Source organism: Carya illinoinensis, chromosome 5 (assembly GCF_018687715.1).
Source record: "Carya illinoinensis cultivar Pawnee chromosome 5, C.illinoinensisPawnee_v1, whole genome shotgun sequence".
Classification (NCBI taxonomy): Eukaryota; Viridiplantae; Streptophyta; class Magnoliopsida; order Fagales; family Juglandaceae; genus Carya; species Carya illinoinensis.
The window spans coordinates 23,697,810-23,769,898 of NC_056756.1; the positions used below are offsets into that span (position 1 = coordinate 23,697,810).

Here is a 72,089-nt window from a genome sequence, read left to right on the forward strand (position 1 = left end):
TTTTAGTAATTGAAAATCAAATACATAAATTAAAAATAACTTAAAAATACCATATAATGTGCAAGTTCATCCCTAATTCTACGTAAGAATTTAGTTACCTATAAATATAATGGACAACAAAAATGTTTAGAGAAAACTGAAGTAAACGACGGTCATGGAAGTGATTTTCTCATCTCTTCAAATCTACCTTTTGTGCCTCTCCTCTTCTTTTATTTTGTGCTAATGATATGCTTATATAGGATAGGAAAGAAACCCTTATGTCTTCATATATTTCTGCATAAAAAAATTACTTAAATTTTAGGATTCATCTTAGCAGCCACGTACGTGTTTCAGAAGTTCAAATTTGGAAATCTTTATTAGAGACAAATTGATAGTGCTTTAAGATATATTTCTAATACATTAAGAATCAAATCAAACCAATATGTGAGTAAAAAGTTATGGTTAAAATACTAAAGTATATCCAGCCTGTCTCCTAGCAAATTTCGAATTTGGACTTCTTGCAATTTCTTTTTGTGATTTTTTTTTTCTTGATCCAAATTGCTCTCAAATCCTATGAAGCTTCTCCTTTGAATTTGACTGGACTTTGACTTGATCTTTTATAAAATCTGAAATTAGCCATAAAAAAAACTACTTAGAAATATCCCAACGTAAATAAAAACTCAATTCAAGAATACACATTAATTCCTATGATTTCTATTCACATTTTAGCATTTTGATCCAATATTAGGGTATTTAGAGTGCACTTTCACGCACTCATCACACCCCCCAACTTACTCATTGCTAGTCCTTAGCAATTTTCATGTCAAAACAACAAGAGAGACCAAAGAAAATCACACACAAAGGCCACCAAGTCACACTTTCTAGACTCACATATCAAAGCAATCTAAGAAATCCAATAACTCTACCACAAGCAATCCACATATAGCCATCCACAGAGTGTGTGTGTATTCCAAACTATATCCATCTAATCAGAAAGCTTGACACATGCAACATAAAGAACATCTCAAGCGAAAGGTTCAACTCCATAACTCACGGGTATAAAAGTGTTTCATGTGAGGATTCTCTCTATGGAGTTGACAAGGGGTGTATACACACTCTCATGGGGAATTAGGCAATTATGTACAAGCAACAAGCAAACATTGATCTTATGATAAGAACGCTAACAAATGAGACTTCCATCATTCTTTCTAACAGCTTACTTAGGATCAGAATGGTCAACACAAAAGGTTGTAACGTGGTTTGGGTCCGAGGCTATATGAAAAAAAAAAAGGATGAAAGGGATTCAAAAACGTCCAAGTACATACAAAGGAAATTTTATTAAATATCTCAATAGACCACACTTTTCACTTGATGTACTCTCCAACTTTTCAGATCATTAAATAATAATGTTTTTCCTTCTTCTTCCTCTTCTCTCTCTTTTTTTTTTCAACAATTTGATGGACAAACACATGCCACTTTGGTATTCTTGCTATTTCTACCAACCTTTTCTTTTTTTTTTTCCTTTCGGAGCTCACTCAATTGAACACTTTGCAACTTGAACTCTTCTCTTTTTTTTTCTTCTTCTTTTTTTTTAATTGAAAATAATAAAATAAAAGAAAGAAAATACAAATTCCACACCTAGTATATACTTGGAAGTAAAAAGGGTAGAAAAATCAGTGTATAGATTATACTCCAATGTGGAGAGGCATGGATGATATGGGCATATGAAAAGAAAAAGGTACATGCATTTATTAGCTCAAAGTTGGCTATTAGGGGTCTATGATGGAAATGGTTAGCTTGAAAGGCTTAAACGTTAATCCTAAATTGACCTTCATCATATCTCAAGTATATCCACCATCTTACCACAAACCATGTAATGATATTCTCAAAAGAAATGCCAAATTCAACATATCAATGAACACTTATCACAATTTACTGCATTTGTAGGCTCTCAATCTTCTCCAAACTCACATGAATACTTAACCAAAAGAGTTCTCTAACTACAGGTGTCAAACCATCATCTTACCACAAAACTTGGATGAGTGCATTAAGGATTCTGTGCATGCTTCAGTAGAAAATGATTATGGTGGGTTTGGTGAATTCACGAAGATGGCTATGAATGAGAATGAGTATACATGTGAAAATGGTGCACATGTGATGCAAAAAATTGACACATAAAAATATATCACAGAGTTCCAACAAGCATTGTAAATACTGAATTTTCACCACCACCCCCAAACTTAAATAAAACATTATCTTCAATGTTTAAGAATCAAAATTGAATGGAAAGTAACTAAAAATGGTAGAATACACCTGATGAGTGACAATGGTAGCTCGCTAAGCACCAAAGATGGTAACCTGAAATGACGAAATGAAACTATCCTGCAATCAAAAACCAAGAAAACAACAGCAAACAAAAAGGAAAAGAAAAAAAAATAAGAGAAAACAAAAACAAAACAAAACAAATAAAGAAAAACATACCTAGGTGGTGTGGTCAAGGTTGATAGACCAGATCCACAAGTGGAATGTCTTCCACTTCTGGAACTTGCCTATCAATTAATACTTTAAGACGTTGACCATTTACTTTAAAAATCCGACCATCTTTAGGATCTTCTATTTCTACCGCTCCATTTGCATAAGTATTATTCACTGCAAAAGGGTCAGTCTACTTAGACCGAAGTTTTCCTGTGTACTTATGGAGTCTAGAATCATATAAGAACACTGGATCATTAGGTTTAAACATTTTTCTTAAAATATTTTTATCATAAAACGCTTTCATTTTAGCCTTATAGACTCTAGAGTTCTCAAAAGCATCATTTCTCAACTCCTCAAACTCGATTAATTGAAATTTTCTAAGCTTACTTGCTTCTCTCATGTCAAAATTGAAACGCTTGATGACCCAATAAGCTCAATGCTCAAGCTCCACAGGTAAGTGGCAAGGTTTTCCAAAAACAAGCCTACGCTAGGGGTCTCTACGAGGGCTAGTTCCTTCCTCCAAATTAATCTTATGAGAACAGACCAGGTGACTAACACCTTTTATATCAGCAATGCTCCAACCTAAAGCTGACTTATACTCACTTAGGGTCCGAATGAATTTCTCACCTTGAGACTCAGACAATTCAAATGAGATAATAACAGGAAAAGTATCACCTGGACCAAGGAAAACATGCTTTAAACCCTTCGGTAGAGGTTTCAATTCAACTTTGGGGACTTCCACACTTGAAGGAATTTGTTTTCCCCCTTTCTCAGGAAACTTCTCAAACTTTGGTTGCCAGGCCCGAGTGCCATAATCCTGAGTTCTATTAGTGAGTCAATCATGTATGTTTGGTGGCTCTCGTCATCATCTTTTGGCTATTTTGCAATATGGAAGATATTCACCTCGAGATTCATGTTTCCAAAAGAAAGCTTCATAAGCCCATTTTTGCAATTAATAAGAGCATTAGCAATGGCAAGGAAAGGCCTACCTAAAATCACAGAAATTTTAGAAGTAGTATCAACAACAGAGCTAGTGTTAAGGATTAGGAAATCAACAAGATAATAAAATTTTTCAATTTGAATTAGAACATCCTCTACCACACCCTGGGGTACTTTGACTGAATGGTCAGCCAATTACAATACCACAGTGGTTGGTTTGATTTCTCCCAACCCCAACTGCAAATAAATAGAATATAGTATTAGATTCACACTAGCTCCTAAATCTAGCAAAGTTTTTCCAAACTCATGATTTTCGATGCTGCATGCAATGGTTAGGCAACTAGGATCCTTGTACTTGGGAGGAATATGCTGCTCAATTAGAGCACTAACTTGCTCTATCAGGAATGCTGTCTTCTTCACATGGTGCTTCCTCTTAACTATACACAAATCTTTAATAAATTTTGCATAAGTAGGAACTTTTTTAATAACATGCAAAAGAGGGAGGTTAATTTTTACCTGTTGAAAGTTCTCCAAGATTTCATTTTTAGGATCCAAAGTTCGCATATTCAGTTTTAAAACTTGAGGAAATGGTACCTTAACTGGGCTCTTTATTACCTCAGTTTCTTTGGACGGCTTGGCACTACTATTGCTTTGATCCTCTTCCACATCCTCTGATTTGTTTGTTGTTGGGATATGTATTGACTTACCACTTCGTGTCACAATGGCATTCACATCCTTCAATTTCTCTTGTGCCATGTGTTGACCATGGGGTGTAGACTGAGCTTGAGAAAGGAATTTTCCTCGCTCATTCACACTCAAGGAGCTCATCAATTTGGACATATGACTCTTTATCTCTTTGTTTTCTTCAATGACATGCATAATCAAAGATTCAAACTTTTAGTTAGTCTTACCTTGTGCCTCAATAAAAATATGCAAAGTGTCTTCTAAAGGACTATTAGAAGATGAAGGTACATGATATGGTGCAGCATATGATCTAGGTGGTTGTGCCAGCTGCTGATTTTCAAACTTCCAACTAAAATTGGGATGATTGCGCCACCCCAGATTATAGGTATTAGAGAAAGGTGTAAAGGTTTCTTGTACATACCTAAGGCATTACATTGTTCCTCATACGTCCTTTCATCTCAGTAAATGTGGGACACTCTTGAGTAAGGTGATCTACCCCGCCACACACAAAACATGGTCCAAAAGACTCTGCATGATTAGCCACGTGTGTTGGCTTCAAGTCCTTAGTATTTAAAACCTCTAACTCCCTAATGAGCATCTCAACCTTAGCCTTTAGACTATCATCTTCCATGAGATGGTAAATTCCACCACCATTTAGGTTTCCTGTAGGTCGTGACCTATTGTGCTCGCAGTAGCACTAGGTCCAGTCCAAATGTTAGATTTTTTAGCAAGCTCATTGAGGTATTCTATAGCCTCATCAAGATCTTTCTATAAGAAATTACCATTACACATCATCTCCACAAATTGGCGCTCTCTAGGTGTAAGTCCCTCATAAAAATAACTCACTAAGCACCAATTTCTCATACCTATGGTGAGGACACATACTCAATAGCTCCTTAAATCTCTCCCGAGACTGATACAAAATCTCACTGTCCTTTTGTGGAAAGGTGGAAGTTTGCCTTTTTAAAGCATGTTGGGAAAAGTATTTATTAAAGAAGACTTGAGTCATCTCATTCCATGACCCAATAGATTGTGGTATTAGTGAGTATAGCCAACTCTTAGCTCTATACTTCAAAGAGAAGAAAGAACTTAAGTCTGACAATGTCATCAGTTGCATTTTGACTATGAAAAGTTGCAACTATTTCCTCAAACTCCCTAATGTGCACATATGGATTTTCATTTTCCAGGCCATGAAAAGTAGGGAGTAATTGTATCATCCTTGTTTTAAAATACAGTTGGCGAGTATTAGCTGGAAACATTATGCATGATAGTGTGGTTGTGTGTGTAGGGTGGAGGTAATCTTGAAGGGTCCTAGTGGGTTGATCTACGTGTTCACTCATTTCTTCAAAATTAGAAAAATTATCAAACAAATTATTAGAAAAATGAGACTCTGACTATAACTCTAACACAGCTCTACAAGCAAACCGACCCAATGCGTCTCTATACTTGTGCATGCAAGGTAGAGAAAAATACAACACTAAAAAAACAAAACTACAAAAAGATAACGAAAATAAAATAAAGATGCAGCAAGCTAAAAGAAGGAATGCAGTTGCTGCCTTTACAAACTGCTAAAAAGAAAACTATCTAACAATTCTTCTATCATCTCCCCAACAACGGCGCCAAAATTTAATTACGCCCAAAGAATAACACGGTAGTTATAGCACAACTTTGGGGTGTCAATTCCACAGGAAGACAAATTAAAAGAATAGCAGAATGAACAAAGAAACTAAAAAAAATATTACATAGTAATGGAGAACAAAGATTAATTTTAACTGCAAATTAAAGTTAAGCAAAGTGATTAACGGAAAAAGTACTCAAATTTGACGAACAGTAGAGTGTCGGGAATCCCTTGCACAAATTTGGTATTTTAATTATTTTTAATTCATTGGATAACTTAATTGGAAACTCAATTCCTGAAATTCTCAATCGGAAGGTATAGATTTATAAACCAAAATTAACCCAAATGTAACCTTTCAAAAAATTATTCACTACTTTTTAAATACGTAAATTATTATCCCTATTGAGAAAATCCAGCGACAACAATATACTCTGGGAGCAATATTGCAGCAAAAAACTAAATCAATATAGATAAATAATTGATCTAAGTATAATCAAAGAGCTAATCCAATAGAAAAAGCATAACTGAATTTATAAATAGAACAAATTTTATGATTATTCAGAGAAGAAAACATCAATAATGAATTGAGAATGATAAAACAAAAGAGTTTTAACAATTGAAAATCAAATAAATAAATTAAAAATAACATCTAATGTGCAAGTTCTTCCCTACCCCTATTTAAGAATTTAGTTACCCATAAATATAATAGACAACTAAAATTTCCAAAGAAAACTGAATTAAACGGCGACCATAGAAGTGATTTTCTCATATCTTCAAATATGGTTCTTGTGCCTCTCCTCCTCTTCTATTTCGTGCTAATGATATGTTTATATAAGTTAGGAAAGAAATCCTAATGTTTTCATAATTTTCGCATAAAAAAATTGTCTAAATTTTAGGACTCATCTTGGCAGCCACGTACGTGCTTTAGGATTTTGAATTTGAAAATTTTTATTAGATAAAAATTTATAACCCTTTAATATAGCTTTCTAATGCATTAAGAATTACATCAATATGATATGTGAGTAAAAAGTTACGGTCAAAATATTAAAATATGTCTAGATTGTCTCCTAGAACATTTCGGATTTGGATTTCTTGTAGTTTCATTTTGTGATTTTTTTTCTCTTTTTTTTTTTCTTGAACCAAATTGCTCTCAAATCCCTTGAAGCTCCTCCTTTGAATTTGACTAGACTTTGACTTGCTCTTTTATAAAATCTAAAATTTAACATAAAAAAACTGTTTAGGAATATCCTAACATAAATAGAAACTCAATTCAAGAATACACATTAATTCCTATGATTTCTATTCATATTTTAGCATTTTAATCCAATAATAGAATTTTAGAGTGCACTTTCGCGCACTCATCAACGCTCTTCTTGGTTGCAATGTGAGTGCATAACTCGACCTTTGGTGGCTAACTGTTGAGGGGGTCGTGGGGTCTTTTGATCTCCACGCCCTTTTAGTTGCACCACGAGTATGTAACTTGACGTTTGGTGGCTGACTTGCTGAGTACAACATGAGTGTGTAACTTGACCTTTGGTGGCTAATTGCTGAGAGGGTTATGGGGTCTTCTGACCTCCATGCCCTTTTTGATTGCACTGTATCCTAAGAAATTCTCACCAAAAACAAAATGGGTAAGTATTACTCCACTGAAATGTGGTGAAGGCTAGGGACACAGGGGTGATGCCCGCGTGCAACCATACTTTGGCATTGATGAAGGCCTCTATAGGCAGATATAGAACCACATATGGTTTCTTTGGAGACCTTGGTTTGGTTGCATGGTGGATATGTTGGTTTTGTTGCTCGCCAAGGGGCGTTGGTCTTATTGCTTGCTGAAGGGCGCGTGCCTTATTGCCTGCCAAGGGGTTAGGTCTTGTTGCTTACCGAGGGGTGTTGCAGTGGAGTTATGGTTTCGATCTGTTGGATGCAGCATATCTTTAGAGAGTCCATGGGTACACGGCTCTGATATGTAGACAATTGCCAACATTGTGCGTCCCAAGCACATTTGCGAGTGTAGTGTATTTCATGTATATGTTTTACTCCTCTCATATTTTTCCATTATTTCACATAAATATAAAAGGAAAAAAGTAGAAAAACTTATCTAAACTTTTTTAGATGATCTAGTGAGTTGGAGAATATTTTTCTCCCTATTCCGGTATACCGATCTATGGTGAGGAGGTTTTAAGCTGGTAGATTTTCCGTGGGCTAGCATTGGCGAGGAGTTGTATCTTTGGTGGTTGAGGGTCTTCACGCCGGCCACAGAAAAATCTAGCGAACTGGGGGTGGTCGAGTTGGTTTCCTTAGGTGCTCACCATTGAGCTCATAGTATTTGCATAGTGCACAACCTTCATGGTGTGCTGCCATGGCGAGGGTCATAGTGACTATGATAGAGAACATTAGCATAGCCATGGATGGCTCCACAAGCTCACGGTTGGGTTGCACCAATAAACATATTGTGGTGTTGGCTTCGAGTGGCTTCGTGTGGTGTGTACTGGTAAGAATGGCAAGGTCTGGTATCACCACGCCAGTGAGCAAAATGGTGGTCGACATTGGGTTGGTAGGTGCATGGATGCTTGGCTTGGTGGTCTTTCGACAGCGTGTATCCTCTGCTCGCGCTGTGCTGCACACAATTGACTTCTAGTGTTAAGGAACCACTCCACTGGCAACAGAAACTTCCGGTGGCGCACGTGGTGGCCGGTGGTGGCCCTGGCAACTCACAAATGGCAGGTTTGTACTTCATAGTGCTAGATGAAGTGCTTCCTTTGCACACACTATGCTTGACGTGAACTACTTTAGTGGTCAGGGACCATGATGGGCCCCAAGGTGAACCAAGTCTTACGGATCAATTACAAGATTAAAAGCCACAGAGATCAAGGGAGCAATGCAAGAATTGGTACAATTCAATTGGGATGAAGTTAGCAAGAGCCCGACACTCATGATGGGCTTGAAAGAAGGAGAACCAGTTTTGATCCACTTGATCCAAACTATGGAAGACACGACTTGGGCCTATTGTTATTGAAGGCCTTGGACTTATTCATTTCATTAAAAAGAGCTTATTTTGTTAGTTTAGAAAAAGTGGGCTTGAGGATGTCAACCCACACATATGTTTTATTTTTAATGAACCAGGGATTTTGGGAAAGTCTTGTATTTTGGCCAAGGGCATATATGGTAAGTTATTATTTTATTTGAACTAGGGTTTTAGATGTTACTGTAGCGAGGCACTATTCCTTTAGGGTTTTGGGAATTGTTTATTTAAACCACTTGTAGTCTCATTTGAGGAAGAAAGACATTATTGAAATTGATGAATTTTATTCATTGTGAGTTGAGTTTATCTCCTCTTGTTCTTGATTGAACGTTTGAACTTATCAAAGGTAAATCACAACCTTTGTGGTGTTCCTCTTCGTAATCTGGGTTCTCGAGACGGGATTTCATTGGGTCTAGATTTTCATATAATCTAGGTTCTTGAAACAAGATCTCATCGGGTCTAGATTCTCCATCCATAGACTTGAGTTTGGCTTTCTTGAGTTGTTTTTCCAATATTGTTGTTGGGTCTCAAAGCGAGTCGATTGACGTTCACATCAAACCACCTTGCTGTGGTGTTGGTAATGGCTAGATACAACGGTAGAGAACCACCGTCTTGTGGATAGGTGTTGTCGGTGAGTTGTGCGGCGATCGTTGACAGCCTTGCTGGCTAGTGAGTTGCAAGCGGGTGCATTGCTCGTAGCGTGCTTTCGTTTGTTGGATCTGGTTACCACATCGAGCGGGAGGCACCTCTCTGGTGACAAAAAATACCGGTGGGCTCAATCATGGCTGCCGACAGTCTTGAAATTGCCTGGGCATCTGATGGACAGTTCTCTGTGTGAGTTCCTAGTGCTTGACTTCTTGCACCGTGCACAGCGGAGTGATTAATTTAGGGAGCTGCCGACGGAAGTCTTCACTGTCGTTGCATCTCCTTCATCGTTGTATCACCAGTGGCTGCAGGTTCTGCCCAATGAAGGAACTGGGCACGCAATGTGCCCCGTTACGTATGTTGTTCATGGCACATGTACAATGCATAGTGCATGTGTGCAGCACATGGTGCACGGGTGTAGTGCATGCTGCATATGCATATTGCATCTATTTCTTGTGTTCTTCCTCTTTTGAGGGCAATCTCGTGAGCCAAGAAACTTGAATTTTTGTAGATGATCTTAACACTTGTGAGCCGGAGAATATTTTTCTCCCAATTCCGGTATAAAGAGTGCATATTACCACTACAAGAAAACTACTTATGCTAGCTATTTTCTGTTAAAATGATTATTTCCTGCCAAAATGAGTCTTGTATCTAGTTTTGCAATGCTCACTTCTGGAGTGTGAGTTGCGTGTAATCATGTCGTAGTTGGCATGTAAAAGTCATATTGAAGTCTATAGAAATCTCACAGACGGTGCAACTGATAAGGATGTATTTCACACTATCAACCACATGGATGACCTGCAACGAACAAAGGGGCGGCACTGGTTGCCTGGGGACACTCCAATGCCAAAGTCAGAATAATGATATGAGGATAAATGTATGTAGAAGATAAAATAAATCAAGTCCAGCATTTGTTACCTCTTGTAGGCTATTTATAGAAGTTATTTCCTTGGAGTGATAGAAGTCCAATTTAGCCTTATGTAGCTCTTTCTTTTTAGGAGTTTGAGCCTCTCTCTTATTAGGAATCTGAGTCTCTTTCCTCTTAGGAGTACAAGGCAACCTGTCTTATCTTTTTTTGATTTTATCTCTTAGCTAAATTATAGGATGTGGGCTTGATTACTAGAGGTTACAAATATCCCTTCCACTAACATATAGATATGACATAAAAATGGAGATAGAATGTTAGGCTATTTACCTTTGTTGTTCATTTGTGGCTATGATTAATTTGATGTTGTAAGTCAATTAAAGTGTTTGTATATTAACAAATGACAATGAGCGTGGTTTTTTTTTTTTTTTTTTTTATACGACTATCTTGGTGTACTGTAGGAGACTTCTATCTTTACGTGAAAACTAAAGAAAGAGCTCACACGCCAATGTGGGAAAGAGTGAAATTGCCTAAAAATTATGAGAAGGTACTTGGGATAATAGACAAACATATATAGTATTGGAAATTATATTGTTTTTGAAAATTTTCAGTTATTTAATGTGATTTGATATAGGTTAATTTGCCCTAACTTTTCAACGGTGCATCTAGGGTCGAGCATTGTTAGACTATCATAGACATATATATTAAGGTCTTTTATTATTTATTTACTCAATTAAACTTTCACAATTTTCACTTGGGAATCAAGTACATGCTTTAAAGCTAGTTTGGATTGAGAATACTTCACTACTATTTATTATTTTATAATTTTTTTCCAACTTTTTACTATTTTGTACTATTATTCACTACTATTCAATACTTTTTCATTACTTTTTCACTATTATTCACAGAGTATTTGAGATTACCTCACTATTCAAACACAATAACCTGCCATTCTAAGTAGTTTTCTATAAGCAAATGACCAATTGGACATCCAAAAACTACAAGAAACTCTAGGGTGGTGTGTAATGACCCAACCTGTTTCTCAAGCCAAGCCTAGCACGTGAAAAAAAAGGTAAAGCCAAGCCCAACCAGTCTCTCTCTTTTCTTCTCCCTCTATCTCTTGTGTGTCTCTCTCTCTTGCTCGCCTCTCCCTCACTTCGTTCTCTCTCTCTCTCTCTCTCTCTCTCTCTCTCTCTCTCTCTCTCTCGGTTTCTCCCCTCCTCTCTTTTCGTGGAGTCTCCTTTGTCTCCCTGTTAGGACTAAGAACAGACTGCATCAGAGTTGATATTTAAGAAATCTTACTCCAATTTTGTCAAAGTTCAAATCCGAACAATTCGAACCCCGACTTACATAGGCTCCAATCTGACTTCGATAAAACGGATCGAAGTCGATATAAAGTCATATTTGGGCTTTTCTTTTTGCTTCATATTTAGCCCATTTATAAAACAAGACTTTACATATTAATAGATCATTTTTTGTGGGATTTCAAATTTCAAATTTACTAAAAACATTACACAAAAAAAAAAAAAAAAAAAAAAAGGAAAGAAATGTTAGATATGCAAAAACCAAAAATATAACTAAAAATATTTCCTATGTTATGCAAACCTAAAAAATATATATTTTTTCAAAGAAACTAAAAATATACAATAAGCCTTTTAGGTTATTTATGATATATTATCCTTCATAATTCCATATTAGAGTATAAGACTCAAATCAACTAAAAACAGCAAAATGATTGTTCAACCATATAGCCAAGGCCCAAGACCCCAAATAATAACTAACAAATAAGAACAACAATGAGCCATTGTGGTCCAATGGCAATGTCCCATCCAATCACCCACTGCTTAATAAATTACAAATAAGAAGCACAACGAACCACTAAAATGCAAGCCAAATATTGTTCCCAAATACAAACAACAAAACTAAAACACAAATTGAAATCAATTACATGACCAACAAGATAAAAACAAATATTAGGCAGCCTTTATGTTTCCATTCTAAATTGTGCCTAAAGAAAAAATGACAAGGTTAGTGAGAAAATAAGATAGGTCCACATAAAATTATAAAAAAGAATGAAACAAAATTAAACAAACAATAGTTACACAATTTCACTAATGCACCTTAAACATCAATCATCTTTATGTAGTATGCTCAACATACTAGTAGTTAATTCTACATTAAGATTTTAAAATATAATAAATTAGTATCACAAAACAGCCCCAAGTTATAAAAGCATGTCATCATCATCATGCTTGCATCTTAAGCATATAAAAACATGCTTGAAGAGTACTTCAATTTACCACCAATCAACCAACACCATTAATTAAACCCGCAACGTTCCTAAAACTGTCTAGTCACTCCACAATACAAATTAGCCATGTATATGGAGAGAGAGAGAGAGAGAGAGAGAGAGAGAGAGAGAGAGAGAGAGAGAGAGAGAGAGAGAGAGAGAGAGAGAGAGAGAGAGAGTATTACCAATCTTATAGTTGTGGATGGCTGGATTTGGTGATAGGGCAGTGTAACAAAAATGTAGTAGTGTGGCATGATTGTGTGTGTGGTGCGGTGGTCCCTATTGGTCATGATGATGGTATCGACAAAGGCGACAAATAGAGCGTCAGAGAGAGAGGAGTTTGGAAGAAATAAATACGAACAAAGAAAGTAAACAAAGAGACAAATGAAGAAGTGGACAGAGATATTCATATGCTTAGTACTATGTTATGATATGATATTACACTTAAAAACCCTTTCGTATGACATTCTGTTTCTTCTTCTCTTTTGACCTTATCACAAGTGTACAATTGTGACCTCTGTTATTATGTTCGTACCAACATTTCTGTTTCTGAGTGCCACTTTGGATATAAAGTAGTTTATGTGTGGGTCTTTCTTAAGTACACAATCGGAGAAGATTTCACTTTTGTTTTTTTCTTGGTTGGCCATTGATATTTGCACAACAACCTTGCCACGGGGGTAAAAATGGCCTCTGTTCTTTATGATGTTGTTTCAATTATGTTTATGGCAAAGATATTTTGTCTATACTATTATTGTAATGAAATGCTTTTGAAAATACCACTACCTTTTTTGGACTGTTGGTTTCTACATTCTGTCACTGGCTCACATTTATAGACTAGTACATGTTCACTGTTTATCTAGTTGTTGATAACTCATCCGTTTATCTTCATTATTTTTTAGATAACTTTAGTAATTGTGATATTTGGAATAGATAACACTTGAAAATTGGGGAGATCTCACTTCTGTTTTTTCTCAGTTGGCCGCTAGGATTTGCACAACCCCACCACGAGGGTAAACATGGTCTCTATTCTTTATGAAGTTGTTTTGGTTACGCTTACACCAAAGATATTTTGTCTATATTATTATTGTAATGAAATGCTTATGAAAATACCTCTACTTTTTTTTAGATTATTGGTTTTTGCATTCTGTAATTGACACAGACTTACATACTAGTACATGTTCACTGCTTACCTAGCTGTTGATAACTCATCCATTTACTTTCATTATTTTTCAAATGACTTTAATGGTTGTGACATTTGGAATAAATAACATGTGACAAGATTATAGATTTCACTTTTGTTTCTTCTCAATTGCCGTTGGGATTTGCACAACCCTGCCATGAGGATAAATATGACCTCTATTCTTTATGATGTTGTTTCAGTTTTGCTTATGCCAAAGATAGTTTATCTATATTATTATTATTATAATAAAATAATTTTGAAAATACCACTACTTTTTTTAGACTATTGGTTTCTACATTCTGTAACTAACTCATGTTTACAGACTAATACACACTGCTTACCTAGTTAATAACTCACTTGTTTATTTCTATTATTTTTATATGACTTTTGTGGTTGTGACATTGGAAATAGATAACACGTGACTCTCTTCAGATAGTCCAAGAACTTAATCTCTACAAAGAAAGATAGGATAGTGTAGGATTGGTTATGTCAGATACTAGAGAACTTCTTGCCCGGTTTGTACAAGTCCATATCTCTTTTGTTAAGAGAAGTGGCAATAAAAAAGCACATTGTCTAGCTAAGGAAGCCTTAGAACTTCCTGAGGAATCATCTACAATAGTCATTCAGCCCAATTGTAATATGTTTCCTTCTTTGCCTTTAAGTTGAATAAAATGGTAACTTTCCTTTCAAAAAGATAACACGTGACAAGATTATAAAAGAAATATGAGATAAGTGTTAGGTGAGGTAAGTTAGGAGTGTAGAATCGGATCCAGATCTTGGTTTTAAAAACCTTTGGATAAGTCTAAAAAAATTTCAGGCAATAACTGGATGTAAACATGAATATTCGAGTTTATCAACTTTTTATTTTTTATTTTAAAAAAATTTTTAAAATGTTTTTATTGTACTTTTTTTTTTAAAAAAATTTGGATATCATGTTTAAAACTCATATTTTTTTTAAAAATATTTTAAATACTTTTTTTTTACCAATTTTTTTTAATAATTTTTTTCTTAATATTTAAAGAAGTGAATATTATTGAATTTATCTATTTTTTAAAAACTATAAATAAAATATTAAAAAGGAAAAAAAAACTAAAATTGCTTTATCAATTGTACCATCGGTTGTGATATCGGCCCATTAGCATCATCCAAAATTAAATGCGTAGTCATATTTATCTTTTAAGAAATAATAAGTCAACAACAAAATTAAAAAAACTTTAAAAAGAGAGAAGAATAATTTGAAAATTTAGAAATTGGAAAATATGTAGTAGTCACTAGTACCCATCGAATGCCATTTCAAGGTGGTGGCCATCAACAAGCCTTTAATTCAGGGTGGTGGCCATGGCCTCTACTTAAAAACAAAAAAAAAAAAAAAAAAAAAAAAAAAAAAAAAAAAATTAAAATTAAGATAATAGTATTTTGATATTTAAAAAAATCATTTTATGATATTTTTATCAATTTTTTTATTTTAAATATTTTAAAATTTGAAAAAAAATTACTTTTTATTTATTTTAAAAAATAAGATCCGATTACAAATAACCGATTACATAATCGGATCCTACTTATTTTACCATCAGAATTCAATCAAAGTAAATAACTGTCCGAATTCATCCGGATTTCCAAATTCCGGATTTCCAAATTCCGGATCAGGAAAAATCCGGCCCCGTTGTTACTCTTTGGTTTACTTTTTTGGATGAATTTTTGAAGTATCTGATATTTGAGAAGATTGTTGTTTTTAAGTTTAATATTTTGTCAATTTTTAGAAGTTTTGACTAGAGCCAGGGAAGTGACACGGTGGGACCCACTTCAAATGAGGAACAGTGATCTAGCCCTATTTCATGGCTCTTTGAAGCCCCAGCTTCCAACTGAGTCCCTAGTCATTAACATCTAACACCCACTTTCCCTCCCGTCCTAAAACCCTAACACCCACTTCCCCGTCTTATGTCCTTTAACGTTTTCGTCCGAAGAACCCAATTGGCTGTAAAGTAAAACTGAAAAGTCTGGTTAAGGATGCAGCACGACGAGGTGATATGGCAGGTAATCAGGCACAACCACTGCAGTTTCATGTCCAAGTAAGTCTTTCTCATGCTTAAATAATATATCATCTTTCTATAATGATATGCCAATGTTCTTCCTTCACTTTTGTTTGTTGTAGTTGTTAATATCGCAGTGGGTTTTCAATTTTGTTCGGTTTGCGGTCTTGTAGAATTACCACTGGGAATTTCTGTAGAAACCCCTATAACGTGACCGGGATTTGTAACCGGAGCTCCTGCCCTCTCGCCAATAGTCGCTATGCCACCATTCGCGACCATGACGGTAATTTTCATTCTTTTCTTTTCTTACCCTTCTACTTTTTCTATGGATTGGACCTGTCAGTCACCCCCCCCCCCCCCCCCTCTCTCTCTTCTCTCTTTCTTGTGATCTTCACAGATATGCATTCTAATCATTGGAGTGTTGCTCAGTATGGTCTATGAGAATAAGCAGGTAGCGAAAGCAACTGACTTATTGAGTCTTATATTTGTTATGGGCCTTGGAAAAGCAGAAATATCCACCCACTTGGCCAAAATACATTTGTTTGGGTTGGTAGGGTTCAGCCTTGTAGCTTCTTTGTGTAAGCTGAGGACATGGAAAAATATGCTACAATATGGCATTTTAGTGGATGTTAGGCTGTTTACCTTTGTTGTTCATATGTGGTTGTCATTAACTTGATGTTGTACATCAATTAACGTGTTTGTATATTAACAAATGACGAGTGTTGTTTTTTTATATTGCTGTGTTGGTCTGCTGCAGGAGTCTTCTATCTTTATATGAAAACTATAGAAAGAGCTCACATGCCAAACAAATTGTGGGAGAGACTGAAATTGCCCAGAAATTATGAGAAGGCACTTGAGATAATAGACAAACATATGGTATTGGAAATTAGATTTTTTTGGAAATTTTCAGTTATTTACTGTGATTTTGATATAGGTTAATTTGCCCTACCTTTTCAACTTGACAGATGTATTGGCCTAAGTTCCTTGTACACAAAACAAAGCAGCGGTTGACCAAGATGACTCAAATGCGGATACGCATGAGGAAGCTTGCTTTGAAAACAAGGTTTATTTCTTCTCATGCTTGCAATCTTTTTCATTTTGCCATGAGAAGTGCTTACTCATATTACGATAACGTTTTGTAAGGTACAAAGTTGTCTTTTATAGCCTGCTTGTTTAGTTCTCAAATTATTGGAGTGATACAGTTATGATGACAATGACCTACTGATCTAATATCTAAATCTTTGCGATAACAGGGGGTTGGGGTAGTTACAGTTGCTTTGCTGCGGGGAGGAGCGTTTTGTCCCAATCGGGCTTGGTGTATATTGGATGGACTTACTGGTCATTAGGGGTACTCTATTATGGGCTAGGTGTTCTCTCTTGTATACACCCAGTGTACTTGATTACACCTATTGATATTAATAAATTTTTACTTTAAAAAAAAAAAAATCTAAATCTTTGCTAATCTAATCAAAGCCAACTTCTTTCTTCAAATCAACTAGTTTCATAGACAAATCAGGATTGGAATAGATCTAAATTTGTGCCTGTAGTGAGGAGGTAAGGCAAACATGGCTTTAAGATAAGTGGCATTGAAGTGAGGGCTGGATTTTATGAGTGAGAAAGTCTTATCACTGATATATATTGTGTAAGACAAATGAATGCTTTGTAAGTCTTGTGCTAATAATTGGCAACCCTTGGACTAGGTGTTCTGATACTAAAAGGGGTCTAGTTGTAATATATCTTTGTCAAAAAGTGTTGTTCCTTATTAATGGTCTTCGTAATATTGCAAATTGTTTCTGTTGCTAAACAGGGAGAAAATTATGACAACACCAAGGAAGGAAAAGAAAAGAGAGGCTAGAAGAGAGGAAAAGGCCGAAAGGGCAGCAGCATTGGATAAGGTTATATATGAGCTCTTGCTACTGGTGTACATTGACTGTATGTGTCTTTACAGCTCTCATTCAGACTCTAGTTTTTCTGCAGAGCATTGAAAAAGAACTATTAGAACGCCTTCAGCAAGGAGTTTATGGTGACATATATAACTATCCTGTTAAGGAATACAACAAAGTTCTTGATATAGAAGAGGGGCAGGCTGCTAGCGAAGATGAAGATGAGATGGTATATTTGTAAATCCTTTTTTGTTGAGCTTCTTAATTATCATTTTGAACATTAATGATTTACTATTGTGGTCACTGAAGATATTACTTCTAGATAAGTAAGTGCCCTTTCATTTTTTTCTTGGAATGGCAGGAACCAGAGATAGAATATGTTGAGGGTTATGATGAACTTGAAGAGGAAGATGATATAGAAGATTTTAATGGTCTTGCAATTTCCCAGTCTCATGCAGATTATGATAAGGGTAAAGCTGTCACTAGATACTACTTATCAAAAATAGTTGTCACTAGGTACTTTGTATAGATACTTTGTATGGACTAGATCTCCTTAAAAATTGCTTATAAGTGTACATTGTTTTTGTCTTTGCATGCACATGTAGTTCATATGCATCCTGCTATCCACTAAGGTAAACATATGTTTTTGGTTGTCCTAAAAAGGAAAGCAATACATGTGAATTGGAAAAGAAATATTAGGATTGCTATATTGTTATTGATATTAATAATCATGCCATTTCAATCAAGCATTTAAATTAGACTAGATGGAGTAATTACTTGTGCTAAGTAGGCCGTCCTTTTTTAGTGTTACAATTAAAGCTTAAGGGGACACTTGGACACAAAGATGAGACATGAAATTCTCAACTCTCTCGTAATTTCCTTCTCAAGCATCACTTAAACACAATACTTTTTAATTTCAAATCTTCAACTTTTTTATCTAATCATATCTAATGATTATCCTGACACAAAAACCAATACAACTTTTACAAATTTCAAAACAAAACACAAAATCAATATAATTTTTTCAAACTTCATAACAAAAATATTATTAAGGCCATGAAAGATGAAGGTGGGGCTGTGATACCTCATATGATAAGAATAATGGTAGGTGGTGTACGAGATCCACATTGATTGGGAATGAGAAATTCTTGCTCTTTTTAATGTTCCAATGAGGCTCCAATTATATTATTGACTAGTCATTTTGGAGATAGGCCAAGTGGTTTAGGCCTTCCATTGGGGGGTGATACAAATGGCATCAAAGCCTATTCCAAACAGAAATGTGGGACTTGAGCCATGCCACCTACGATGAACTGTCTCGACGAGGATGTCAGGAGTTTAAGGGGGGTAGATTGTGATATCCCATATAATAAGTGTAGTTGATGTATGAGATCCCACATTGTTTGGAAAGGAGAAGTTCTTGCTCTTTATAAGGTTCCAATGGAACTCCAATTGTATCATTGGCTAGTCCTTTTGGAGTATAAGTCATGTGGTTTGGGCCTTTCATTGGAGCATTACAAATGGTATCAAAGCATATCCTAACCAGAAATGTGGGACTTGAGCTTGTCGCCTATGAAGGATTGGCGCAATGAGAACATTGGAAATTTAAGGGGAAGAGATTGTGATACCCCATATGATAAAGATAAGGATAGATAGTGTATGGGATCCACATATTGCTTGGGAAGGAGAAATTCTTACTCTTTATAAGGTTCCAATGGGGTTTCAATTGTATCATCGATTAGTCCTTTTGGAAATAGGCCATGTAGTTTAGGCCTTCCATTGTGGTGTCACATTGAGAGGAGCTCTAACCAGGGGCATCTTAAGGGGAGGGGTAAGATGATTGCTTTATGAAGCCAAAATAATATCATGGAATATAAGGGGCTGAATGAGTATAATAAATGGCTCCAAGTTAGAAACTTACTTCGTCAATGGAAGGGTGATATAGTTTGTTTACAAGAAACCAAATTGGAATTCATCACAAGGGAATCAGCTCAGAGCTTATGGTGAGGTCAATGTGTAGGGTGGTCGTACTTGTCTTCAAAAGGTGCATCCGATGGTGTTCTCATTATGTTTGATAAAAGGGTGGTGGAGAGGGTGGAGAAATGTGTGGGTGAGTTCATTGTGGCTTGCTCTTTTATGAATATAGAAGACGGTTTTCTATGGGCATTTGCTGGAATTTATAGCGCTAATGTTGATTCGAAGAGAAGGTCATTGTAGGAAGAATTGGAGGGACTTCTTAGTTGGTGGTAGCTACCAAGCTGCATAGGGGGCGATTTCAATGTAACCCACTTCCTGAGTGAAAGATCGGGTGTGTCCCACATCACTCCTGCCATGAGAGAGTTTTCTGATTTCATATCGGAATAGGAGCTTATTGATATTTCATTAACTGGAGGTGCATTTACTTAGGGTTGGTTTGGGTTCACTACTATTCATTATTTTATCATTATTTTTCACTTACTTTTTACTATTTTGTACTATTCACAGCTATTCAATAATTTTTCATTACTTTTTCACTATTATTCACAAAGTATATGAGATTAACTTATCGAAAAAAAAAAAAAAAAAGAGTTTGAGATTTTACCTCTATCTAAACACAACATTAGTTTAACAATTGCCAACTTGGTCGAGGGTTGATAGGTTCTTGTTAACCCCTGATTGGGAGTTACATTATCCGGATGTAACTCAAAAGAGATTACCCAGATTATGCTCTGATCACTTCCCCATAATCCTAGATTGTGGAGGCATTCAAGGGGTAGAAGATATTTTAAATTTGAGAATGTGGCTTAAATCTGATTGTTTTGTAGACAGAATTAGACAATGGTGGATCTCTTACAATTTCCAAAGCTCTTTGAGATTCATAATGGCAAGAAAGTAAAAAGCGCTGAAATAGGATCTAAAGCAATGGAATGAACAAGTTTTTGGCAATGTAATGCAACAGATGTGATCTCTTTTGGAGGAGCTACAGGGGTTGGAAGGAGAGGAAAATGCAAGATCTCTTTTTGAATATGAGAATAAGACCCAGGTAACCACAGAACTTGAAAGAGTAATATTGTTGTAGGAGATCTCTTGGCGACAAAAATCAAGGGCGTTATGGCTCAGGGAGGGAGATAAGTGCACAAAGTTCTTTCATACGGTGGCTAATTCTCATAGGAGAAATAATGCTATTGATATGTTGATGGTAGATGATGCAGTGTCCTCGGATCAATCAATCATCAAGAATCACATTGAGCAGTATTACCAACACCTCCTATCCAAACAATACATTTGGCGACTGGAAGTGGATGGTTTGACTTTCTCAGCACTAGATTAGCAGTGCGTAGGGTGGTTAGAGAGGCCTTTTGAGGAGGAAGAAGTGGGTAAAGTAATCCATTGCATGGCTAGTGACAAGGCTCTAGGCCTTGATGGTTTTGCCATGGGCTTCTTCAAAGCTGTTGGGAAGTGATTAAGGGAGACTTGATGAGGGGTCTTTCAAGATTTTCACACTAATTCCAGCTTTGAAAGAAGCCTTAGTGCTACTTTCTTGGCACTCATCCCCCAAAAAATGGGGTCTGTGCATGTTAGAGACTACTGCCCCATTAGCCTTGTTAATGGGGTTTACAAGATTCTCTTCTAAGTGTTAGCGAATTGACTGAGTACGGTGATGGAAAAAATAATTTCGAACTGCAAAGCCTTTGTCAAAGGTAGACAAATCCTAGATTCAGTTTTATTGCAAATGAAGTTTTGGATGGATGACTTAAATTTAGAAAACTCAGGTTACTTTGCAAATTAGACATGAAGAAAGCCTAGGACCATGTCAACTGGAAGTTCTTAATTTATTTACTTGCAAGATGTGGTTTTGGGGAGAAATGACAGAAATGGGTAGAGTTTTGCATCTCTACAATTCGATTTTCCATCTTTGTGAATGGCTCTCAAGTGGGTTTCTTTGACTCCTCCCATGGTTTGAGATAGGGACCGCTCTCTCCTTTACTATTTTTATTTGTCATGGAAGCTCATAGTAAGATGATTGTGGGTCTTGTGGAAGGCGGCTCTCTCTATGGTTTTTAGGTAGGGAATGGATATTACGGTTTCACCGATATTTCTCACTTGCTTTTTGCTGACAACATTCTTATCTTCTGTGGAGCAAATATTAGGTGTATCCAATCTCGAGTTTGAGAATTAATCTCTCAAAGTCTGTATTGGCACTAGTAGCGGATGTTCCTGCGCGGAGACTTTAGCCTCTATATTGGGATGTAAGGTGTCATCTTTACCCCTAAATATCTTGGCTTACCATTGGGTGCTCCCTTTAAATCAAAGAGGATTTGGAATAGCGTGGTTGAAAAGGTGGAGTGCAAATTGGCTTGTTGGAAGAAGCTGTATTTGTCTAAGGCCTCGTTTGTTTTTGCAGATGAGATGAGTTAAGATTAAAGTTAAAAGTTAAATAAAATATTGTTAAAATATATTTTTTTAATATTATATTTATTTTGGGATTTGAAAAAGTTGAATTGCCTGTTTTATTTTGTGTGGGCATTTGGAAAAGCTGTAATGATGAGATGATGAGATGAGATGAGATGAGTTGAGAAGAGTTGTGAAAATAATGAGGTCTATAGGTTGCAGACTTACTAATTCAAGGCACTTTTTCTAATTTACCCACTTATTTTCTGTCCTTACTCCCGCTCCCCATAAAAGTTGCCAACCGTATAGAGAAGCTACAATGGGACTTCTTATGGAGTGGATTGGAGGAAGAGTTCAAATTTCATTTGGTTAATTGGTCACTTGTATGTACCCCAATTTCTGGGGGTGGCTTGGGGATTTGTAATTTGAGGAAATTCAACCAAGCCTTGTTGGGTAAATGGTTGTGGAGGTGCCAAAATGAAAGGGGGGCTATGTGGAAGTCTGTTATAGATTCACAGTTTGGGGAGGATGGTGCTCGAATGATGTACATGGCACATATGGGATGGGGTTGTGGAAATACATTAGGAGACACTAAGAGTTCTCTTGAAGACATGAACATATTGTGGTGGGTGATGGCTCTCGTGTCAGATTTTGGTATGACAAATGGTGGAGTGAACATAGCCTACAAGACACCTTCCCCACCATTTTTGAGATCGCACAAGAAAATGATATAATTGATATCTTGGTCTTTTCTAGTGGCTTCCCTCAATGGAATGTAGAATTCATTAAGGCAGCCCATGACTAGGAGATGGAGACTATCACAGAGTTCTATGAGACATTATATTCTATAAGCATGACAGAAGGTACTGCAAATAAGATGTGCTGGAGTCCCTCCAAGAAAGGTAAATTTACGGTCAGATCGTTTTATCAGGTTCTAACGAGCCCTAGAATGACTATGTTTCATTGGAAGAGCATATGGCAGACAAAAGCTCCTTCAAAAGCATCTTTTATTTTTTCATATGGACAGCATCTCTGGACAAGATCCTCACTATAGATAACTTAAGGAAACGTTGGATAATGGTGTTGTATATGTAAGAAGAATGGTGAATCAGTAGATCATTTGTTTTTACACTGCTAGGTGGCCAGGACCATGTGGGATGATTTTTTTCGCGAGAACTGGATTGCTATGGGTCATGCCTCTTAGATTGGTGGATTTCCTTGCAAGTTAGAGAGGCCTCAGAGGCAACTCACAAGTGGCAGCTATATGGAAAATGGTTCCTATATGTATGTGTTGGTGCATTTGGCAAGAGAGAAATGATAGAAGCTTCGAATATCGTGAGAGAACAATGGATGAGCTTAAGTGTTTTTTTTTTTTTTTTAAACTTTGTTCTTATAATGGGCTAAATGTCCACAATCTTCTTTTTTTGATTGTAAACTCTAATTAGGTTTTTTTCTCATGTATACACCATGTGTACTTGGGCTTAGCCTACTTCTATGAATAAAATTTCTTGATTACCTATAAAAAAATATTATTAAAAAATTAAATTCAAACAATTTTTTCACTTCATAATATTTTTAGTCAACTTTTTCTTTCTCATTTTCTAAAACTTAATAAAAGATCTTAACTCAAATCATTTTACTACCATTCACAGAATTATTAGATACTACAAGTGTCCAAACAAGCCCTAAGTTATGGGGCTTTGTGTTATCTGTTGTATATAATAATGGGAGAAACTTCTAGCGGTTGACTCAAGTAGTAAGGGCCTTAGTCTTGAGGGTATGCACGCTCGCCTTTGATCCTAGCTTTGAACACTTGGGTGCAAACAACTTTTAGGGGTCACATCCCATGGTGAAAAGTAGATGAGTTACCTAGGGTGATGCAGGCACATTGTACGAGTTTGGGATTTAACCAGGTAAAAGACTTGTTATGTGTGTACAATCTCCAAGGTTCTTTGTCGTAAAAAAATTAATAACGGGATAAAAGTGCTTGAGATAATTCTTGAGAGTGATTGTAACATTGGAAAAAAACATGTGTCAGATAATTCTCAGGTATGCTGGTGCATATGGTAATGGAAGAAAAGTGCATGAGAGGATTGTTTGGTGTCTGTTTGTCTGTCTCAAATGAGTAAGAAAAAATTTAATGATGCAGTTGAAATGAATGGAGATGATGAAGAGGTTGAAGCAGTTGCTGGCAAGAGAGTGAGGAAGGAAGCAGCGTCAAGTTTAAGAAACTTTGAGAAAGATGATCCTGGTGCAAAATTTAAGAAGAAAGCGAGGGTGCTTGTTGAGGTAATGGCCAATGAAATTTGGTGTTTTTACATTGGGCTACATTTTCCATTATATATGCCATATCTTTCATTCAAATTTGAAACTGTTTGTATGGTACGAATAATTCTCTATCAGTATGGATGTACAACCTCTTGTTGTTAGCTAATGCAAATATAGTGTCATCTTTAATTGGTTTGGCGTGGATGGCTAAATTTCACTGTAAACTGATAGCATGCACCATCACTTAAAACTATGGTGATTGTGCTGGCACTTACAGTCATATGCAACTGATTTTTATAAGAATGTTAGCATACATGATGTTGCTCTGGTAAACAGGTTCTCCTATAGTTGGAGTCAGCTAGATGATTTCTTTGCTGTATTTTGTTGCTCTGAACATCCAAAAAGTACATAGTTGGGTCCCCACCCAAAAGTCTACCATTCCTCATACATGCGCAATCCTCATAGAGGCACTTAGGTTCCTTCTCTATTTCTTGCTTTAGTTGATGCTCTACCTGATCAAAAGTGGATGTGGGGTCCTCGTGTATCTTGTTATTGTCCCCTTGGCATGTTACTAAACTTACTGATCAAAAGGAAGAAATAAAAGAAGGAAAAGTGGGGTGGGAATGGACAATAGATCAAAGATTGGATGCAGTGGAGGAAGATTATGGTATCCTACTGCATTCTCTTCATAATTATCTGAACTATCGAACTTTTCAATGCTCATTTGAGAATAATCTCTCTCTGTGTCTCTGTCTCTCTCTAATATATGCTATTTGTTTCTCAGAAACTGGGACACGTTAAATACAAATAATTAGTTGTTGAATGCTCCGTATTTCTGTTTGTAGCTATATACCATCAGGATCCTAAATATTTCAACCGTGTTTCTGTTTGTTAGGTAGAGCACGAAGATGTTGATGACAGTCAAAAGGCGGCTGCCCACTGAGTGCTTAAAGCATATCACTTCACTTCTTATGCTTTTAAACCGGCAGATGGCAGAGATGGGTTTGTTCGGTTGTAGGGTATTTAAAACCTCACTGGGAAAAGAGGGAAAGTTACCATAGCGGATGAAATTTTGATAGCTATCTCTTGATCACGGTTGAAAATTTTTATTTATTAGATAGATAATAGTTTCTCTTGATTTCTTCTCCCTCATTTTTGGGAGAAGGGGCTGTACTAGAGTGAATTTCATGTCCTTTTCTAGTCTCTACGGCCTCAATACTCAATTATTCTGTTTACTGCTGCTCAGAAATTGAATGAGTTCTCGCACGAGGTTATGTGAAAGCTGGCTCCAATAATTCTGATAATGCCTGAATGGAAGATTGGGGGATAACAAATGCAAACTTGCAGATGAGCCTTTAAATGAGTGGCACGTCTGCGGAGTGCAGGTTACGGTGCCGTCTGATAAACGGGGTGTAATTTATTCAAACAAATAAAGGTAAATAAATAAAATGTTGTCAAATTTGAAGGCAAGACGATTCTAGGACGGTCCAGAATAGTCTAGGAAGCACTCACCCTCTAAATTAATCTGCACTTAAGTTGACGTTCTAGTAAAATCGCGTACTAATTACCTTGTCAATACTGATTTTTTTTTATTTAAAATTTAAATTACTATTATTTTTAATAAAATTTATTTTGACTAATCATATTAAGTAAGTATATATATTAATATATAATTATGTTTGTAATTAGATTTTTCTGCACTTAAATCTAATCCTCCCTTTACCTATACATAACGAGTAACCGTTGGAAAAAGATCTCTTACGTGTTGGCTTAAAACTTTCAAAACAACAGGCCAATGAAAGTGAGGCAAACAGCATCTCTCCTCTCTCTCTCTCTCTCTCTCTCAAGGTTGCCGCGCCATATTGACAGAACTACATTATGACTATCGAAGGGAACTTGTCTATCTCAGCCCAGTGTTCCTAAGAACCTTCCCGTTTCTCTACTAACTATATTGCCCTCCCTGCGCGCTCCTCATGTGTGGATGAAGCTTGTAAGCTAAATGGGTGCTTTAATAGATTGTATGTTGACCTTAGATCAGGGGTGACAAATCATGTTTTCGATGTTTGTATTGTGTCAAGTCATAAATATTTAATTATATAGTTCAACACAACTTGACCTGTTAAGCTAAGCATATCAAACTTTCAAATTCTAACTCAACCTATTTAGAGAACGGATTGTGTCATATCACACGTTTTGACCTGTTTAATAATTAATTAAAAATAGGTCAATACAGCACAACTCATTTAAACTTGTTTCACGTAAATTGGTTGAACTAACACACATAACCCATTTGACCTTATTAACATAATTTTATATAAAAGTTCAAATTTATATTTATTAGTGGCCACAACATCTTAAAAAAAAAAAACTATTTTTCCACTTCTAGTTTTCAAATTTCTAGATCTAGGGAAATCTATCATCAAAAGCTTTATTCATGTAACAAAACCTTAATGAACATCCATAAACAATGCTTAAAACACTCTATAAAATTTTCAGACCAAGATATGTCCATTATCTTGGTAGAAAAACTATAAAACATAACATATTCTCCAGTTTAATGCTTAGAATAACCTTTCCCTGGTTAAAAATACTTTTGATCGATTAAATGACCATTCAATAAAACAAATACGATATCCATGGAAACTAAACTCAAATAGGAATAACTTTCATGAAGGATTTATTGCGAGAAAATACTTACAAAGGGTCGAAAATTGCCACGTAAAAAGACTCAAAAATCTGCTTGAGAGAGCTCTTTTGGATTTCTATCTAGGAATGGGGTGAAGAAGTGATGAAATGAAGTGATGTTTATCTTGCATGACTTTAGACCTAGGTTTGAATAACCCTTGATTAGGGTGCCTATGTCACATAAAGTGAAGAATAGTGAGGGAGTAAGGACTGCTGCTATTGCTACGAGGTATGAAGGATGATGAGGTGGACTTCCCTCTCACTTCAAGGCACTATTTGGTTGCAGTCAAGGGCAGTGGATGGCTTGCCATGTAGGGGAGGAAAATTCTTCAAAAAGCTTTGCCAAGGTGGCAAAATTTGTGGGCCTTAGTGGGCGTCAACCAAGTGGGCTTCAAGATTTGGAGTTTAAAGGGGGTTTGGTTAGGGTTTGGGATGCTATCTAGTGCAAATCTAATTTTTCTTGACCCAATAAAATTTTTAAGGTTAAAAGGTTGGATAATGATGTCATGACAAGGATTTGATAAATCAATAGCATGTGAAAGTGATTTAATCAAGTGATTAAACACAATGTTATAAATTAGATCAAAAATTGTTTGAATGCCAACTTTAGGGTTTGGGGAAATCACTTTGGGTTTCAGTTTCAACCAAGCTTTTGAGGTTTTAATTGGGTTCCAATCATTTAGAGTTTCACTAGGGTCGAAATCCTCTTTGGTCTGACATAATTTGGTTGATTAGATGAAATAATAAAGCTTCACTTAGGTGGCATCTCCCTGATTTTCTTCACAAATCCATCTAATGATTCTTTATGGTATCAAGTGTCTAATACTATTCACCAAGTGTGGCTAAGATCTTTCCATGTGTCTAAATAAAACTTTTATAGCCTAATTTGGACATTTCACAATATGATTTTGAAAACACTATACTAGGTACTACTACTGAGGTTACTATTCACTCCAGAAAAGTGAAAAGCAAACTTTGCACTAAAAAATCCTAAATAATCGTACAAACCTATTATGCAATTCATTTATCGAAATTCCACCCTAAAGTGCCTCAAAAAAAGTAAAACGTGTTTTCGAACAAACGTATCATCTACTTAGTTAGTGAGTAATAACACTAACCATGCTGACAGACTAAATCCTAAGCTATTGGTGGATTCGTAAAAACTTATAGAGTTTCCACAAGGTTCCTACAGCCTATAGAAGTTTCACCATTGAGTTTATAGCGGGCTGTTACAGGCCAAATTCTTGGGCCCTAACCGAATGGGCCACAATTTGGATTTTTAAGAGGGTTTGGGTTGCTATCAATCCCAAATCCAGTTTCTCTTTGCCCAATTAATCATCCAACGTTAGAAAGGTTGGATAATGATATCATAACATAAATTTGAAGGATTAATAGTATGTGGAAGTGATTTAATGAAGTAATTAAACACAATGATAGAAACCAATTTAGTTAGGGTTTGGAGGTCAACTTTAGGGTTTTGGATAAAACCGTTTAAGATTTTGGTTTCAACTATGCTTTTGGGTTTTCAGTTAGATTTCAACCATATATGGTTTTACTAGGGTGAAAATCCTCTTTAGTTTGGCATAGTTTGATTAGTCGGATGGAATAGGATTTTGTTTAGGTGGCATGATCTCACACATTGATTCTTTCAAAATCCATCAAATGGTTCCTCATAGTGACAAGTGTCTAACACTATTCATCATGTGTGGCTAATATCTTGCCAAGTGTTTAAATAAAACTTCTCTAACCTAATTTGGACATTTCCACACTTTGATTTTGCAAACACTACACTACACTTAGTGCGCATATTGAGGTTATTATTCACTCTGGAAAAGTGAACAATAAAATTTGTACTAAAAAATCCTAAATATTCATACGAACCTAGACTGAAATTCATTTACCTAAATTAAACCCTGAAGTGCTCCGAAAAATAAAAATGTAGTTTTGAACATGCGTTCGTTCGAAAATATGAAAATGAAATTATTTTGCTATAAAATTCTAAATAATCAATTGAGTTTAATGGCACAAATCATAATGCATTCGGACACTTCTAACAACCTCAAATAATTAAAATCGTGCATCTGACACTACAGTGAGTGATAACATTGACTATGTTGACAAACTAAGACTTATGCGATTGGTTGATTTGTGAAAACTTACGAGAATTTCACGAGGTTCATAAAGCCTATAGGTCTTACATGATTGAATTTATAATAGTTTGTTACAGTGGTTTTAGGGCAGTATTCTCTTTGCACAAGTGACACAAGGTGATGCATGCAAGCTAAAACTTCACCCCTTGCACCACTGCCCACTTCACCCAATCCCCTTATGCTTAGGCCAACATCCCCTCCCCCATTGCTACCTATAAAAAGCACCTCCACTCCCTTATTTCCTCTACACCTCATCTCCAAGTTTCTCTTGAGCATTGAGAGCCTTCTTCTCTCTTAGAGTTTAGTGAGAGTCCAAAAAGTGTGAGTGTTTGAGTGTTCTTGAAGTTTGTGTGAGCTTTTGTGTTGGAAGCTTGAGTGGGCCACAAAAATTGTAAGTTTTCCTGCCCTAGATCTTAGTTTACATGTCAAATCTTGTTTTCAAGTGTTGGAGTGAATTGTGGTTGAATTTAGAAAAGGTTACTATGTTTGATTCAAAACTTCATTAAGAATGGTTTTAAGTGGAAATTTTAGTTATGGCATGTCTTAGTATATTTTGATATGATTTATTAATGTCTTAGAATGATTGTTGAATGTTTGATTTTGAGATTAGAAGCATGCCATGATAGGTTTTAATTCTACCTTATGTTGATCATCAAGCATGCGTGGTTTTTAATTAAGTTATGATTAAGGCATGAAGTTTTTATATATTCCAACTAGGATTGATCAATGAGCATTTAGAAAGCCTTGTGATTAGGATAAGAATGAAAATACATATTTTGAGTGAATTTTGAAAGCATGCCTTTGTGATTTAGGCTAAGAGCATCATGCTTGATTAATGGAGGATTAATGAAGATTAAGATTTTTAGCCATGATTAAGTGTTGGGATGAACTTGTTCACCCAATATCTTGCTTCTATCATGTCATTAAGAACTATAGTGATTAAATAAAATTGCATAAGCATGCATTCATAGGGATCAATAGTTAAAAACACACATAAGCATCAACTATAGTGCATGCCACAGGTTGGGTATGTTTGAGCCAGTTCCACTTTGAATTTTACAATTCTAAGGATATAGATGATTTTAAAATATGAAAAATATGAGGTCCATAAAATTTGGTCAAATTTGAGGTTTATTTGCAAATAATAAAAAAAATTTAGGGCCTTAGTGACAACGTTTAGAGTTTAGGAGTATTTTTGTAAATACTCATTTTTGAAGTCTTTTGATTATAAACATCTTACCATAGTAGTATAAATTCTAACTTAGTATGAATTTATTTCAACCGCTAAGACATTTCAAACTCAAGAAGTTTGTAAGTTGGTCTCTAACTTACACCTTGATAAGTTATTTATGATTTATTGATAAATGCCACATTCATTTTATAATTGTCATTTTGAGTAGAAAATATCATGTTATATGATACATTGAGTACATACTTACATGGCATGTGATATTTTCATAATTTTTAGCATATTGCATATAAATGTCATTTTCACATGAAAGCTTGCTACACATGCATATGTCATGAACTATATTTTTCAAATATAGTATGAAAATAGTTTCTGTCATAAGGCTAGGATGGGGAATTATACTACTGGAACTCCTTTATCCACTTTGGAGTATTTAAGAATGGAGTGGTAACCTTTGAGTTGACAAAAAACAATAGAAGGGCTTCGAATGAGTTCCTTTTAAAGAAAGTTGGAGTCAAGTAAAATGTTTTTTATTTTATTTTTTGTAAAAAAGACCACTTCTCATTAAAATCAGAAATATTTGTAACAAACAACTCTATGACTACATATCAACATAGAGTTCTACGATTACTTCATTTCTTTAGTTACTACAAACAGAATACATGATGGACAAAGTGATGTGAACCCTAATCAACTCGCTTTGAGACCCAACAACAATATTGGAAAAACCAACCCAAGAAAGCCAAAATCAAGCCTATGGATGGAGAATCTAGACCCGTTGAAAACTCGTTTCAAGAACCTAGATTATATTAAAATTTAGACCCGTTGAAGAACTCGTCTCAAGAACTCAGATTACAAAGGAGGAATGCCACAAAGGTTGTGAATTACCTTTGATAAGTTCAAACGTTCAATCAAGAACAAGAGGAGATAAACTCAACTCACAATAAATAAAATTCATCAATTTCAATAATGTCTTACCTACTCAAATGAGGCTACAAGTGTTTTAAATAAACAATCCCCAAAACCCTAAAGGAATAGTGCCGCGCTACAGTAACTTCTAAAATCCTAGTTTAAATAAAATAATAACTTTCCAAATAAGCCCTTGGCCAAAATACAAGGCCTTCCCAAAAACCCTAGTTCATTAGAAATAAGACGCGTGGGCTTGACATCCCTCAAGCCTAATTATTCTAGATTAATTCCTATGAACAATAAAATAAACCCTTTTAAGGAAATAAATAAGTCCATGGCCTTTAATAACAATAGGCCCAAGTCGTGTCTTCCATAGCGTATCACATGGATGAAAACTGAACCTTCTTCTCTCAAGCCCATCATGAGTGTTGGGCTCCTGCTAGCTTCATTCCAATTGGATTGCACAAATCCTTGCATTGCTTTCTTGATCTTCATGGTTCTTAATCTTATAATTGATCCTTAAGACTTGGTCCACCTTGGGACCCATCATTCCCCCTCTCCTCAAAAGGATTCGACCTTGAATCTCCACCTGGATCAAAGGGAAATAGTTTAGTAACATTGAAAATAGCAAGCACATGATACTTACCTGGTAGATCCACTATATATGAAGTATCATTAATTTTATCAAGAATTTGGAAATGTGCATCCAAGCTACTTTTGTCATCAACAGGTAAAAGCATTAAATCAAAAGGAATAAGTGGATTAAAGCCAAAAATAACTTCAAAAGATGAATGAGAAATAATAGTATGCATGGTCTTATTATATGTAAACTCTAATAATGACAAATGATACTCTCGCAAATGTTCATGCAACAATTCAATGAATGGAAAATGATACTCCCACAAATGTTCATGAAACATATCTAAGGTCTTCCTTACATCAAAATGACCACTCCAATTATATGCGACCTCAATAAATGGCAAACCATACTCCCAAAAGTATTCATGCAATATGCCTAAACTCTTCTTTACACAAAAGGGACCATTCCAACTATATGCAAACTCAATGAATGGGAAACAATACTCCCACCAATGTTCATGAAATATGCCTAAAATATTCTTTATACCAAAGTGACATCTCCAACTATATGCAAATTTAATGAATGGCAAGTAGTATTCCCACCAATGGTCATGCAACACGTCTAAAGTTCTCTTTATATCAAAATGTCCCAACAACCACATCCATGCACAAGCAACTCATGCATAAGACTAGTAGGCACACAAAATCTTTTCTATCTAAACAAGTACCAATCTAGTCTATATAAATGAGAAAATGACGCTTTCTCACGTACTCCATACACACTAGCCAAGCCATTATCATTAACAAACAAGTTCTTATTATATTCAAGTCTCAATAACTTTGCATTTATAATGATGACAAGGACATACCTTCTTGCATAAGCATCAACCACAAAATTTTCTTTACCTTGTGTGTACTTGGTTACATAAGGAAAGGTCTTAATGAATTGCACCCACTTGGCATGCATTCTATTCAACTTGCCTTGTCCTTTCAAGTGCATTAAGGACTCATGTTTTTGAAAGAAAGGTTGGTTAGGGATTGTTGCACCGGGCACAAAATCAATATAATGCTCTATCTCTCTAATAGGTGGCAATCCAATAAACATTCCACTAGGAATCTTGACCATATATCCCTGCAATAAAGAAACAACAACACTAGGCAAAGAGTCATTAAATTTGTCAGTATAAAAGCTTGCCTTAGTATAAAAACTCACTTCGCTCTTCATTTTTCTCTCATTTTCTTCACTCTCACTTTTCTTTTCACTCTCATTTTTCTTTTTACATTCTATTTTTCTTTCACTCTTTTTTTCAACTCTTAGCTTCACAATTGTTTTTCAACTCACACTCTCTTTTTCTTGAGGTTTCATTATTTCTTTCTTCCTCAATCTCACTCTCACTCTTTCTTTTTCGCTCAACCTCACTTTTACACTCTCTTTTCCTATCAATCTCACTTTCTCACTTTCTTTTTTGATCAACCTCACTTTTCAACTTCAGTTGGTCCTCATGGACCTGTGTTGGAGTTAAAGGAGCAAGTTTGATTATTTTCCCATCCTTTTCAAAACTGTACATATTTCTAAACCCATCATAGATCACTCTCCTATCACACTGCCACGGTCTCCCCAACAAAATATGACCAGCATGCATAGGCACAACATCACAAAGTACCTCATCCTTATACCTCCCAATTGAAAAAAAAAAAACTAGCACTTGCTTATTTATCTTATCCTCCTCACAATCATTCAACCACTACAACTTGTAAGGTTTAGGGTGTTTCAAGGTAGGTAAATTTAATTTCTCAACTAAAGTAGTGCTAGCAACATTAGTACAACTTCCCCCATCAATGATCATACTACATACCTTGTTGTTGATGTGTCTTCTAGTATGAAAAATGTTCTCTCTTTGCTGCTCTATATCATCCATCTTAAATTCTATATTAGGAGCATGCCTAACAACAAAAGACTTACCATACTCATCATTCTTATTGTACCTATTCTCAATACTAGTCTCACGTCTCCTTCTATCTCTCCCGCTTTGCAAATTTCTAATCAATGCACGTCATTATTCCATCTTATCCCTTACTTCCCCCAACTTCAAATTTAACCGCTCAAGTTGTTGTTGCATGGCTTGCAACACAAATGAATTATTTGACATCCCCTTTGGTTATGAGTCACTTTAATGAGACATTGTATGTGCTGCACAAAAAGAATGTTAGTGGAAAAAGACCTCACAATGTGTTTACACTCAAATAATGGCACTCCACTCGTGTATCACTCTAAATTGACTTTTTTCCAATAATGATCTCATACTCTCTTGCCTTTTACCTCAAGAGTTTTTCCACTCAAGTTTTTTCAAAACTAATTGAACTAAATCAAGACAAGACAATCTTGTCTTATTCCAACTAGTAATTAGATTTAAGAAACAAGAACAAGAGAAGCACGGAAGGAATAAAACGACAAGGGAATCAAGGAAATTATTGGAATGGAAGGGTAACTATAAGACAAGATACCAACTAGAAAGATGTATTCAGCCCCTTTAAAGATAAGGCTCAATCAATGCCAAATAAATTTCATATGGCAAAGTATTTCAAACAACTATACCCAAAACCATTTTCTTTCTCTTTGTTTTTTTATTTATTTTTTTCGATTTTTTTTCCTTTTCTTTTCTTTTCTTTTCTTTTCTCAACAATTTAACCACAAACAGAAATATTCAATTGTGATAATCAAATAATTGAATTCAAACACATAAAAATTTGACAAAGAAAATAGAAAGGAATCAATGAAACCCTAGAAATTTCAAACCTTAGATGGTGTAAATTTTGGCAGCCCTCAAACAAGGAATTTAGCCACCCTATGATGATGAACTTGAAACCCAAAAGATAGAATAATTTGGCAGCCCTAGGAAAAATGAATTTTTGCACTTTTTTTTTTGTAACCCTAGAACAATGAAACCCTAGAATTAAAGATGCAATAAAGAAAAGATAAAATTAGATCTGATTGAAAACCTTGCTCTGAATACCACATGATGTGCACCCCAATCAACCTGCTTTGAGACCCAACAACAATATTGGAAAAACCAACCCAAGAAAGCCAAAATCAAGTCTATGGATGGAAAATCTAGACCCGTTGAGAACTCGTTTCAAGAATCTAGATTATATTAAAATTTAGACCCGTTGAAGAACCCGTCTCAAGAACCCAGATTACAAAGGAGGAACGCCACAAAGGTTGTGAATTACCTTTGATAAGTTCAAACGTTCAATCAAGAACAAGAGGAGATAAACTCAACTCACAATGAATTAAATTCATCAATTTCAATAATGTCTTACCTACTCAAATGAGGCTACAAGTGTTTTAAATAAACAATCTCCAAAACCCTAAAGGAATAGTGCCGCGGGTACTGTAGAGTGAATAGTGCTGCACTACAGTAACTTCTAAAATCCTAGTTCAAATAAAATAATAACTTTTCAAATAAGCCCTTGGCCAAAATACAAGGCCTTCCCAAAAACCCTAGTTCATTAGAAATAAGACGTGTGGGCTCGACATCCCCTAAGCCCAATTATTTTAGATTAATTCCTATGAATAATAAAATAAACCCTTTTAAGGAAATAAATAAGTCCATGGCCTTTAATAACAATAGGCCCAAGTTGTGTCTTCCATAGCGTATCACATGGATGAAAACTGAATCTTCTTCTCTCAAGCCCATCATGAGTGTTGGGCTCCTGCTAGCTTCATCCCAATTGGATTGTACAAATCCTTGCATTGCTTCCTTGATTTTCGTGGCTCTTAATCTTATAATTGATCCTTAAGACTTGGTCCGCCTTGGGACCCATCACAAAGCTCAATATCATACATATCCTCTGTGCATACTAGTGCAGCTTGTGCCAATTGATGAGTAGCCTTGTTGGTGTCTCGGAAGACATGTGAAATGCTCCATCTTGTACACGAATTCAGAATTATCTTTTCATCTCAAATGAGGCATCCTCCCATGCTCCAGTCGAAGCCTTGGTTTTGAAATAAATCCACCACCTGTTTTGAGTCTCCTTCCAGGCATACCTATTGCACTCCTATCTCTTTGATGAAGATAGCTGCTAACAGCACTCCATACACCTTAGCATCAAATGGCCTTTCTCGAAATGGTCTTTGAGCTTGAAGAGCACCAACAACTTGGCCTATGTGATCTTGAATTAAGACACCTATACCAATTTTTCCTTCCCCTAATTTAACAGTTGCATCCCAATTTACCTTAAAATGGTTCTCATCTGGCTTTTTTCATTTTTTTGGTCTTGTAGGAGCCTTGATACAGCCTTTCCTTAAGACTTGTGTGCTATCTTTGTATAGAGTAAGTTCTGCTAATGCCTATTGATGAACTCTGGTGGGATGCTTGAAGACTTTACCATGAAGGATGTCATTCCTCCTATTCCAAATTCTTCTTAATGTGCTAGCCACTTCCTCGAGTTCTTTGGTGTCCAGAGACTCCACTAGGTGAGACCAGATGTCAAAAATAAATTGCTATGGCATGTCATCTTTTGGACTTTCTTGCCACTCTGGTTTCAAACATCCTGAGCTGTTATACAACCCCATAAGGCATGACCCGAGGTCTCAGGAGCCTGCTTATAGATAGTGCATGAGCTGTCCTCCACCACTTTTCTTCTTTTTAAATTAGCCAAGGTGGGGAGAGCCTCACTAAATGCTCTCCAGATGAACATCTTAATTGCTAGAGTTGTACTGAGCTTCCATACTGTCTTTCAAGCTTGTTGATCTCGAGGTCTGCATGAGGGTTCCCCTTCAAGTTCCAATTCCATAGTCCTGTGAAGGTGATACCCACTTTTAATTGAAAATTGCCCATTGTTGGTGAAAAACTAAACCATTCTATCTTCTCTGTCTACCAGGTAGATGGGTATTGCTTTGGTTGCCTCCATCTCTTGTGGAGAGAACAATTCTTGCAGAAGAGAGTCCTTTCATGTTCTAAGAGTAGGGTCAATGAGATCACTAACATGTTCACACTAGTAGTCCTCATCTCGTGGGGAAAGAACCTTGTTGGAGGGAAAAGAAGGTATCTAAGTATCTGTCCAGATGTTAACACTTTGACCATTTCCTATTCTCCACATCAGTCCTTTCTTAAGGACCTACAAGCCTGCATGAATACCTCTCTAGGCTAATGAAGTTCTTGAGCCCAATTTTGCTTCTAGTAGTCACCCTTGACCAAAATACTTCTGCTTAAAGACCATAGCCACTAGAGAGCTTGGGTTCTATTGAATTCTCCAGCCTTGTTTGGATAGTAGTGCAATATTGAAGCTCCTGAAGTCCCTAAAGCCAAGACCTCCATATTCTTCGCTATTGCTAAGCTGTTTCTAGTTAATCCATTGTATCTTGGAGGTGTCTTCATTATAGCCCCACCAAAATTTCCTAAGTAACTAATTTAGTCTTCCCGTGATTGATTCTGGTAGTAGGAAGATTCCCATGGTATATGTGGGAATGGCCTGAAGTATAGCTTTGAGGAGCACTTCTTTCCCTGCACCAAAGAGGTGCTTAATCTTCCAATTTTCCATTCTAGCCTAGGTTCTGTAGATGAGTGAATGGAAGGCTGCAATTCTTTTCCTCCCGACACATGCAGGAAACCCTAGATATCTCTCAAAGGAGCCCATTGTTTGACTCCTGCCTGTAGCTGTATTTGAATCTTAGTATCCTTTTTTGTGTTTTTGCTAAAGAATATTGAGGATTTATCTTTGTTGAGAACCTATCCCGAGGCCTTTTCATATACAGCTAGGATATCAAGCAAATTAGAGAGTTCCTTGGGAGTTGCTTGGCAAAAGTGTAGACTGTCATATGCAAATAAAAGGTGATTCACAGTGATAGAGCCTCTACCAATTTAGACAGGTGTAATGGTTTCGCATTGCTTAGCTCGATTAAGTAAGGATGTGAGGGCCTCAGCACACATGATGAAGATGTAAGGGGATAAAGGGTCTCCTTGTCGAAGTCCCCTTGAGGGAAAGAACTTTTGCTGTGGCTCCCCATTAACAATGATTGAGTAAGATACAGAGGTAAGGCAACGTTGAATGAGATTGATCCATTGAAGAGGGAACCCCATTTTGGACATGACAACTTCCAAAAGCCCCCATTCTATAGTATCATAAGCTTTGCTCATGTCTAGTTTAAGAGCCATAAACCCCCTTCTACCTTTCATTCTAGTGCTCATGGAATGAAGAGCCTCATAGGCAACTAACACATTGTTTGTTATGAGCTTGCTAGGAACAAATGCACTTTGATTAAGGGAAATGAGATTGTGGAGGATGGTTTTAAGCCTATTTGCAAGGGTTTTTGAGACTATTTTGTACAAAACATTGCATAAGCTGATGGGTCTATATTCAGTCACTTTTTTGGGGCATTTGACTTTGGGGATTAGGGATATTAAAGTGTCATTAACCTCTGTTAAGGAGCCACCTTGATTGAGGACATATAGAGCATATTGGCACACCTCCTCACCTATTACCTCCCAATGTTTCTGGTAAAAGAAGGCAGGAAACCCATCAAGTCCAGGGGAACCTAGTGGGTTCACTTGAAACACAACTACATGAATCTCTTCTCGAGTGAAGGGGGGTAAGAAGCTAGGTTTTCATCTTAGTAGCAAGTGTAGTATCCAGTGCATAAAAGCAATCCTCAAAATTAGAGGGAGAGGAGGTGGTAAAAAGGAATGAGAAGAAACCTGTAAAAACATCACCAATGTCTTCCTACTTAGTCATCACCCTCCCTTGTGGATCCTCAACACCGTTGATGGCATTTATTTTCCTCCTCTAACTAGCCTGCAAGTGAAAATAGGTTGTGTTTCTGTCTCCAAATTCATCCAATGTTGCTTTGCTCTTTGGCGCCATTTCATCTCATCTGTTACCATTGAGAGCTCTACACCCTTTTGCAATAGTTGCATTTCTGTTAGATGGTTCCCTGTGCCTGTCTCTTGAAGGTGCCTAATCCTTTTCAATGACTGGTTGATATCTTTGTGTTTATGCATTTTTTCTTTCTGATTCCATTGTAGCAGACTCCTTTGGCAATCTTCCAATCTCTGTCTCGTTGATCTGGCTCCTTCATCTCCCATGCTAGCTCCCTTAGATGAGTATTCCACTATTTTCTTCATTCTTCTTCTAAGTCCTAAGAAACCTCGTATCTAAAACACCTTGCTCTCTATTTATTCCCATTGCCTAATTTTTGTTTGTTAATATAGAGGGGAGAATGGTCTGACTGAATAGTTGCTATAGCAGTGCAAGTGGTAGAGCTGGAGAGCTCGTGCCATTCCTTATTGGCCATTGCTCTATCTATTCTTTCCTTAGTAAATTCCCTATCGCTTATGTTTGACCAGGTAAACTGTTGGCCTTGGGAATGGAGGTCATGAATGCCACAAAACTCCACTACCTTCCTGAAATCTTCTATTTGTTTATAGGGTCTACTAACAGCCCTTTGTTTTTCCTCTTGATGCAGGATTTCATTAAAGTCTTTCGCACACATCCATGCCATGGGTGATGGAGGTTTTAACATTTCTAGTAAGTGCCAGCTGCTCTTTATTTTAGCTGTTTCTGGGTGTCCATAAAATCCTGTGAACTGCCATGTATGTCCATTATCCCCCTCCTTAATTAATGCACTAATATGGAGTGAGTGTAGTTGATAATCCTAACATCCCAGTCCACCTTCCACAATAGGGCAATCCCACCACTAAGTCCCATGCTGTGTATTGCAAAATAGCCATCAAATTTCAGAGTTCTTCTAACAATCTCTAGTTTTTGTTTCCTTGCTTTAGTTTCCACAAGAAATACTAGGAGGGGGCACTTTTCCTTAGTTAGTGTTCTAAGGATTTGAATTGACCGAGGGTTCCCACGCCCTCGGTAGTTCCAAACTAGGATACTTATTGGTGTTGGTAGGGCTGGGAACCAGCCACTGCCAATTGGTTGTTACGGCCATAGACTCTTCTTTGCCTTTTTCCTCTCTTGGTGTCATGTATATTTTCCTCACCTTCTCTTTTACGTCCCCTCTTATTGCCTAGTTTTTGTGGGATATTAGTAATGTCACCTAATGTAACCTTCCCATTGTTGCCCCCATGGGGTGCCTCTCCTCGAGCATGCCTCTTCCATTTCTTGGTTTTAGGGCCTTCGTACCTATTAGTAGTTTGTTTTCTTTTCTCTGTGTTCAGTGACTTACTTTTGTCCAGACCCTCTCTTGTTTCCTGACTTACGTGAGTTCCTGGTGAATTGTCTAGTTCAGTTCGTGGGTTTACCTGAACTAAGTTTACTTTTTCAAGCTCAACATCCATGCTTGTGTTGCTCTTAGGGGTTTGTGTCCCGTTGTCAATCTCCAATATGGAAACCTCGTACGGAGTAGCGGGTTGACTTTGGGTTTGCTCTTTAGTGAAAGCTTTGAGGCAAATACCTATCGCCTTTCTGATTCCTTGGAGTCCACATTTCATCTTTCCCACTGAAGTCTCTTCCTACAACTTAGCTGACATCTCCTATTGGACAACATGGCTTCTTGGCATGGGCACTTTGTCAGCTCTATCCCTACCTTCTCCCTAATCTCCCCGGTGATTATTGCCACCGTTTGCGTCACCACTTTCCCCACCCTTGGAACCACCATATTTACAGACGTTGAAGATATTTGTATGCACGGGTTGGGCTCGCAACCAGGGACCAAACTATTGGGGGGCTTGGTCTTCCCCTTGTTTCTCATCGTGTAGTTTGTTTTTGTTTTTTCCTTTGTGATAGAGGACTCCACAGTGAAAGCAAAAGTTTTAGAGTCTTTCATAATTGAACAAGATCTAGTGTTCTTACTCTTCAAACAACATCCATTTTCCCCTAAGCAGAGGTTTGTGAATGTCCACAACCACCCTCACCCTTAATCACCTCCCCCATGCAAGTCCATCTAGTTTTGTTTTGACTCAAATGACATGGCCTATAGAGGCCGCAAATTGTGCCCCCTACTTCCTCATTCATGCTGGGCAGTGGAAGGTTGTGTAGTTGGACCCAGAATGGCTCGTAGCGGAACTGTACTTTGTTGATGGAAACTATGTCATCAACCTCTTGCAGTGTTAGCAAGCTTCTAACACCATATTTACGGACGTTGAAGATATTTGTATGCATGGGTTGGGCTCACAACCAGGGACCAAACTGTTAAGGGGCTTGGTCTTCCCCTTGTTTCTCATAGCGTAGTTTGTTTTTGTTTGTTCTTTTGTGATAGAGGACTCCACAGTGAAAGCAAAAGTTTTAGAGTCTTTCATATTTGAACGAGATCTAGTGTTCTTGCTCTTCAAACAACATCCATTTTCCCCTAAGCAGAGGTTTGTGAATTTCCACAACCACGCTCACCCTTAAGCACCTCCCTCATGCAAGTCCATCTAGTTTTGTTTTGACTCGAATGACGTGGCCTATAGAGGCCGCAAATTGTGCCCCTATTTCCTCATTCATGCTGGGCAGTGGAAGGTTGTATAGTTGGACCCAGAATGACTTGTAGCGGAACTGTACTCTGTTGATGGAAACTGTGTCATCAACCTCTTGCAGTGTTAGCAAGCTTCTATTGAAGAACCATGGTCTGCCACCAAGGACCTTTTCTCTGTCTTCAAGTTTTTGAAACTCTATTAGGAAGCTTTGGTTACCTATCTCTATGAATTTCACCCAACCTTCCATCCTCCACACTTGAGGCATGGTGGTTCTGAATGCCTCACTATTAACAGTCCTCTTCGACATAGCCCTCCCCACAATGCAGTGTTCTCTCTGCATGTCTCTTTCCTTTGACCCCTTTTGTTTCACTTGGAAAGGAGCACTTTCTTCTGTTGTTAGTTGCAATCTCTCCCATCATTTAACCAGGTCCTCTCCCTCCATTGCACTATCAATCCCTATGGAAGATCCTTGCACAAAACTCACAGAAAGTGAGACCGTAAGCCTTCGTGGAAGAAACTAAGGCATTGAAGCCTCACTCTAACTCCCTTGAGAAGAGAAGGCACTCCAAGTCAAGTAAAATGTTATGACACCTAAGGTTGGTGGGTGTACATGTTATGATGTTATATTATGTTACCAATGCCATGAGAACGAGTATGCAAACAATGTAGTTTAGCGTGAGTTGTACTATGATCACCAGCAGGTATCATAGTACATATGGGGAACTGTGATGATACCATACATTATGATGTTACGATTAAGTATGAATTGCCAATAGTGATGAAACATTACAATGTTTTTGCCAATGGAAGTGAAAAATGTTCTTTGTAAGAAAATGCGTGTTTCAATTTTTTTGAAAATATTGAAGAATTTGGATGGGAGACATTCACTGATTTTTCTACATTACATATTTATCATTCATCATGCATAATTTATCTTTGTGCACATTGGTTGTTTAACTTATTGAGATTTTATGACAACCTAGACTTAGCTAAGCGTTTTAGCTTATTTTATTATAGGTTGGTGCATGATTTTTGGGCCATGCAAAGTGGTGAAACCCATTTAGAAATTTAGACTTGATGCACTAGGCATCTAATCCCACAACGGAGGCCCAAAAGCCCATGCTCATTGGGCCTATATAGAAAAATTAGGGTTTTGAAACCCTAGAGACTTAGGGCATATGCCCAAACCATTTTCATTGATGCCAAATGTCATCCATTGAGATCCACATTAGGAACAAATGAATCTGGACATGAATTGAGGGAATAGAGGTGAGAGAAATTAGGGTTTGGAGCTCCACACGTCTATCCTATAATCTTACATACTTCTTACCATTTGTTATGCATGCAAAGGGATTTGCTTGTAAGAAGAGACTTTTTGACACATGTCACTAGCAAATGGAGCTTCTAGAAAATAGAAATGATTGACACCTAGACAAGTGGAGCCTAGGGCAAGCCAAGAAGGGCACGACAAATCCTAGAAGGGATTTGGTTTCTAGAAAGTTTTTCCACTTGTCATGCATGCAGAGTGAAATGATGAAAAGGGAAGAAGGTGGCCTTGGGAAGGGGTGAAATCTTGCATGAAAGGGATAGCTTACATGCCTAAGGGCTTCTAGAAGGATCTTGTAAAATGCACAATAGAGGTGGACGACAATAGGGACTTGTGTATTGCCACCCTCCTTGCTCAATCACACCATTTCCAAGACCTTGGAAGATGAAAGATCTTCTTGGGAGATAGAAGTGTATTTTAGCCACCAACACCCCAGATTCCTTTTGGGATTAGACGGACATCCAAAGCATCGGGACATACAAAACAAGGTTACCTGTTACTGTTCATAACATATAAGATACAATATTCCTAACATGCATATAGCATTATGCAATATTCGTAGTGGATAATTTTTTTCTGAGCAATATTATGCACCAAACTTATAATATCCCAAATAGTTAAATCGTAATCCAAGCATACTTAACAAAATAAATATCCACAATTTCAGTACGAGTCTCAGAAGGCTATAATCTTAAAAACAAGGGAGACCAGACTGCATATTTACATGACCAAAAATACACTATTGAGGAAGTTTGTCGATTAACTCATGTAACTCGACTAACGATGCTAGAATACTGTCCAAAAACTACCTATAGAAGTTATAAGCTCTGTGTCGTGTCTGTGGCGTCTAGTCAACGTCCTCCAGTTTACCAATGTCTGCTCTCTGCTCTGATCCTAACGCATCGCCGACTATTCGAGGGGAATAGTAGTTGGGACTAGATTTGATTACAAATCTTAGTAAGTAACAGGAAACTCCCACACAGGTTAATGATGCATGTATGGTAGTAAAAACATGAATGCATAATTAAAGTCATAAGTAAGCATAATATAACTTGATATATACCATGGCATAACTGACATAACCTGAACTGAAACATGAACTGAGCTTGACTTGACATGACATGAACTTGTACTTAAAACATAACATGGACTAGCAACATAACAAGAACGTAAACTTGAAACATAACATGGACTTGAAACTTAGCATGAACGTGAACATACATAACATAAACATGAACTTGAACTTAACATAAACCTGAGTATAACATGACATAAACGTGAACTTGAGATATAATGTGAACATAAATATAACATAACATAGATGTGAACTTGAACATAACATATACGTGAACATAATATGATATGAACGTGAACTTGAAACATAACGTGAACATGAATATAACATAACATGAACATGAGCTTGAACATAACATAAACGTGAACATAACATGATATGAACATGAACTTGAAACTTAATGTGAACATGAACATAACATAACATGAATGTGAACTTGAACATAACATAAACATGAACATAACATAATATGAACATGAACTTGAAACTTAACGTGAACATGGACATAACATAACTTGAACGTGAACTTGAATATAACATGATAGCAGATTTTACTCCTTCACCTTAGTACTCGGCAGCGCATAGCCTTGACCACAATACCAGGCAGCATGTATCATCCTTCTGTAGTACGGCAGATTATACTCCTTCACCATAGTACTTGGCAGTGCATAGCCTTCACCACAGTACCAGGCAGCGCGTATTATCCTTGACTGTAACATATTGCTTATTCTTAACTTCTTGACATAAACTTGAAATCTTGTTCAATAGACTTAATTAATAACGTGACCATATGGGTGCTACACGGGTCCCCTTGAGCCATGTGTCCTTGCCGATTACCACATCACAACACAGGTATCTACACCAGCTGTGAGTGTGTTAATACGTACTCCACAGTTGTTGTGGCTCCACGTATTTTACGTGTCACAATTGCTGTGTCTCACGTAGTGTATGCTGCACAGTTGTTGTGGGCCCATAATTCATGCTCCACAGTTGTTGTGGTCCCATGAATTTTTTGTGCCACACTTGCTGTGAACACACATAAAATAAAATATGGCACTATTGGCGTTAGTGCCTAGCGCGCTTCGATGACCAGCTAATTAGGCCCCATTTGCAACCTGTTGACTATATTTCGTCAACCCAAAGAATTTCACACCTATTTAGATACTCCAGCGTGAACAAAGGAGTTCCACTAGGATATTACCCCATCCTAACACTTAGGGTCATGATTGACATGAATAACTTAACATAAACGTGATCTGAAACTTGACTTAACATAAACTTGATCTGACTTCTTTACTTAACATGACATACTTGCAATAGTAAATATTACATGATATGACATATATGTAATATACGGCATATTTAAAACATGTAGCAATACGTGATAGAATAGTTGATGTAATAGATAAACATTCATGACAGAATAAATCATGCATAACATAAAAACATGTACATGGCATATATGATAACATACATATATAAATTGTAATTCTCTTACCCATCATACATACACAGTAAACTGATAGTAAGTTAAAAACTAACTTACCTCAATTGTCGTGTTCTACAAGAATAAAGCGCAAAACATGAGAAACTGTAAGAGAGTATTCTAAAAGTTAAAAATTTAATCACTAACAATTAGAAATGTGTAAAAGAGACAATTTAGAGTAAAATTACCATTTTATCCTCTACATGTGGAAAAATGACCATTTTACCCCTAACTTAAGGATTTCACATCCTAACTCCAAAAATTTCCAAAATTTTCATTCCTCATGTAAATTTTGTCCTAAAACTCAAATATCAACTTAGAAAAATTTAAAACAAATTACAATTATGGAAAAGACACTATGGCTGAAACATCCATAGTCTATTTCTCTTGATTTTTGTTGCAATTCCTTCCAACTTCAAAACTCATTCTTAATCCAAAATTTTGCAACAAACATATTCCTATCCTAAGTTTTTACCCATACTTAAAACATCCATTTAGAAAAAGCTAATAATCAACACCAAATATTTTGTAAAAAGATCCAAACCCTTGAATCACAAGCTTTGACCCTATATGAAAACATCTCTAAGAATTCCAAAAAAGTCAAATCTTACTCTAACATATTCATAACATCATCCTAAGATCAACCATGCTTTAAATCATCAAACTAAGGTCACCAAAATCACAAAATAACACTTGGAGTTTTTGGTTTTACACTTAGTCCAAAAACAGAAACTTGTTTCTCAACTAGTTTTGATAAATCTCTTGATCCCTAGCTTACAAAGATGAGATATTCAAACTAACACATCACGTGGTTTAAAAATGTTTCTTAAATAAGATCCAACCATCAAACTTAAAATCACATGGATAAAACTCAATAAAACATGGATCTAACCCAGAAACATCAAATCTTAGGCCTAACTGAGAAAAATCATATCTTTAAAAGTAATAGTAAATATCTTTGAAATAACATCCTAACATGAAAATAAGAAACTTAGAATTATCATATAAAAATATCAAAGCCTTTATAGTGAGATCAAACATCGAAATATTCAAACTTTCTCCAAATAAAAACTGTTTTGCCACTTGCAGTTTTCAAGTTTCTAGATCTAAGAAAATCTATCATCAAGAGCTTTATTCATGTAACAAAACCTCAATGAACACTCTTAAAAACATGCTAAAAACACTCCATAAAATTTTTGGAACATGATATGTCCATTAGCTTGGTCAAAAACTCTAAAACATAACAAACTCTTCAGTTTCACGCCCAGAATGACCTTTCCATGGTTAAAAATACTTTTGACAACACAAATTACCATGTAATGATACGAATAATATATATGCAGAAATTATACACAAATAGGAACAACTTTTATGAAGGAGTAATCGTGTGAAAACACTTACAAAGGGTCGAAACGCTCCACGTAAAAAGACCCAGAAATCTGCCCGAGAGAGCTCTTTTGGGTTTCTCTCTCAGAACGGGGTGAAGAAGTGATTAAGGGAAAGAAGTGTGTCTTACACGACTCTATACTTCTCGAGGGGGAAGATATGAACTTGAATGACCATTTATTGGAGGTATCTATTTGACATAAAGTGGAGAATAGAGAGGGGCAAAGGATTGCCTGCAGAAGCTGTATGGAGGTTGATGGGGTGGGTTTCTCCATCTCATCAAGGTAATATTGGATACAGTCAAGGACAGTAGATGGTCTGCCATGTGAGGGAGGAAACTTCTTCAAGAATCTTTGCCAAGGTGGCCAAATTCATAGGCCTTGGTGGGCCTCAACCAAGTGGGCTTCAATTTGGGGTTTAAAGGGGGTTTGAGATGCTGTCAAGCCCAAATCTAATTTTTCTTAGCCCAATCAAATTTTCAAGGTTTAAAAGGTAGGATAATGATATCATAACAAGTATTTGAGAAATTAATAGTATGTTGAAGTGATTTAATCAAGTGATTAAACACAATGCTAGAAATTGGATAAAAAAGGGTTTGAAGGCCAATTTAGGATTTGGGGAAACCGTTTAGGGTTTCGGTTTCAATCAAGCTTTTGGGATTTCAATTGGATTCAAACCATTTAGGGTTGAAACCCTCTTTGATCTAACTCAATTTGGTTGATCAGATGAAAAAGGTTTTGCTTAGGTAGCATGATCTTACACCTTGATTTCCTTCACAAATCCATCTAATGGTTCCTTTTTATGCCAAGTATTTAATACTATTCACTATGTGTGGCTAAGATCTTGCCAAGTGTCTAAATAAAATTTCTTTAACCTAATTTGGACATTCCACACTGTGATTTTGAAAACACTGCACTTAGTACGCTTATCGATGTCACTATTCACTCCAAACAAAAGCGTAATAAACTTAGTAAAGAAAAATTTTAAATATTCATATTAACCTACAGTGAAAATCGCTTACCAAGACTCAACCCCAAAGTGCCCCTAAAAATAAATTCACAGTTTTAAACAGTCGTTTCGTTTGAAATTATGAAAATGAGTTATTGTGCCGTAAAATCCTAAATATTCAACTGAGTCTAGTGACATAGACTATAACGTATTCTGACACTTCTAACTACCTCAAACAATTAAAATTACATTTCTAGCACCATAGCGAGTGATAACACTGACTATGTTGACAGACTAAAACCTTTGCGATTAGTTGATTCGTGAAAACTTATGGAGTTTTCACGAGATTCCTAAACTCTATAGAAATTCCAGCATTGAATTTCTAGTGAGCTGTTACACCACAAGCCACATGTCACACATGCAAAAGATTGAGAAGGGTCTTGGTTGGAAGAGAGAATCTTTTATCACTTGGTACATTGAATCAAGGCACAAGAGGAAGGGCAAAAAGGAAAGGTAGGGTTTCAGTTTTGAGGAAGCCATGCCACTTGTCCAAAATCTTGCTTTTCATTCCCAGCACAATCCATTGATGGAGAAAGGGAAGAGGCCCATGGTTTTGGTGCCACATGGCATCCATGCAAAAAGCTTAAACTTTTCAAGAAGGATTCACATGCCTATAAAAGGGGAGGAGTTGAAAACCTTGAAGTCTTTTGGTCACTTGAATAAATTTTCTTGAGACATTCATCCTTCTCACTTTCTATCACTTTCTCTCCATCCAAACACTACCCACGCCACCATCCATCCATCCATCCATCCAAACATCATCCTAAGTGCTTGCCCCATCTACAAGGAAAGCCACACATGGTAAGGAAACTAACACTTTCCTTCCTTACACCTCACACACAGCCAAGGGAGGAAGCTTCGGATTCCATGAGATTTTCATGAACACGTGTTCAAAACATGCACATGACCAAGAAAAGAGAAGAGCTTTTGGATTTGATGAAGTGTTTCCACATGAGCAACATGTGCGCGCACGCGCACACACACACTCTCTCTCTTCTCTAGTAGTTAGGATTTTCTTTTATAAAGAAAGAAAATTCAAACCTCATTTGCTTTAAGCTTATGAGAATGATGTCTTTGAGAGGGAGAACGGCCACATCCTAAGCACTTGGTTGAAACTAGGGTTTTTATTTCATGGACCTATGGAAGGGAGTTCGAATATTGGAGATTATTTCTTGTCTTGAAGAAAAGTCAAGAACATGACACTCACTTACACACATGGATTATGGTTTTTAAATGATAGATTCGCATGAATCTTAAACTATATTTTCATTTTACTTATTGTTGGATATTGGACTTTTTGTAAGTAGACCTTTAACTTACTCTTGGATATTACATGTATATGATATGTAAACTTGTTTGGTTGAGTTTGATTTGATGATACTTTATCATGTCATATATTCAGTTCTTTGAGTATTTGTTACTATGTTATTTGTTTGGGTTGGTTTGTTGCTATTTGATTTATATCATGAAAATGAGTTGTGACGTTACATCTAGTATTCAAATTCACATGTTTTTATGCACATGTTTGTGGTTGACGCCTAACCAAAATTGTTAGAAGTTTAAGTTCATGAAATGATTGAGTGATCATATGTATATTCACATGTATGATTCGGCCATGAGTATGTTTATTAGTGATGCTTAACCAAGTGTATTAGAAGTTTCCAAGTTCTTTTATTGGGTATACAATTACTTGTATGTTTGGACCATGCTTATGTTTGATACATTATCAAGTATGTTTGAAGCTCCAAGTTAATAAAATGTATGAATATCCATGCTTATTAAAAGTTGGTATGTTTCGGCCATGCATAGTATATGAGGTAGAATACATGCTTTATTCCTTGTTTGTTTGTTAAATGTCTTGGTTTAATTGAATGAGAACATGGTCGCATGTTCTAATATTTTCAAGCTGTAACTCGGAATGTATATAGTTGCACATAACTACATGAATTATGAATTGCATTAAGTATTGGCATACATGGGTACATGTATCATGAAAGTGCTAGGTATCATAGTCCATGTCACATGCATTGGGTTTGTGATTTTTTTAAAGAAAAGAAAAGAGTCATTAAAAGTTTTGTCATGACCCCAATTACTAGGATGGGGGAATGCCCTAATGGAACTCCTCTGTTCACTCGAGAGTGATTAAAATAGAGTGGTAGTCCCTGGGTCGACAAAGTACAGCCGATGGACCTCGAATGGTTCCTTAAAGGAAAAGAATATCGGAGCGGGGTTGCACCTAAAGCAAGTGGGTGCCATACGGTGAAGGTAAAAATACAAACTGTTGTACTAAGTATGTTTAAGAATAAGACGTAGTCACTTCAGTCAAAGTGGGTTGTTGGTTGATGTAGTAACTAGCAGGGAATACATGGTGCATAAGGGAGCCGTGAGGCATCCAATCATATGTTTAAGTTAAGAATAAGACCTTGAGCTCCAAGATATGCTATGTTATATGATCAAGAACTTGAGTTTATATGTTACACGTTAAAGATCCAATAATGAAAAATGAAAAGATGTTTTTCTGTAAAGGTCAAAAGGTCTCTATTACACATTATCTTTTGAAGTGTCAAAGTTGCATAAGTAAAGTTTATATCCATGCATTCATGATGGTTTGCTCTCGTATGTTTATGATATCTATTGTATTTTATTTGTTTACTTATTGGGATTTGTCAAAATCTCTTTGTGGTAGTTTCTACTACCATTCCCCAAATGGATTGTGTGACGCCCCCAAATCCCACGTACGGACACGTGGAAATTAAGGCATCGGGATGATGACAACACGGGTCACACATTCCATCAACGAGTGCCAAGTGTGTGTACATCAATAAGTGTACAATAAAAACACGCAGCGGATAATAAAAGTCTTATAACTAAATACCAGAATTTTTTGTTTAATACAAACCCGATTAAAACATACATAATAAAATATTACAAGTCTCAAATATTGTTTCAAACCACATTACAAGCCATAAAAACTGATAGAGATAATTTTTAAACATCAAAGACTTCAAGTCAAAACTCTGGTAGAGCCGCCTCCTTGGGCTCAGCCTCCTTTTCTTCCTCCACATCTGCATCAAAGTTTACGGTACCAAAATGGTGCCGTAGGTAAGTAACATTCCAAACGCCACAAGATAAAAACATATTAAACTCAACAATATGCATGAAAGAATGCCAAATGCACATATACCATAAATCCACATTTTTCCACGCACGCCAAAAATCCCATTTGGCCCCAAAAACACATTACCTTCCAACTCACGCCAAAAGTCTCATTTGGCCCAAATCCAACTCAATTCAATATCCAATTAATCCAAATGCACCATGACCTCCCCTAGGGGTCATCTGCACACCCTGACTCCCATCGTCACACCATGGGTAACGACCACGCGTGTGACGCCCCCAAATCCCCACGCACGAACATAGGGAAATCGAGACGTCCGGATGATGACATCACGGGTCATCACCCTATCGACATGTGCCAAGTGTGTGTAAGCAACGAATGTGCATGAGAACACGCAGCGGATAGCAAAGTCAATAACTAAGTACCAGAATTTTTCTTATTTAATACAAAGCTGTTCAAAACATACATAAATAAATATTACAAAACGCAAATATAGTTTTAAACCAAATACAAAACATAACATCAGCATCCTGGCGGAGCCACATCCTCGGGCTCAGCCTCCTCCTCCTCATCCTCGATCTCTGCACCAAAATCTACGGTACCAAATATGGTGCCGCAGGCAAGTAAACTCCAAACACCACCAGATAAAAACATATAAAACTCAAACAATATGCATGAAAGAAAAACCAATGCACATGCGCCATAAAACCATAATTTTTCCAGGCATGCCAAAAACCCATTTGGCCTACAAAAACATATCCTTAAAACCAAGCCTCGCCATTATCCCAGATAATAGCCCAAACCACCATTTTCCCAGAAAATGGATCAGAAGTCTCAGTACATCCTCGCCATTATCCCAGGTAATGGCCCAAACCACCATTTTCCTAGAAAATGGATCAGAAGCCTTGAAAACCAAACCTCGCTATTTTCCCAGAAAATGGCCCACATCCGAAAACCATAAAAACAATCCGGTTATGCATGTACCATGATCTCCCCTAGGGATCATCCGCACACCCTAGCTCTGTGCCACACCGCAGGTAACGACTACGCATGTGATACCTAAACGAGTGATGCCCTGACTCGCGCCCTGCGCGTACTTGGCCAGGCCATCCTCTAGTCCCTGCCACTCTAGGGACCACGGAGTCGACACGACAGCGTTACCGTATCGTGCGATCCGGTCATCGCCCTGCAATAACTCAGGGGAGGTCACTCAGTATTATCCACTCCCGAGTGACCAGAGGAGCTCTACCTAAATAATAACTCATCCCGGCTTGGGCTCGTGAGACACACGTACCCAAAAACCATTTACGCCAATAAAATGGGATTTTCTCGATTAAAAAAAAATGCACATAAACACAATATGCAACTCACGCCTCATGGCTCAAATAATCAAGTAATCACAAACAACCAGAACCAAGCACTCCGTTCTCAATCCATCCGACCCCCGAACTCCTTGGACTCAGTCCGGAATCAGCCAACCAACAACAAATAATTATTGAATGAGCAAAATATATTTAAATCTAAAATTAGGGTTTGAAAAATACTTACAGCGCTATATGGTATTTTTAGAAAGCTCGCGGCGTTGCAAACGGCAGAAGGAAAGCAACGTAATAGTGAAATTTCACTGTGGCCGTGGGTTGTAAAATACCCACTTTTGAACGGGGACAAACCAAGGCTTGGGATTGATAGGGAATGGTCTAAGGATGTTTATGAAGCTAAAGGAAGTGGAGTTTGGCCATGGGTGGTGGCAGAAACGGCGGAGGAAGGGCCGAAATGCCCAAAACGGAAACTAGCTTGTGGGAGCTGTTCCAGTGACTGTTAGAGGCCGGAAATGGGTGGGTTAGGACGGCAAGGAGTCGGTGATGAAGTGGTGAAGAGTGGTGGCTGGAGGTGGAGCGACGGCGGCAGATCGGAGCAAAAACCGCTTGGCTTGAAGGTGGATTTTCGGCTAAACGGCGGCTCCGTTGGTGGTGGAATTTTGTGGGGTGGTTCACCGGAGGGAGGGGAAGATTTTGGTGGGGGTGGTGTGCCGCACGGTGGCCGGTGGTGGTGGGTCTGGACAGATGAAGCTTCCGGTGTGAAGGAGAGAGAGAGAGAGAGAGAGAGAGAGAGAGAGAGAGAGAGAGAGAGAGAGAGAGAGAGAGAGAGAGAGATGAGAGATGAGAGAGAGAGAGAGAGAGAGAGAGAGAGAGAGAGAGACGGACGGGGGGGGAACGCGCGGGAGGGGAGTGAAAAAGGAAGAGAAAAAGAAAAAGAAAAAAAAAAGAAAAGAGAAAGAAAAGAGAAAAAAGAGAAAAACAAAAAAGGGAAAAGAAAAGATGGAGGGAAGAAATGAGGTCCAATCCTCACTTCGGAAAACAAAACAGATCTGCCGAAAATGAGATTAAAAACCGTAAAATGACTAAATAAATTAAATACCGCATCAAATAAATAAAAACCAATTTAAAAAGCAATAATTTAAAATAAATAAATATATTAATTAAATTAAAAACAACCCTTTAGTGAAAATACACGTAAAAACGGGTCATCACATCCTCCCCCCTTAAAACAAATTTCGTCCTCGAAATTTGCAAGATCAACCACCAACTTAAACAAGCCACATAAAAACACATAAACCATCTGTGACCAAGATTAAGAAACGTACCGTCTTTACTCAAACAAGCATGGGTATTGTTCCCTCATGTCCGCTACTCACTCCCAAGAGAAGTCTTGAGCTAACGGATCTCCCCATGCCACCTTAACCAAAGGTATCGTCTTGGACCTCAACTGTTGCTCCTTCCTATCCATGATCTGCGATGGAACAACCTCATAAGTGAGATCCGGTTGCAACTGAATACTCTCTGGATCGACAAAGCGTGGCTCTTGTTGTCCAAAGCTCTTCTTCAAGGACGATACGTGGAAGACATCATGAATATCCCCAAAATACTCTGGCAAAGCAACTCTATAGGCGACGGACCCTACCTTCTCTAGAATCTGAAAAGGGCCGACATACCTCAGATCCAGTTTCCTCTTCTTACCAAAACACTTAACACCTCTCATGGGAGAGACTTTGAGATAAACCCAATCACCTTCTTCAAAAGATAACTCTCTCCTCCTGGTGTCAGCGTAGCTTTTCTGACGACTCTGAGCTGCCGCCATTTTATCCCTGATGATCTGAACTTGGCTTTGCATCTCTTGAATTATTTCGGGTCCAATAATCTTACTCTCTCCAACTTCATCCCAACATAAGGGCGATGTGTACTTCCTCCCGTAAAGAGCTTCATAGGGAGCCATCTGAATGGTTGCATGGAAGCTATTATTATATGCAAACTCTATGAGCGGCAAATGGTTTTCCTAACTCCCTTGAAATTCCATGACACATGCTCGTAACATGTCTTCAAGGGTCTGAATGGTGCGCTCTGATTGGCCGTCTGTCTGTGGGTGATATGCAGTACTGAACTTTAACTTAGTACCCAAAGTTGCCTGCAAACTCTTCCAGAACTGGGACGTGAACCTTGGGTCTCGATCCGACACTATACTCTTTGGTATGCCATGCAGCTGTACTATTTCTTTCACGTACAAGCGTGTCAACTTACCCAAGGAATCGGTGTTATTAACAGCCAAGAAATGAGCACTCTTCGTTAACTGTCAACAATCACCCAAAAAGAATTTTTCCCACTAGGCATTCTCGGCAAACCCACTACAAAGTCCATCATGATGTCATCCCATTTCCACTCAGGAATAGGGAGAGGTTGGAGCATACCTGCGGGTCTTTGATGCTCGGCCTTGACTTGACGGCATGTGTGGCATTTCTCAACATACAAGGCAATATCCCTCTCCATTCCATCCCTCCAATAATTTTTCTTCAAGTCCCGGTACATCTTCGTACTGCTAGGATGAACTGAATAAAGGGCCGCATGAGCTTCTGCCATGATCCGCTCCTTGAATTCTGAATCTTTAGGGACCACTCTGCGATCTCGGAACCGAAGTATTCCATCTTTGTCCATACTATAGTGCAATGGCCCTCGAGATTTTCTGACCCTTTTCCTGATATTCCAGCAGCTTCAGATCCTTTCTTTGAAGAGTCTTCAATTCCTCAAAATCAGTTACCCGAATGTCAAGAACTGAAGATAGAATCTCTTCTTGCTGTGAACTTTCAATAAGGAGCCTTCTCATCCCACAAAGCAAAGAATCCAATTCCGACGGCTCGGCTTCATCTTCCAAGTGCGATTTTCGGCTCAAAGCATCAGCAACTATATTAGCCTTCCCCGGATGATACGTGATCTCGCACTGGTAGTCACTGATTAGCTCTAGCCATCGCCTCTGCATCACGTTCAGATTTTTCTGGGAAAACAAGTGCTTCAAGCTCTTGTGATCGGTGAATACCTCACATGCTTCCCCATACAAAAAGTGCCGCCAGATCTTGAGAGCAAAAACAATCGCAGCAAATTCCAAATCGTGCGTCAGATAATTCTTCTAATGGTCCTTTAGCTGACAAGATGCATAGGCAACAACCCGTCCTTCCTGCATAAGGACACAACCCAATCCAAATTTAGACGTATCGCTGAAGACTACGAATGGCTTATGCGGTTCTGGAAGCGCTAACACTGGTGCCGTCGTCAACTTGCTCTTCAATTCTTGGAAGCTTCTCTCACACTTATCTGACCAAACAAATTCTGCATTCTTCCGAGTCAAAGCTGTGAGAGGTCCGGATAGGCAAGCAAAACCATCCACAAATCTTCGGTAGTATCCGGCAAGTCCCAAGAAACTCCGGATCTCGTGCACTGTAGTCGGATGCGGCCATGACAAAATGGCTTCCACCTTACTAGGATCAACAGCCACTCCGTCTCGGGAAATCACATGCCCAAGAAATCTGACTTCCTCCAGCCAGAATTCACACTTGCTGAGCTTGGCGTACAACTGGTGTTCTCTCAATTTCCCAAGTACCAGACGAAGATGATACACATGTTCTTCAACATCTCGGGAATAAATCAGAATATCATCAATGAATACTACCACAAAGGAATCCAGATAAGGTCGAAATATTCGATTCATTAAATTCATAAAAGCAGCAGGGGCATTAGCTAACCCAAACGGCATCACCTTAAATTCATAATGCCCATACCTCAACCTGAAAGCAGTTTTGGGCACATCCTTGTCTCTGATTCTCAGCTGGTAGTATCCCGACCTCAAATCAATCTTCGAGAACACGGCTGATCCTTGAAGCTGATCAAATAAATCATCTATCTGCGGGAGAGGATATTTATTTTTGATAGTCACCTTATTTAATTCCCGATAATCGATGCACATACGGAGGGTTCCATCTTTCTTTTTAACAAACAAAACCGGTGCACCCCACGACGAAGTACTAGGCTGAATAAACCCCTTATCTACCAGCTCTTGCAACTGAGTCTTCAACTCTTTTAATTCAGCCGGTGCCATGCGGTAAGGAGCTTTATGTACTGGAGCCGCTCCAGGTTCTAAATCTATAACAAACTCTATTTCTCGGACAGGGGGTAGTCCGGGCAAGTCATCCACAAATACATCGGGGAATTCTTCCACAACTGGAATGTCTACCAAAGACTTCTTCTCGGACGGCGTAGACACCATCTGAACTAAGAATGCGTCCGCTCCCCATGCAATCTCTCTTCTTGCTTGAATTGCCGATATAATTATCGGCTTTTCTTTTAACTTAGTCCCCGCAAATTCCAGACAATCACCATCTGGAAGCTGAAAGGTAATTACCCGACTTCTGCAATTAATACTCGTAGAATATCGATATAGCCAATCCATCTCGATAATGATATCAAAACCCAATAGCTTAAACACAACCAAATCAGCATCCAAGAACCTTCCATCAAAATTTAACGGGCATCCCAACCCAACCTTGGAGCACCATACCATTTCACCATCGGGTAAAGCCACTACCAATGACTTTGGCAAAGGTTCCGTGACCAAATTACACATTCGCGAAAACGTGGAAGATACAAATGACTGTGAAGCACCAGAATCAAACAAAGTGCAAGCATAAAACTCATACAAATGGACCCTCCCTGAACCAAACACATAACCCATGAAATCCAAAATAACAAAGGAGAAACCAAATACACCAAAAATTAAATTCAACATAAAATTAAATTAAATTAATCCATACCTGTAATTACTCCAGCATCATGGGTCGCTGTTGCCTCATCATCCACATCTCCGGGTGTGACAGCATAAACCCGGGCTTGCACTGCTTGCCTTGGATTTGTTCTTCCACCGCGTCTACCTCCACGGCTTCCTTGAGCTATTCTTGGACATTCTCGGGCAAAGTGACCCTGCTGGCCACAATTATAACATCGAGCCCCACCAGAAGGGCACTCACCCACATGGGCTCTATTACAAACTCCGCAAACAGGCACACGTCCTCCCATGCAAACACCTGAGGATGCTTGCGGTCGGGTTCCGGTCTGCTGAACAAATTTCTAAGGCGAACCCAAGCTGCTTCCTTCACCAGAAAAACTCCGCCTCTTATGACCCGGAGGGGAGCCCATACTCAGATTATTCTCTCGCTCCACAAGGGTGGCCACATCCACTAAGTCCTGAAAAATGGATATCTGATGGCTGACCACCATACGACGTATATCAGGGTGTAGTCCCTCCTGAAAACCCTCAGCTCGCATCTCCTCTGTGGCGATAAGGTGGGGAGCAAATCGCCCAAGTTCTATAAACCTTCGGGCGTACTGTTCCACTGTCATGCCTCCTTGGACCAAATTTGAGAACTCTCTTGCCTTTTGCTTTCTTACCGATGCGGGAAAGAAGCGGTCGTTAAATTCTTTCTTGAAGCGCTGCCAGGTTACAGCGGCGAATGATCCCAACTCTGCTTCTAGCATCACCCTCTTGGTATCTCACCAATCAAAAGCGGTGCCTTGCAACAGATAGCTGGCGTAGAGTACCTGTTGCGCCTCGGTGCAACCACACACCTCAAAAGTTCTTTCCAGGTCTTTGATCCACTTTCCAGCCTGAAGCGGATCCTCTTCTCCAGTGAAGTGTGGGGTCCTATGCGCCAGAAAGCGCTCATAGGTGCATCCGGCTTGCACCATGCTGCTAAATCCTCCCGGGTAAAGCCAAGGCCCTCCCTGATATGGCCAAGGACCTCCTGGTTGCGGCCAAAGTCCTTCTTGTTGTGGACAAGGCCCTCCTTGTGGCGGCCAGGGACCCCCTTGTTGTGGCCAAGGTCCCCCTGGTTGTGGCTACCGCCCTGTCTGCTGTGGCCTAAAATTTTGCTGCATAAACTCCGTCATCTGCCGTATGGCTTGGGCTATGGAGTCATCTCTTGACGTATTGTCCCGTGGCTCCTGAGTAGATTTCTTTGGCCTCCCCATTTTCCTGCCACCACAACCTTTGACCCCCTTTAAGAAAATAAAAACAAATAAAACCAACAACAAACAAAAACAGAACCAAAGACTAACACCACCCAAAACAAAAGAAACCAGCTTGCAAAAACATAACTAAATAAATAAAAACAAACAAACAAGTTCAAACAAATAGAACAAATAAAAAAAATAACAACTTTACTTAACATAATTTTTTTTTTTAAAACAAAACCTTAAAACATTCTGGTACTACCTACGGGACATGTGGTTTTTACCTAGAGCCAAACCGCTCTGATACCACCTGTGATGCCCCCAAATCCCCACGCACGAACACGGAAAAATCGAGACGTCTGGATGATGACATCACGGGTCATCATCCTATCGACGTGTGCCAAGTGTGTGAAAAAGCGACGAATGTGCACGAGAAAAACGCAGCGAAAAGCAAGTCAATAACTAAGTACTAGAATTTTTCTTGTTTAATACAAAACTATTCAAAACATACATAAATAAATATTACAAGACACAAATATAATTTTAAACTAAATACAAAACATAACATCAGCACCTCGGCGGAGTCGCATCCTCGGGCTCAGCCTCCTCCTCCTCATCCTCGATCTTTGCACCAAAATCTACGGTACCAAAAATGGTGCCGCAGGTAAGTAAACTCCAAACACCACTAGATAAAAACATATAAAACTCAAACAATATACATGAAATAAAAACCATTGCACATGCGCCATAAAACATAACTTTTACATGCACGCCAAAAACCCATTTGGCCCACAAAAACATATCCTTAAAATCAAGTCTCGCCATTATCCCAGATAATGGCCCAAACGACCATTTTCCCAGAAAATAGATCAAAAACCTCGGAAACCAAACATCGCCATTTTCCAAGAAAATGGCCCACATCCGAAACCATAAAAACAATCCGTTTATGCATGCACCATGATCTCCCCTAGGGATCACCCGCATACCCTAGCTCTGTGCCACACCGCAGGTAACAACTACGCATGTGACACCTAAACAAGCGATGCCCAGACTCGCGCCTCGCGCGTACCTGGCTAGGCCATCCTCTAGTCCCCGCCACTCTAGGGACCACAGAGTCGACACGACAGCGTTACCGTATCCTGGGATCCGGTCGTCGCCCTACGACAATCCAGGGGATGTCACCCAGTTTTATCCACTCTCGAGTGACCAGAGGAGCTCCACCGAGATAATAACCCATCCCGGCTTGGGCTCGTGAGACACATGCACCCAAAAACCATTTACGCCAATAAAACGGGATTTTCCCGATTAAAACAATATGCACATAAACACAATATGCAACTCACGCCTCATAGCACAAATAATCAAGCAAACACAAACAGGCAAAACCAAGCACTCCGTCCTCAATCCATCCGACCCCCGAACTCCTCGGACTCAGTCCAGAATCAGTCAACCAACAACAATTAATTATTGAAATAGCAAAATATATTTAAATCGAAAAGTAGGTTTTGGAAAATACTTACAGCGCTATATGGTATTTTTAGAAAACATGCGGCGTTGCAAACGGCGGAAGGAAAGCAACGTAACAGTGAAATTTCACTGTGGCCGTGGGTTGTAAAATACTCACTTTTGAACGGGGACAAACCAAGGCTCGGGATTGATAGGGAATGGCCTTGAGATATTTATGAAGTTAAGGGAAAAGAGTTTTGGCCGTGGGCGGTGGTGGAAATGGCAGTCGAAGGCCAAAAAGTGGCTGAACGGAGTTGAGCTCGTGGGAGCTGCTCCGGCAACGGATCGAGGCCGGAAATGGGTGGTTTAGGTCGGGAAGAGGTAGGGGAAGAAGTTGTGAAAAGATGGTGGTCGGAGGTGGTGCGACGGAGCCGGAAACGGTGAGAAACTGTATGGCTTGGAGGAGCTCGTGGTTGCTAACGGTGGCTCGGATGGAGGTGAAACTTGGTGGGGATGTTCACCGGTGAGGGGGGAAGAAAACTGGGTGGATGGTGTAGGCCACACTGCCGGCGAGTAGCAGTTCTGGGCTGCAAAAGCAACAGGTGACAAGGGCAAAAATAGAGCAGGTGCAGCGACTTCCGGCGGCTCGCAGAGGCTAACGGCTAGTCCGATGGCTCTGAAAATTGGTGGGGATGATCTCTGGTGGAAGGGGAAGAGAATGGTGGTGGTGGTGCACTAAACGGTGGCCGGATGGCGGAGAGCTGGGCGGTCAAAGGGGCGGTGACGGGAATGAGAAAAGAGAGAAGAGCTGCGCGGGGAGAGAGAAACCGGGAAGGAAAGAGGAAGAAAAGGAAGAAAACAAGAAAAAGAAAAAGGAAAAGGGAAAAAGAAAAAGAGAAAAGAAAAGAAATGAGGTCCAATCCTCACTCCGGAAACCAAAAACAGATCCGCCGAAAACGATATTAAAAACCGTAAAACGACTAAAATAAATTAAACACCACCTCAAATAAATTGAAAAACTAATTAAAACACATCAATTTAAAATAAATAAACTAATATATTAATTAAGTTAAAAACAACCCCTCAGTGAAAATATACGTAAAAGTGGGTCATCACATCCTCCCCCCTGAAAAACAAATTTCGTCCTCGAAATTTGCAAGATCAACTACCAACTTAAATCAAGCCACATAAAATCACATAAACCAACTGTGACCAAGATTAAGAAACGTACCGTCTTTACTCAAACAAGTATGGGTATTGTTCCCTTGATAAAGGGTTAGAATTGCATAATTAAGTTGTTTAAATGAGTGATTTATTTTATCAAATAAGAATTGAACACTTAATTATGCATCAAATTCTAATATTGAATGTCAAATTAATTGATGCCAATATTTTTGCACATCAAAGTCTCATATTTGCCCTTGAAATACTTAAACTATAATATCAATTCATTTATATATTGTAGGGCATTTATGGAAGGAAAGAAAGAATGGGACCTATGAGAAAAAAAAGAGAAGTTAACTATGGTTTTATGGAATCTCATCTAATAGAGATCAAAAGCACCATTCGGACACACACATGCAGTGGACTCAAATGCACTCATTCGGACCATGCAGTGGACTCACACAGCACACATGCAGAAAAATGCAAACATGCAGGAACACATGCACACATGCAGAAAAGTGCAAGCACCATTCGGACACCATGCAGTGGACACCATACAGCAGACCAGTTCACACGTGCATGATAGCAACCACTCATTCGGATCACACCAAGCAGCAGAAAGCATTCGGACAGCACACAACCTGCATGTTGCAGAACACAATGCACATGCAGACCATTCAGACACATGCAGACCAACATGCACATATGCAGACGCAGAGCAACAGGAGAAGAAATGGACTTAACACATGCAGTAAACATGCAGACCAGTAAACATACAGCAGCAAAAAGCATTCGGGCAACAGCACACCAATGCAGAAAACATGTTGCTGGAAGCAGCAGATCTAATTTCAGCTTTTGGCATGTGATTCCACCGAAGGTGTCATTTAAAGCTGAGAGATGGAAGACAGCTACACAAAAAGCAGCAGCAGGAGATCACATGGGATACAGACAGACGGGCTGACCTTTGGCTATTTATTTTTCAACCTGTTTTTATAAGGCTGGTTCGTTCATGTAACCAGGAGCTAGTTTTCGTGTTTTCATAAATCATTACTTTACTTTTCATTTAGACTAGAGGGGAGCTGAGTTCTTATTCTTTTTTTTTTTCATTTTACTGAAGGGGCTGGGGTTAGTTTTATTTTTTTCATGTTTGCTTTCTGTTTTGGACGCTAGCTGCAAATTTTCTGCTGTTTTCTTTTGGTCTTTCATTCAGCTACAGCAGTTTGTGTTGAGCTTTAAGTGTTATTTTATTTTCTTTTCTTTTGATTTAGTAGCTAAGCTTTGTTTTCGTTGTTTCTTTCATTTTTACATTCAGCTACAGCAGAACCTAGCTTAGTTTTTGGAGTTGTTAGTTTTCTGATTAGTTCTTAGCTTTTTCTTTCTTTCTTTCCGTAGAGTAGCTTAGCTTAGATTTTTATTTTCTTTCATTTCAATTCGGTGCAGTAGTTTTATTTGGAGTTTATTACTTTCTTCCATTTTCATTTGATGTTGCAGCAGTTTTATTTTTATTTCATTTTCGTTTCAGAGGGTATCTTTATTTTTATTCGGCTGCTTCTTGGCTTTATTTTTCTAGGTTGCTTTTCATTCTGTTTTCTGCAATATACGTTTCAGTTTTTATTTTAGTGATTTTTCTCCTGTGGGCAGTGGCAACATCTTTAGGATTTATCTCATTCGGATATTTTCTCAGATTTTGTCATGACTCAACCTAGATTTATTTTTATCGCTAGAAACATCATGTGTAGCTAATTTTAGAAAATTGGGTTGTGGAATGAGATTTAATTTATTTTAGGTTCTAGTTTAATGCAATATTTTGTGATTGATTATTGATTTCACTATATTACTAGTTGGATTTAAATTGAAAATAGATTGCGACTCTTGCTCTTGTTTTGTTGTTGACGTAAGGCACAACAAAAGCTTGAAAATTATCAAGGCCTCTCTCGATTGTTTGTTAATGTGTGTTTGGCTAGTAAAGTAGAGAATCCCTTAGAAAAAAAAATATTGAAAAACTTGAGCATAACTTTTTATCTTCCGATTATCAATGCCTTGATTGGGTTGTTAATCGAGAAAATTATCTAGAATCCAAAATAAAGAGAATCTCAAACCCAACCCAAGTGTTCATTAATTTGTTTGTTTTAGAAACTCTAATTTCAACTTCAATTATCTTCTTGCATTGCATTTGAATTTTATTTTCATCTCTCATACTTGATTCATTTGTTACTCACAAATCTCTTATACGCTTTGATAACCCATTGTCCCTGTGGAATACGATCCTGGACTTATCCTTGATATAACTTGACACTTCTACACTTGGAAGCACATTCGACCTCGAGTCATCCCTCATGTGCATTGTGAGTCTTTACTCAAACAAGCATGGGTATTGTTCCCTCATGTCCGCTACTCACTCCCAAGAGAAGTCTTGAGCTAACGGATCTCCCCATGCCACCTTAACCAAAGGTATCGTTTTGGACCTCAATCGTTGCTCCTTCCAATCCATGATCTGCGATGGAACAACTTCATAAGTGAGATCCGGTTGCAACTGAATACTCTCTGGGTTTACAAAGCGTGGCTCTTGTTGTCCAAAGCTCTTCTTCAAGGACGATACGTGGAAGACATCATGAATATCCCCAAAATACTCTGGCAAAGCAACTCTATAGGCGACGGGCCCTACCTTCTCTAGAATCTGAAAAGGGCCGATATACCTCGGATCCAGTTTCCTCTTCTTACCAAAACGCTTAACACCTCTCATGGGAGAGACTTTGAGATAAACCCAATCACCTTCTTCAAAAGATAACTCTCTCCTCCTGGTGTCAGCGTAGCTTTTCTGACGACTCTGAGCTACCGCCATTTTATCCCTGATGATCCGAACTTGGCTTTGCATCTCTTGAATTATTTCGGATCCAATTATCCTACTCTCCCCGACTTCATCCCAACACATGGGCGATCTACACTTCCTCCCGTAAAGAGCTTCATAGGGAGCCATCTAAATGGTCGCATGGAAGCTGTTATTATATGCAAACTCTATAAGCGGCAAATCGTTTTCCCAACTCCCTTGAAATTCCATGACACACGCTCGCAACATGTCTTCAAGGGTCTGAATGGTGCGCTCCGATTGGCCGTCTGTCTGTGGGAGGTAAGCAGTACTGAACTTCAACTTAGTACCCAAAGCTGCCTGCAAACTCTTCCAGAACTGCGACGTGAACCTTGGGTCTCGATCCGACACTATACTCTTCGGTATGCCGTGCAGCCGCACTATGTCTTTCACGTACAAGCGTGTCAACTTACCCAAGGAATCGGTGTTATTAACAGGCAAGAAATGAGCGCTCTTCGTTAACCGGTTAACAATCACCCAAACAGAATTTTTCCCACTAGGCGTTCTCGGCAAACCCACTACAAAGTCCATCGTGATGTCATCCCATTTCCACTCAGGAATAGGGAGGGGTTGGAGCATACCAGCGGGTCTTTGATGCTCTGCCTTCACTTGATGGCATGTGTGACATTTCTCAACATATAAGGCAATATCCCTCTTCATTCCATCCCACCAGTAATTTTTCTTCAAGTCCCGGTACATCTCTGTATTGCCGGGATGAACTGAATAAAAGGCCGCATGAGCTTCTGCCATGATCCGCTCCTTGAATTCTGAATCTTTGGGGACCACTCTGCGATCTCGGAACCGAAGTATTCCATCTTTATCCATACTATAGTGCAACGGCCCTCGAGATTTTCTAACTCTTTTTCTGATATTCAGCGGCTTCGGATCCTTCCTTTGAAGAGTCTTCAATTCCTCAAAATCAGTTACCCGAACATCAAGAATTGAAGATAGAATCTCTTCTTGCTGCGAACTTTCCATAAGGAGTCTTCTCATCCCACAAAGCAAAGAATCCAATTCTGACGGCTCGGCTTCATCTTCCAAGTGCGATTTTCGGCTCAAAGCATCAGCAACTATATTGGCCTTCCCCGGATGGTACTTGATCTCACATTGGTAGTCACTGATTAGCTCTAGCCATCACCTCTGCCTCATGTTCAGATTTTTCTGGGAAAACAAATGCTTCAAGCTCTTGTAATCAGTGTATACCTCGCATGCTTCCGCATACAAAAAGTGCCGCCAGATCTTGAGAGCAAAAACAATCGCAGCCAAATCCAAATCGTGCGTCGGATAATTCTTCTCTTGGTCCTTTAGCTGACGAGATGCATAGGCAACAACCCGTCCTTCCTGCATAAGGACTGACTCTGGTCTCGAATGTGCTTCCAAGTGTAGAAGTGTCAAGTTGTATCAAGGATAAATCCAAGATCGTATTCCACAGGGACAAAGGGTTATCAAAGCATATAAGAGATTTGTGAGTAACAAATGAATCTAGTATGAGAGATGAAAATAAAATTCAAATACAATGCAAAAAGATAATCGGAGTTGAAATTAGAGTTTCTAAAACAAAATAAATTAACGAACACTTGGGTTGGGCATGAGACTCTCTTTATTTCGGATTCTAGATAATTTTTTCAATTAACAATCCAATCAAGGCATTGCTAATCGGAAGATAAAAATTTAAACTCAAGTTTTTTGCAATATTTTCCTAATAGATTCTCTACTTTACTAGTCAAACACACATTAACAAACAACTGAGAGAGGCCTTGATAGTTTTCAAACTTTTGTTGTGCCTTACATCAACAACAAAACAAGAGCAAGAGTCGCAATCTATTTTCAATTTAAATCTGACTAGTAACATAGTAAAATCAACAATTAACAACAAAATATTGCATCGATCTAGAATCCAAAACAAATCAAGCTTCGTTCCACAACCCAAGCTTCAAAAATTAGCTATACATGATAATTCTAACAACGAAGATTAATCTAAGCAAAGCCATAAAAAAAATCTGTGAGAAGAAATAAAAATAAATAAATAAAACCACAAGCTCCACGCCAACTCAACTAAGAACTTTAGGAAAGAGAACTGGGCAACTAAAAAAAATAATAAAACTGAAAATGAGTCCTCTGAAATAACAACTGAAAAACACTACAACGTAAAGCAAAAAAATTGAAACCAGCGCCCCAAGGCCACCGACTCAGAAGAAAAACTAAAACTGCCTTCCGTCCAAATGAAAAAGAAGAGAAAATGAATAAACTTCAGACTACTCTACTTTGCTCTATCTCTAACGAAAAGGAAAGTGTAAGACAAGGCCAAAACCAGCCGGTTATCTTACTAAAACCAAAGTAAGCTAAGAAAATGACATAAAAAAAAACTACCGCCGAATGAAAAAAAGAACAAGAATGAATAACACTGTTTGAAACGAAAATAAGTGCAGTAAGACAAGGCAAGCCGCCTCTGCCGAAACGAAAAAAAAAAGAAATGAAAGAACACCTAAAAAAAACTGGCCAACCAGCGTCTTAAACGAAAGAAAAGAAATAAAATGAAGCACTCTACTCCGGTCTACTACTAAACAAAAAAAAGAAAGAAAAAGAAAGGTCTCCTCTGCTGTAGTCGACTCCCCCGAATGAAAATGAAATGAAGCAGCAAGAAAGATAAATAAACTGCCCAGCATTCTGCTGTAGCCGAATGTCTCTACGTGAAAACAGAGTGTAAAACCTATCTGCTGCTGTCTTCAACGTGCTGCCTCATAGATGCCAGCGTGATCTTCTGTCAAAGTTGAGGGCCAGCTGCTTCTTTTTTTTCTTCTGCTGACCTGCTGCATGTGTGCTGTCCATGTGGTCCGAATGATGCTGCATGTGTGCGTTGCTGTGGTCCGAATGAGTGTTCTGTTGTCATGCATGTGTGAACTGGTCTGCTATATGGTGTCCACTGCATGGTGTCTGAATGGTGCTTGCACTTTTCTGCATGTGTGCATGTGTTGGTCTGCTGCATGGTTGCATTTTCTGCATGTGTGCATGTGATCCGAATGTTTTGCTGTCTGCTGTAACGTGCTGCCCGAGTGATCTGGGTGTCTTTCTGTTGCTGTATGCTTACTGATGTGTGCATGTGTGCATGCATGTGTGAGTGCTGTCCGAAGGGTCTTCTTTCTTTTGTTGTAGTAGCTGCTGCACATGTGATTTTTCTACAAGTGTTGTGTTTGTATGAGTGCTGTCCGATGCATGTCTGCATGTGCTGGTTTGTTGCATGTTTGCATTTTCTGCATGTGTGCTGTGTGAGTCCACTGCATGGTCCGAATGTGTGTATGTGCATTGTGAGTCCACTTCATATGTGTGTCCGAATGATGCTTTTGATCTCTATTAGATGAGATTCCATAAAACCATAGTTAACTTCTCTTTTTTTTCTCATAGGTCCTATTCTTTCTTTCCTTCTATAAATGCCCTACAATATATAAATGAATTGATATTATAGTTTAAGTATTTCAAGGGCAAATATGAGACTTTGATGTGCAAAAATATTGGCATCAATTAATTTGACATTCAATATTGGAATTTGTTGCATAATTAAGTGTTCAATTCTTATTTGATAAAATAAATCACTCATTTAAACAACTTAATTATGCAATTCTAATCCTTTATCAAGGACACAACCCAAACCAAACTTAGACGCATCACTGAAGACTACGAATGGCTTATGCGGTTCTGGAAGCGTTAACACTGGTGCGTCGTCAACCTGTTCTTTAATTCTTGGAAGCTTCTCTCACACTTATCTGACCAAACAAATTCTGCATTCTTCCTAGTCAAAGCTGTGAGAGGTCCGGATAGGCGAGCAAATCCCTCCACAAATCTTCGGTAATAACCAGCAAGCCCCAAAAAACTCTGGATCTCACGCACTGTAGTCGGACGTGGCCATGACAAAATGGCTTCCACCTTACTAGGATCAACAACCACTCCGTCTCGGGAAATCACATGCCCAAGAAATCTGACTTCCTCCAGCCAGAATTCACACTTGCTGAGCTTGGCATATAACTAGTGTTCTCTCAATTTCCCAAGTACCAGACGAAGATGATACACATGTTCTTCAACATCTCGGGAATAAATCAGAATATCATCAATAAACACTACCACAAAGGAATCCAGATAAGGTCGAAATACTTGATTCATTAAATCCATGAAAGCAGCAGGGGCATTAGCTAACCCAAACGGCATCACCTTAAATTCATAATGCCCATACCTCGACCTGAAAGCAATTTTAGGCACATCCTTGTCTCTGATCCTCAGCTGGTAGTATCCCGACCTCAAATCAATCTTCGAGAACACATCTGCTCCTTGAAGCTAATCAAATAAATCGTCGATCCGCGGGAGAGGATATTTATTTTTGATGGTCACCTTGTTTAATTCCTGATAATCGATGCACATACGGAGGGTTTCATCTTTCTTTTTAACAAACAAAACTGAAGCACCCCTTCGACGACGTACTAGGTTGAATAAATCCCTTATCTACCAGCTCTTGCAACTGAGTCTTCAACTCTTTTAATTCAGCCGGTGCCATGCGATAAGGAGCTTTATGTACAGGAGCTGCTCCAGGTTCCAAGTCTATAACAAACTCCATTTCCCGAACAGGGGGTACTCCGGGCAAGTCATCCACAAACACATCGGGGAATTCTTCCACAACTGGAATGTCTACCAAAGACTTCTTCTCGGACGGCGTAGACACCATCTGAACTAAGAATGCATCTGCTCCCCATGCAATCTCTCTTCTTGCTTGAATTGCCGATATAATTACCGACTTTTCTATTAACTTACTCCCCGCAAATTCCAAACAATCACCATCTGGAAGCTGAAAGGTAATTACCCGACTTTTGAAATTAATACTCGCAGAATATCGGTATAGCCAATTCATCCCGAGGATGATATCAAAACCCAACAGCTTAAACACAACCAAATCAGTATCCAAGAACCCTTCATCAAAATTTAATGGGCATCCCAACGCAACCTTGGAGCACCATACCATTTCACCATCGGGTAAAGCCACTACCAATGACTTTGGCAAAGGTTCCGTGACCAAATTACACATTCGCCCAAACGTGGAAGATACAAATGACTGTGAAGCACCGGAATCAAACAAAGTGCAAGCATAAAACTCATACAAACGGACTCTCACTGAACCAAACGCATAACCCATGAAATCCAAAATAACAAAGGAGAAACCAAATACACCAAAATTAAATCCAACATAAAATTAAATTAAATTAATCCATACCTGTAATTACTCCAGCATCATGGATCACTGGTGCCTCATCATCCACATCTCCGGGTGTGACAGCATAAACTCGGGCTTGTACTGCTTGCCTTGGATTTGTTCTTCCACCGCGTCTACCTCCATGGCTTCCTTGAGCTGTTCTTGGACATTCTAAGGCAAAGTGACCCTGCTGGCCACAATTATAACATCGAGCCCCACCAGAAGGGCACTCACCCACATGGGCTCTATTACAAACTCTGCAAACAGGCACATGTCCTCCCATGCGAACACCTGAGGATGCTTGCAGTCGGGTTCCGGTCCGCTGAACAAATTTCTGAGGCGAACCCGAGCTGCTTCTTTCAACAGAAAAACTCCGCCTCTTATGACGCGGAGGGGAGCCTATACTCAGATTATTCTCTCGCTCTACAAGGGTGGCCACATCCACTAAGTCATGAAAAATGGATATCCGATGGCTGACCACCATAAGGCGTATATCAAGGCATAGTCCCTCCTGAAAACGCTCAGCTCGCATCTCCTCTGTGGCGATAAGGTGGGGAGCAAATCACCCAAGTTCTATAAATCATCGGGCGTACTGTTCCACTGTCATGCCTCCTTAGACCAAATTTGAGAACTCTCTTGCCTTTTGCTTCCTTACCGATGCGGGAAAGAAGCGGTCGTTAAATTCTTTCTTGAAGCGCTGCCAGGTTACAGCGGCGAATGATCCCAACTCTGCTTCTAGCATCACCCTCTTGGTATCTCACCAATCAAAAGCGGTGCCTTGCAACAGATAGCTGGCGTAGAGTACCTGTTGCGCCTCGGTGCAACCACACACCTCAAAAGTTCTTTCCAGGTCTTTGATCCACTTTCCAGCCTGAAGCGGATCCTCTTCTCCAGTGAAGTGTGGGGTCCTATGCGCCAGAAAGCGCTCATAGGTGCATCCGGCTTCCACCATGCTGCTAGATCCTCCCGGGTAAAGCCAAGACCCTCCCTGATATGGCCAAGGACCTCCTGGTTGCGGCCAAAGTCCTTCTTGTTGCAGACAAGGCCCTCCTTGTGGCGGCCAGGGACCCCCTTGTTGTGGCCAAGGTACCCCTGGTTGTGGCTAAGGCTCTGTCTACTGTGGCCTAAAATTTTGCTGCATAAACTCCGTCATCTGCCGTATGGCTTGGGCTATGGAGTCATCTCTTGACGTATTGTCCCGTGGCTCCTGAGTAGATTTCTTTGGCCTCCCCATTTTCCTGCCACCACAACCTTGACCCCCTTTAAGAAAACAAAAACAAATAAAACCAACAACAAACAAAAACAGAACCAAAGACCAAAACCACATCACACAAAACAAAAGAAACCAACTTGCAAAAACATAACTAAATAAATAAAAACAAACAAACAAGTTCAAACAAATAAAACAAATAAACAAAACAAATAACAACTTTACTTAACATAATTTTTTTTTTAAAACACAACCTTAAAACATTCTGGTACTACCTACGGGACATGTGGTTTTTACCCAGAGTCAAACTGCTCTGATACCACCTGTGACGCCCCCAAATCCCCATGCACGAACACGGGAAAATCGAGACGTCCGGATGATGACATCACGGGTCATCATCCTATCGACGTGTGCCAAGTGTGTGAAAAAGTGACGAATGTGCACGAGAAAAACGCAGCGAAAAGCAAGTCAATAACTAAGTACCAGAATTTTTCTTGTTTAATACAAAACTATTCAAAACATACATAAATAAATATTACAAGACACAAATATAATTTTAAACTAAATACAAAACATAACATCAGCACCTCGGCGGAGTCGCATCCTCGGGCTCAGCCTCCTCCTCCTCATCCTCGATCTCTGCACCAAAATCTACGGTACCAAAAATGGTGCCGCAGGTAAATAAACTCCAAACACCACTAGATAAAAATATATAAAACTCAAACAATATACATGAAATAAAAACCATTGCACATGCGCCATAAAACATAACTTTTACACGCACGCCAAAAACCCATTTGGCCCACAAAAACATATCCTTAAAACCAAGCCTCGCCATTATCCCAGATAATGGCCCAAACTACCATTTTCCCAAAAAATGGATCAAAAACCTCGGAAACCAAACATCGCCATTTTCCTAGAAAATGGCCCACATCCGAAAACCATAAAAACAATCCGGTTATGCATGCACCATGATCTCCCCTAGGGATCACCCGCATACCCTGGCTCTGTGCCACACCACAGGTAACGACTACGCATGTGACACCTAAACGAGCGATGCCCAAACTCGCGCCTCGCGCGTACTTGGCCAGGCCATCCTCTAGTCCCCGCCACTCTAGGGACCACGGAGTCGACACGACAGCGTTACCGTATCCTGGGATCCGGTCGTCGCCCTACGACAATCCAGGGGATGTCACCCAATTTTATCCACTCCCGAGTGACCAGAGGAGCTCCACCGAGATAATAACCCATCCCGGCTTGGGCTCGTGAGATACACGCACCCAAAAACCATTTACGCCAATAAAACAGGATTTTCCAGATTAAAACAATATGCACATAAACACAATATGCAACTCACGCCTCATAGCACAAATAATCAAGCAAACACAAACAAGCAAAACCAAGCACTCCGTCCTCAATCCATCCGACCTCCGAACTCCTCGGACTCAGTCCGGAATCAGCCAACCAACAATAATTAATTATTGAAAGAGCAAAATATATTTAAATCTAAAAGTAGGGTTTGGAAAATACTTACAGCGCTATATGGTATTTTTAGAAAACACGCGGCGTTGCAAACGGCGGAAGGAAAGCAACGTAACAGTGAAATTTCACTGTGGCCGTGGGTTGTAACATACCCACTTTTGAACGGGGACAAACGAAGGCTCGAGATTGATAGGGAATGACCTTGAGATATTTATGAAGTTAAGGGAAAAGAGTTTTGGCCGTGGGTGGTGGTGGAAATGGCAGTCGAAGGCCAAAAAGGGGCTGAACGGAGTTGAGCTCGTGGGAGCTACTCCGGCAACTGATCGAGGCCGGAAATGGGTGGTTTAGGTCGGCAAGAGGTAGGGGAAGAAGCTGTGAAATGATGGTGGCCGGAGGTGGTGCGACGGCGCCGGAAACGGTGAAAAACCATATGGCTTGGAGGAGCTCGTGGCGGCTAACGGTGGCTCGGATGGAGGTGAAACTTGGTGGGGATGTTCACCGGTGAGTGGGGAAGAAAACTAGGTGGGTGGTGTAGGCCACGCCACCGGCGAGCAGCGGTTCTGGGCTGCAAAAGCAACCGGCGACAGGGGCAAAAATAGAGTAGGTGCAGCGACTTCCGACGGCTCGCGGAGGCTAACGGCTGGTCCGATGGCTCTGAAAATTGGTGGGGATGATCTCTGGTGGAAAGGGAAGAGAATGGTGGTGGTGGTGCACTAAACGGTGGCTGGACGGTGGAGAACTGGGCGGTCAAAGGGGCGGCGACGGGAAGGAGAAAAGAGAGAAGAGCTGGAC

At 38.6% G+C, this 72,089-nt stretch overlaps 2 protein-coding genes across 2 annotated transcripts; one reads left to right on the forward strand and one right to left on the reverse strand.

Annotated features, from left to right (window-relative positions):
* Window positions 1-15,530: 15,530 nt before the first annotated feature.
* LOC122311519 (protein MAK16 homolog) lies at window positions 15,531-25,527 on the forward strand. The gene is made up of 9 exons (XM_043126097.1): window positions 15,531-15,766; window positions 15,901-16,010; window positions 16,485-16,603; window positions 16,693-16,790; window positions 17,535-17,622; window positions 17,705-17,839; window positions 17,972-18,080; window positions 24,128-24,267; window positions 25,142-25,527. The coding sequence occupies exons 1-9, from the start codon at window positions 15,705-15,707 to the stop codon at window positions 25,187-25,189; spliced, it is 909 nt and encodes a 302-aa protein (XP_042982031.1). The 5' UTR covers window positions 15,531-15,704; the 3' UTR covers window positions 25,190-25,527.
* Window positions 25,528-41,112: 15,585 nt separating this feature from the next.
* Window positions 41,113-41,475, reverse strand: LOC122310208. Its single transcript, XM_043124088.1, has one exon. The coding sequence runs from the start codon at window positions 41,473-41,475 to the stop codon at window positions 41,113-41,115; it is 363 nt and encodes a 120-aa protein (XP_042980022.1).
* Between the last annotated feature and the right edge of the window lie 30,614 nt (window positions 41,476-72,089).

Bases quoted from the DNA above. Each gene is read 5' to 3' on its own strand.
- LOC122311519 (XM_043126097.1), top strand. From the start codon at position 15,705: ATGCAGCACGACGAGGTGATATGGCAGGTAATCAGGCACAACCACTGC. The intron at 15,767-15,900 runs GTAAGTCTTTCT...GCGGTCTTGTAG, and splicing joins CACTGCAGTTTCATGTCCAA to AATTACCACTGGGAATTTCT. The intron at 17,840-17,971 runs GTATATTTGTAA...TTGGAATGGCAG, and splicing joins GCGAAGATGAAGATGAGATG to GAACCAGAGATAGAATATGT.
- LOC122310208 (XM_043124088.1), bottom strand. From the start codon at position 41,475: ATGTCGAAGAGGACTGTTAATAGTGAGGCATTCAGAACCACCATGCCT.